A 72089-nucleotide genomic window follows, 5' to 3' on the forward strand; every position below is an offset into this window, starting at 1 on the left:
AAAATACTGTATATACTCGAGTATAAGCCTAGTTTTTCAGCCCTTTTTTTTAAGACTGAAAAAGCCCCGCTCGGCTTATATTCGGGCAAGGGTCCTGGTTGGCTTATATTTGGGTCAGCTTATACTCAAGAATAGGGCCCCTGGTGGCACAGTGTGTTAAAGCACTGAGCTGCTGAACTTGCAGACCAAAAGGTCGCAGGTTCAAATCCCAGGAGTGGAATGAGCGCCTGCTATTAGCTCCAGCTCCTGCCAACCTAACAGTTTGAAAACATGCAAATGTGAGTAGATCAATAGGTACTGCTCCGGCGGGAAGGTAACGGCGCTCCATGTAGTCATGCCTATGGCCACATGACCTTGGAGGTGTCCTTTACCTTATACTCAAGAATATATGGTACATTTATTATTTTTCTCTATTATTATTGGTATTATTACATTTATTATTTTTCTCTATTATTGTTGCTACTATTACATTTATTTTACTCTATTTTTATTATTATTAATAATACATTTATTATTTCACTCTGATATTATTATTATTATTATTGCATTTATTATTTTACTTTATTTATTATTACTTGTATTATTTTCCGGTATTATTATTATTATTATTATTATTATTATTATTATTATTACATGTATTATTTTACTCATTATTATTAAAAGGATACATAAGCGCATTTACATTGAAGAAGATGGGAATAATGAGTTGATCAGAGTTGGACAGTCTTATCTTAAATTTGAACTTTATGTAAATATTCAAAAACATTTAACCTACTGATGCCTCAATTAATGTAATTTTATTGGTATCTATTTTTATTTCTGAAATTTACCACTCTCGGCTTATACTGGAGTTAACGTTTTCCCAGTTTTTTTGTGGTAAAATTAGGTGTCTCGGCTTATATTCGGGTCGACTTATACTTGAGTACATATGGTACCTAATGCAGGAGGCGCTTGGAAAATATGCTAAAAGAGAAACAGACAACTTGGGAAAAATGAGGAGTGGGAAGAGGAGGAGAATTCCATACTTTGACATCTGTGAGGCAAACAATTCATTATTTAGTCCCATTTCTTTCACTGCATCCAATTTGTCAAGAAATCAGAAGACAGGATGAGTAGCTAAGGTTGAACTAAGATCCAGAGTGTACAGTTATATCACTGAATACTAAAGTTCAAATTCTCCATGCTGCCGTATTTCCAATTTGTAGCTCCCACTTGCCCCACATCTAGTTTTAGCCCATCCTTGTACGTTCCCCTGGAGTCAATCAAAATATGACCCCGTGGGAATTCTGCCCCTCCTCCCTTGAAATGAAGATTTATTTTTTGCTCCGGCAGAAAACCAAATGCCTCTGCATTTAAACCCTCTTGAAATTATGTGAGTCCTGACCTTCAGTGCAGAAATCAAGTGAATAATGTATATTATAAGACCAACCGGTAACTCACTCCAATGGGACAGCAATATTTAGATCTCCTGGCAAATCATGGGGATTAGAGATATTTTTGTAAGTAGTGGGAACTGGGCTGCAATTGGCTCTTTTGACGAATTGAGGAGGGAGAGCAGGTCATGGCACCGGTTCAGATAAGGTTATAGTGGAATAACTCCCTCTTAGAAAGACAGGGGCTGGGCAGCTACAAACTACTCTAACCCATAGCTAAGGTTGCTTTCAGCTTGTTTGGTTTATTAAACAATAAGTTACAACCCATTTCTGTTTTTTTGGGAATGAAATATTGCTCTTATTTTGTCTTCTAGCTGTTCCCATATACAGTAGAGTCTCACTTATCCAACATAAACAGGCCGGCAGAATGTTGGATAAGTGAATATAATGGATAATAAGGAGAGATTAAGGAGAAGCCTATTAAACATCAAATTAGGTTATGATTTTACAAATTAAGCACCAAAACATTATGTTATACAACAAATTTGGCAGAAAAAGTAGTTCAATACGCAGTAATGCTACGTAGTAATTACTGTATTTACGAATTTCGTACCAAAATATCATGATATATTGAAAACATTGACTACAAAAATGCGTTGGATAATCCAGTACGTTGGATAAGCGAATGTTGGATAAGTGAGACTCTACTGTACTGTATTCAATGCAGAAAAGCAGTGGATCAGTTGTAACAAGGACAGAGAAACATCTGCCCCATTGCTGCAACCCTAGGTACACCCAGGTTCCCTCCAGATATTGTAACAAAAGTTTAATTTTTGAGACTTTTTGAGAAAGGATTTGATTGTCGTTGTTGTTGGAGAAGGGATTTGTTCCATTGCGCAGCTTAGGAAATTAATTTTAGAAATTAATTAGCTACAGTTACAGTTCGAAGGCTCCAAACAGAAGTAGTTACGCTATCAGTTCTTTTTCCAGGGTTTGGAAGGAAGCATGTTGACTCTTAGGGATAAAACACACTCCAAAAAGTGTGGATGGAAAATCTTTGTTAGAATCGACTATGACTTCAGAAAAAGCAAGTTTTGGAACTATTTGCAACTAGCAATCAGGTGGGTGGGAACCTTGGTTTTGGTAGACTTTTTAGAAAAAAAAGAAAGGTGAAATCCTGTATGAGTTATGAGGAGCATAGTCCTTCCAAGTGTCTATTCACAACAGAAACCACATCCTGTAAAGCAAGGCCCGGGGGCCACATGCGGCCCATCAAAGCCATTTATCTGGCCCCCATGGCACAAAGGCAGAAGGGGGTTGGGCTAAATGGCCCAAGGGTTCTCCTCTTCTATTATTATTATTATTATTATTATTATTATTATTATTATTATTATTATTATTATTATTATTATTATTATTATTATTATTATTATTAACATTGAGGCTGGGAGGTCATCTGTCAGGAGTGCTTTGCTTGTGCTTTTGATGCACAAAGGCAGAAGTGGGTTGGACTAAATGGCCCAAGGGGTCTCTTCCAAACCTCTTTGTTGTTGTTGTTGTTGTTGTTATTATTATTAACATTGAGGCTGGGAGGCCATCTGTCAGGGGTGCTTTGCTTGTGCTTTTGGTGCACAAAGACAGAAGGGGGTTGGACTCAATGGCCCAAAGGGTCTCTTCCAAACCTCTTTATTACTGTTGTTGTTGTTGTTGTTGTTGTTGTTGTTGTTGTTATTATTATTATTATTATTATTATTATTATTATTATTAACATTTAGACGGGGAGGCCATCTGTCAGGGGTGCTTTGCTTGTGCTTTTGGTGCACAAAGACAGAAGGGGGTTGGACTCAATGGCCCAAAGGGTCTCTTCCAAACCTCTTTATTACTGTTGTTGTTGTTGTTGTTGTTGTTGTTATTATTATTATTATTATTATTATTATTATTATTATTATTATTAACATTTAGACGGGGAGGCCATCTGCCAGGGGTGCTTTGCTTGTGCTTTTGGTGCACAAAGGCAGAAGGGGGTTGGACTCAATGGCCCAAAGGGTCTCTTCCAACCCTCTTTATTATTATTATTGCTTGGTGGCCAACTATAGTCCGGCCCTCCAATGGTCCGAAGGATCGTGAACTGGCCCCCTGTTTAAAAAGTTTGGGGACCCCTGCTGTAAAGTAAATCTTCTTCTGAGGCAGTGGTCATCAGGGAGAAGGGAGATTGGGCTGGTAGGAAATTCCCTGTCCACACTTCTGCACTTTCCCACGTAATTCCCTGCGTTCTGCTCTTTCATTCCTCATTCCACTTTCCCCCTTTTCTTTCACTTTCTTCGGTTGCTGTACACTTAGCTCAGAATGCAAAATTTGTTTGTACTCAACTAACTCAGCAGGAGGAAGAGAAGGTATGAGAATGCTGCCCTTTCCAATGGGCGCAGGGAACAGCAAACTGCCCAAATTCCTCTTCATTGGGGAAAGTAAACAATGGCTACAAGGGTGAGGATGCAAAACAGATGGTCAGAATCCTGTCGAGATGCTATGCCTTTGCAAGTGGAATTATGTCTGTGGGAATTAGAATTGTGCAGTTGCGTAATGTCCATATCCAATAAAGGGCTGCTGTTACATAACTACGTGGCATTGCCAGCATGCATTGAGCATTCTTGCTGTGTCCCATTATGAATCTCCGCAATTCAGTAATCAGGTTTCTTAGTGCCTCTGCCCTCTGCTTTGCATCTAGTTACGTAACAGAACAGGTAATGTAACCAAATCTGGCCAATTCTATATAGAGAAGGACAAAGATGATGTTGCGGGAACCCATTTGCCATATTGGCCCTTGTTTTGAAATAATTTTTTTCCCCAACACACAAAAGAATATCTCTCAAAGTCTTCCAAAGCATATCTGTATTGGTCTTTTGCTTCAAAATGAGATGATTTATTTATTTATTTTTTATTTACAGTATTTATATTCCGCCTTTCTCACCCCGAAGGGGACTCAGAGAGGATCATAATGTACACATACATGGCAAACATTCAATGCTATATGAACACAGAGACAGAGACACAGAGGCAATTTAATCTTCTCCAGCTTGCAGCTTCCTGAGGGGATGCTCGATTCCGGCCACGGGGGAGCAGCTGCTTCAACGACCATCCCAACGCGACTTACTTTATATACCGGGTCCTAGAGAAGTGCACTTGGAGAGGACCAGAAGCAGAGCTTTTTCTATTTCTGCCCCTGCCTTATGGAATGCCTTGCCACCTTATATGAGAGCCATGCGTGAGTTAGGGCCTTTTACCCTAGCACTCAAGACCTGGCTCTTTACTAGAACTTTTGATCTATGTTAATTTTATCAATATTTGTATATATGTTTTTATCCTTTACAATTTTATCTTGTAAATCGCCTAGAGCATCTTGGATGGAGGGCGATCAATAAGTAATTAAATGATGATGATGATGATGATCATCCACTGTGACGCTGACTTCCTCATTCCAAACGGTGCTGGATGATTTTTTATGGTGTCATAAATTAGTTAAATTAGCCTCCCCACATATAAGTGGTACCTAAATTTCCTACTTGATAGATGCAACTATCTGTCGGGTTGCTTAGGTCAACAACAAGCAGGGCTATTTTTTATTTTAATGGTCGGGTGCTCACTCCAACACGGGCTGGCCTCAAACTCATAACCTCTTGGTCATAGTGATTTATTGCAGCTGGCTACTAAACAGCCTGTGCCACAGCCCGGCCCTTCGATTTAGTATTTACTTTATGCACCAGTGGCAAAGTGCAAAGTGCGTTAAAGCACTGAGCTGGAGACCGAAAGGTCCCAGGTTCAATCCCCGGGAGCGGCGTGAGCGCCTGCTGTTAGCTCCAGCTCCTGCCAACCTAGCAGTTCGAAAACATGCCAATGTGAGTAGATCAATAGGTACCGCTCTGGTGGGAAGGTAATGGCGCTCCATGCAGTCATGCCGGCCACATGACCTTGGAGGTGTCTATGGACAACGCCAGCTCTTTGGCTTGGAAATGGAGATGAGCACCAACCCCCAGAGTCAGACATGACTGGACTTAACATCAGGGAAAACCTTTACCTTTACCTTTATGCACCAGTATGTTTCCTTAAATACTAATCAATGTTGTTTGGCATAACCTTTTCCAGACTGGGACCCACTACATCAGGTGCATGGAATATGGCATCCATTGACACACATGGGGTGGGAGGATGGAATTAGTGAGAGGAGAGAGGATGGAAATTTAAAAGTACAAAAAAATATCATTACCTCCACTTGGTATTAATTTACAGCAATTTGGTGGGAATATAGATGAACTGATTTGCATGTATATTGTGATGAAAGGTCATACTGGTCCAATAAAGTTCAATTAGACTGTTTTTGAGTTAGAACAAAATATTGAATTTGTATCTCTGATGAAAGCAAGACCGTGCTTTAAAAAATCCCAATCAGTATTATTTCTCTTTTCCATTTATATGGTAGTCATTCTCAGGGGCTTCCTGTGGTATTTTCATGGATCTTTAGCTCTTTGTCATGAATTAAAAATTGAGGGTAAATGAGAATAGTACTGAATGCACCTTTATATGAAATAATAATAATAATAATAATAATAATAATAATAATAATAATAATAATAATAATAATTTTCTGTTTTTATTTATATTGTTCTATGTATGTACATTCACAGATTACATTATTCCTTTCCCCCGTTAATCCTAACTGCTGACTTGAAGATTGGGTTACTGACCTGAAGGTTGGCGGTTTGAATCTGTGAGATGGGGTGAGCTTCCACCTGTCAGCTCTAGCTTGCGGGGACATGAGAGAAGCCTCCCAGCAATACATCCAGGGGCTGAGACAACAAGAAGTGAGATAAATCCCACTGATTTGCATTTACATGATGACCAAAGTCTTTTGCCCATTTTACTTGACAATCTTTAATCTGTTCTTCCTCAGTGGTCCATTGCAATAATTGTTGGTATAGGAAGAAATTTGGAATAAAAAACTAAAATTTTCCACAGCTATAGATATTTGCGAGAACTGGTATAAGATGCTATTCAGATGGTACTACACCCCTGCTAAATTAGCTAAATTTAACAAGCGATTATCTAACAAATGCTGGAAGTGTGAGAAAGAAATAGGAACTTTTTTCCATCAATGGTGGGCTTGAAAAGAAATTAAAAGATACTGGAATAGCATTCATTTAATAATACAGAAAATACTAAAAATCAAATTCCCTATGGTGCCAGAAATGTATTTATTGGGCATAACAAATGCAAAACTAAACACAAATCAAGATAAAATGTTTTTTCTTATGAGCACAGCTGCAAGATTAGTCTTGGCTAAAGTTTGGAAACAAAAAAAAAATTCCAACTCTTGACGACTGGATTCTAAAACTGTTAGATCTAATACAGATGGACTGTCTGTCACAAAAATTAAGAGATGATAAACAGAAAACAGATTGGACTGGTTTCCAAGATTTCATGCAAAATAGAGGAACAACATTAACAATAAATCTATCCGATGTTTGAAAAGCAACGCAGAAGGCTAACTGGAAAGAACAATAGAAGGATTTTTTTTCTTTTTTCCTTTTTTTATGGAAGGTGTTTTTTTTTCCTCCCTCAAGAGGACAATGGGAAGTCTACCCTTATAACTCCTTTTTTCCACTCCCCCCTCTTTTTTAAAAAAATATTTATCATTATTACTATTTTATCCTTCTTTCTTTCTTTTTCACTGTATTTTTTCCTTTTTCTTTCTTCTCCCTTCCTCCATTTCCTTCTTTCTCTGTTTCCTTTCCTCCTCTTTCTTCTCTTTCTTCACAATGTTTCCCCCCACCTGCACTGTAAATATTACTTATAACATAATAAAAACGATTTTTTAAAAAAAGAAGTGAGATAAATCTGCCCCTCAGAAGGGAAATTCACTCCTGAAAGAGTTAATATCATGGGGAAAAGGTGTCTCCACTGATACTTTTTGACCAATTCTTGTTTTCGCAACAAGCCAAATTTTTTTAAAATCAAATTATCACAGGGACAGAAAGTGAGGGGAAATCTTCTCAACTGTGGCACAGACAGCAATACACCTGTTCCAACTTACATACAAATTCAATTTAAAAACAAACCTACAAAAGTTATCTTGCTCGTACCTTGGAGACTGCCTGGAATCTCCCTTGCAACTGTAATTTCTCTTGAATGTTTCATGCAAATGTTTGGTCTCTTCAGAAGGACGTTGTGATTCAATTATTATATTCAGAAATCTCAGGGTTCACCCAACGTATGTGACTTTTCTTAGCAATGTTTTCGAATGCCATGATTAACACATTTGTGACTCACCTTCAAAAGAGATCAAGGAGAAAATGCACTTGTTTAAATTGCCTTGAGCAGATTTAGGAAAGGAAAAGAAGGCATACAAAGCAGACACCTGGATACATATAGATATTAGATACCTCCATAGTTTAGGCTATTAAATGCATATGCATTATAAACATACTCTGAAGATATGTTAATATTCTACTGGTTCTTTTCATGCTGATCTTTTAATGTTGGTCATTGACTGAAATAAAATGGGTTGCTCTGCTTATTCACAAAAGCTTTACTGGGTCAGATAAAATTATCAGAAATTCCAAATAGAGACCAAGTTAAAGTAATCCGCCTCAAAGGTTAAGATCGAGTTGGTAATAATTATTTTGGGCTTGGGGGCTGTAGTGTATGATTTAGTCATGGATTCTCTGCATAGCTTATTTGGGAGATGGCACATGAATCTTTATTTTTTTTAAAGGTTGTATTCAAAACTATATAAGAGGACTGTAGGAGTGCCAGAAATAATAAGCGTACCTTTATGGCTGGCATTTCAAGTAATTAATTCTTCCATTGGATATGTTTTGACTGCTGCTGAGTTTTACAAAATCATCCAGACATTCCTTTCTGACCTCGGGACACATAAACGAGAAAATCGGAGTTGGAGAATATTTTAGAGAAGAGAAATAAGACATTAATTTCCAGATTATATAGATATACTAGCTGTGCCCGGCCACGCGTTGCTGTGGCAAAGTGGTGGTGGTATTGGTTAAAAATTGTTGTGTAATTTTTATTTGACTTTATTTGCATTTTTTATTAATTTTATTGTAAGTTATATTTTTATTTATTATATTTTATTATTTTCTTGTATTATTTTTAGTTATTTTCTGTTATTATAGTATTTTATTGTATTAATTTTTAGTGTTTTTAATTATTTTTTATTGGGTTGCTAAGAGACCAAGTTGGAGGAGCTTAGCCTTCTAACTGGCAGCAATTGGATAAAAGCAATTATTCCCCTCTCTTTAATTAGGACTTTATTTTTCTTTTCTTTTTGTTGTATCAACCTAGAGGCGTGGATGATGGGTTGTGTTGTCAAATTTCGAGGTTGGGGGGCCTGTAGTTTTGTTGTTTTGTGGGTCGCCATGATGCCATCACTCTTTTATATATATAGATATTAGAGTACAACCTAGACAATGATTTAATTAAAAGAGTAACGATCTGGGAAAAAATATTGAATTACAGTAGAGTCTCACTTATCCAACATTCGCTTATCCAACGTTCTGGATTATCCAATGTAGTCTGCCTCCAACCTGGATCTACAGCTGTTTCTCTTAGCTGCAAGGACTGAATTTTTTACACATTTAATTTCTGACAATGTTGTTATTGTAAGTTCATTTTATGCAATTCTTTCTTTATTTGTAGTCAATTTTCCAACTATCTAAAAATCCAAATGCCAAAACATTTTAGGTAGGTATTTACTCGAGCTAGATTTGATCAGCTTGATTGGTTAGATATGGGAGATTTAATAACATCCCTTATAATTAATGATTCTGTATCTGTGGAACATCTGAAATTGAGGATTTAACACATATATTATTTGACTGTAAACTGTATCAGAAGGTGAGAGATTTGTTCCTTGGTCCATATATCAAATGGACAATGCATTGGGAATCGCACATCAGAACAACATATTTTATGTGCAGTCAAGATCCAAAAATAACATATAAAACGGCTCTGTATTTGAGCAAAACAATACGTTTGAGATCCACATATGTGGGGCTGATTGGGGTAAAGTGTAGGGGTGACAATGAAATATGATGTATACATTCAGTTTTATCATACTTATTTATTGTATTGTTACAAGTGTTTTATTTAATTTTGATATAGAATGTAATCAGGTTTTTTAAGCCTGTTTGTTTGGCTTGGTACTTTGATATGGCCTAAGGGCTAATCAATAAAATGTTCTTCTTGTAGTCAATTTGTTAGTAGCCAATGTTTTAGTAGTCAGTGTTTTTAATACATTGCGATATTTTGGTGCTAAATTCGTAAATACAGTCATTACTACATAACGTTACCATGTATTGAACTGCTTTTTCTGTTGATTTGTTGTAAAACGTGATGTTTTGGGTGCTTAATTTGTAAAATCATAATGCAATTTGATATTTATTTATTTATTTACTTACAGCATTTATATTCCACCCTTCTCACCCCGAAGGGGACTCAGGGCGGATCACATTACACATATTAGGCAAACATTCAATGCCTTTTTAACACAGGACAAAGACAACAAACATAGCTCCGAGCGGGCCTCGAACTCATGACCTCCTGGTCAGAGTGATTCATTGCAGTGATTCATTGCAGCTGCTCACCAGCCTGCGCCACAGCCTGAGCCCTATGTTTAATAGGTTTTTCCTTAATCCCTCCTTATTATCCAACATTTTTACATATCCAACGTTCTGTCGGCCCATTTATGTTGGATAAGTGAAACTCTACTGTAGATAATTGGGAATATTTATGGTAAAGAAGGTGAAAAGGAAGGGGCCTGAGGCTGTTAGGAATTGTGGGAGTTGAAGTCCAAAACAACTGGAGGGCCAAAGTTTGCCCATGCCTGGCCTAGAGACATTGTGGAGCTATGCCTGCCTTTTATTTGCCCTTTCCAAAGGTAAGCGGAAGAGAGTCGGGAAGGACGGAGGGTCTTTTATCTGCTTCTTCTCACACAGTTCCTGAAATAGCTCCAATAAACATTTATCCAGATGTCTAGCAATTCAATGATCACCTTTTGTCCACTGGATGCAATTAAGGCAACAGAACCACTTGCCTGCAGAGCTTCCCACAGGGAGAGCAAGATAGTTAGTGAAGGTGTAACTTGTGCCGGCAAAATTGGATATTTGGGCTCGCAGGGAGGCTCTTTGTGGCCTGATTGGCCAGCTGTGAAGGTGATTGGAAACAGCAAACATTTTAGCTTTTGCCAGTGGTAGGGAACACTCTGTACAAGTTAAGGTTGTTTCTTCGGTCGGTCAGTCAAGGATATTGGAGAATTTTATTTGTTGGTGCATATTCCTAAGCAATTAAATTATTTTACATTTTCCAAAGGAGTATGTGTATTGGAATGCAAGGTGGAATCCTATATATACTACAGTAGAGTATCACTTATCCAACATCCACTTATTCAACATTCTGGATTATCTAATGCAATCTGCCTCCCGTCCAGATCCGCAACTGTTTCTCTAAGCAGCATGGCCTGAACTTTGTCACTAAGGAGGCTGTTCTGGCCGCTGTGTCGGATTGGATGAGGGCGAAAAAATTGAAACTGAATCCAGACAAGACAAATGTCCTCCTGGTCAGTTGTAAGGCTGAACAGGGAATAGGGTTACAGCCTGTGTTGGACGTCACCACACTCCCCCTGAAGACACAGGTTCGCAGTCTGGGGGTTCTCCTGGACTCATCGCTGAGCCTGGAGCCCCAGGTCTCGGCGGTGGCCAGGGGAGCCTTCACACAACTCAGACTTGTGCGCCAGCTGCGCCCGTTCCTTGGGAGGTCTGACTTGGCCACGGTGGTCCACGCTCTGGTTACATCCTGTTTGGACTACTGCAATGCTCTCTACATGGGGTTGCCTTTGAAGACGGCCCGGAAGCTCCAACGGGCAACAGCCAGATTAATAACTGGGGCGGCATACAGGGAGCACACCACCCCCCTGCTAAGCCAGCTCCACTGGCTGCCGATATGCTACCGAGCCCAATTCAAAGTGCTGGTTTTGACCTATAAAGCCCTAAATGGTTCCGGCCCAATCTACTTGTCCGAACGTATCTCTTCCTATGAGCCAGCAAGATCCTTAAGATCATCTGGAGAGGCCCTGCTCTCGGTCCCGCTTGCCTCGCAAACGCAGCTGGTGGGAACGAGGGACAGGGCCTTCTCAGTGGTGGCTCCCCGGCTGTGGAACTCCCTCTCCAGTGACATCCGGCAGGCTCCTTCCCTTCTAGGGTTCAGAAAAAAACTAAAGACATGGCTATGTGCTCAAGCATTCAATGAATGAACTTTCGAGCTTGGCATGGTCGGTTTTTAAGACTCTGGATTAACAAGGTCTAGTGAATGAAAGGACATTGCCTTGGTGCATGGTAATGTTTTATTATTGTATATTGGTTTTTATGATGTTTTAAATGTTTTTAGTTTTTAATGCCTTTTGTATTGTATTGTTGATGTGATGGCACTATGTTGACAATTTGTACGCCGCCCTGTGTCCCCCAGGGGAGAAGGGCGGGGTAGAAATACCAGGAATAAATAAATAAATAAATAAATAAATAAATAAATAAATAGGACACATTGTGATTGCACATCAGCTAATTTTGGATAACCTCCAGAGCTTTAGCTACAGGAAGTGGATGGCAGGTTTCCTCCTATGGTGACACTACCATAGGGTTTTCTTCGCAAGATTTGTTTTAAAGAAATTTGCCATTGTTTTTCTCTTTGTTTGGGAGAATTAGACTTGCCCAAAGTCATCTAATGGAGTATGCATTCAGACTATCACGTCCCAAAGTCTTAATTCAATACTCACAGTGCTCAAAAACTTTGTTGTGTTTGTTTTTATATATTTACAAGTAGATTTTTGCTGCCTTGTGCGCCAGCTGCGCCCATTTCTTGAGAGGTCTGACTTGGCCACGGTGGTCCACGCTCTGGTTACATCCCGTTTGGACTACTGCAACGCTCTCTCTACGTGGGGTTGCCTTTGAAGACGGCCCGGAAGCTCCAACTAGTACAGGGCCTTCTCGGTGGTGGCTCCCCGACTGTGGAACACCCTCCCCAGAGAGATCAGACAAGTTCCAACTCTTTTGGGCTTTAGAAGAGCCCTAAAAACATGGCTATGTGCCCAGGCTTTTAATGAATAAATGATAAATATGACACAGACTGACCTATGGATAAGGCACGAGGTTTTCGGATGAACGGATTTGAGCACATACATTTTAAAATTTATATACTGTAATTTTATATTGTATTCAATTGTTTTAACTGATTTTATCTACTGTTGATTGATTTTGTATAGGCATCTAATTGTGTCAGTGTTGTAAGCCGCCCTGAGTCCCTTCGAGTGAGAAGGGCGGGATATAAATATTGGAAATAAATAAATAAATAAATAAATTTTTATGGATTTAATTTTCAACAATGTTGTTACTGTTAAGTTAATTTTAGGCAATTCTATCTTTACTTGTAGGGGCCCCTGGTGGCACAGTGTGTTAAAGCGCTGAGATGCTGAACTTGTGGACCAAAAGGTCCCAGGTTCAAATCCCGGGAGCGGAGTGAACGCCCGCTGTTAGCTCCAGCTTCTGCCAACCTAGCAGTTCGAAAACATGCCAATGTGAGTAGATCAATAGGTACCGCTCTGGCGGGAAGGTAAGGGCGCTCCATGCAGTCATGCCGGCCATATGACCTTGGAGGTGTCTACGAACAACGCTGGCTCTTCGGCTTAGAAATGGAGATAAGCACCAACCCCCAGAGTCAGTCACGACTGGACTTAACATCAGGGGAAACCTTTACCTTTGCCTACACAGTAATGTTATGTAGTAATTACTGTATTTATGAATTTAGCACCAAAACTTTTAGACAGACTGCGTTGGATAATACAGAACATAGGATAAGTGAAGCTTGGATAAGTGAGACTCTACTGTATACTATATTGACTAGAATGTGTCTTTGATATTCCATTGAGTTTGATTCCAGAGAGCCCCATGGGAACCCAAAACTGTGAATGTTCAGACCCCGTTACACTGTGTAGTAAAATATGAAAAATGTTCTGTTCCTGATTTGATAGTGTCATTCCCAACAAAGGATGCCCCCAGGCAGGAAGCAGCCAGGCTTTGAAGTTGCAAGGCTATTTGATGCTAATCAAGGTGGCCAATAGCAACATTCACACTTGCCTCCAACAGACAAGAATTCTTTCTCCCACCTTGGACATCATTCAACAGATATATAAACCCAACTTGACTAGTTTCTCCATACCTCACAACCTCTGAGGATGCCTGCCATAGATGTGGGTGAAACGTCAGGAGAGAATGCTTCAGGAACATGGCCACAGCAACCCAGTGATTCCGGCCATGAAAGAGTTTAACAACGCAGTGTTGTTCCTGTTTCATTGTGTGGTACTTACTTTGAAAATACAGTAGAGTCTCACTTATTCAACATAAACGGGCCGGTAGAACGTTGGATAAGCAAATATGTTGGATAATAAGGAGGGATTAAGGAAAAGCTTATTAAACATCAAATTAGGTTATGATTTTACAAATTAAGCACCAAAACATCATGTTATACAACAAATTTGACAGAAAAAGTAGTTCAATATGCACTAATGCTATGTAGTAATAGCTGTATTTACGAATTTAGCACCAAAATATCATGATGTATTGAAAACATTGACTACAAAAATGCGTTGGATAATCCAGAACGTTGGATAAGTGAGACTCTACTGTAGTTGTTATTATCAAGAAACTTTGATTTTGTGGCCGCAAACTATATTTAATTGGTTGACTCAAGATATTTAGTGAAAAATGATAGCAAAATGTGCTGCAGGATGTCCTCCAAAAACAAAGTTTTAGAACTTTAATTAACATTTTCCATGTAGCAAAATTGTGCCCCTTATAAACAATAGCAAAATCAAGGATTTTTGGGGGGAAGTTCTGCAGGATTCTCACCATTGATGACACTTGATCTGCAGGATACCCACCATTGATATGGAAGAAACTTCCATTTGTAGGATAATATATTTGCCCCTTCTTCAAATGAGGGGACAGAAATGGCGACCCAATGCCATAAGATTTGGGGACAAATGACTTAAGGAACAGCACCTAATCCTTTAATGTTCTTGTTTGTATGATTCCTTGTGACATCGGTTGAGCAATGATGTCCTGTTATGCAAACAGCCAAGAGGCCAAGCCAAACCGACCTTGACTTTCACACCTCAGAATGATGGCGGTGGGAGGGTGGCTTTTCTAATTTTAGCCTTTCCAAACATACTGACATCTTCCTGATAACATTTCACTTCGAGCACAGTGTATTTAGTTTAGGATTAATGTCCAGTGTACTGTACTGTATGATCTAGCTTCACTGCAGATGAATCAAAAACCCCGCTAAGGGACTGTCTTAATGGATGAAAGCCAAAGTGTATATGAGATATAGAAGCCATACAATTATCCATTTATCAGTCATCTCTGACATATTCTAACACTCATTGTATATATTCCTCTTCTAATATCTATATATATAAAAGAGTGATGGAATCAGGGCACCGGACAAAACAACAAAACTACAGGCCCCCCAACCTCGAAATCTGACAACACAACCCATCATCCAGGGCTCTAGGTTGATACAACAAAAAGAAAAGAAAAATAAAGTTCTAATTAGAGGGAGAGGAATGATTGTTTTTATCCAATTGCTGCCAGTTAGAAGGCTAAGCTCCACCCACTTGGTCTTCTAGCAACCTACTCAGCCTAGGGGACAGGCAGACTTAGAACTCACTTAGGCCTCTTCCACAGATTATCTAATTTGCACTGGATTATATGGCAGTGTAGACTCAAGGCCCTTCCACACAGCTATATAACCCATTTAGAATCTTATATTGTCTGCTTTGAACTGGATTATCTTGACTCCACACTGCCATATAATCCACTTCAGTGTGCATTATATACAGCTGTGAAGAAGGAGTCTCATATAATCCAGTTCTGATATAAGATTATCAATATACAGTACAGTCTCACCATACTTCGCCACAGCAACGCGTGGCCGGGCACAGCTAGTATACACACACACACACACACACACATATATATACAGTAGAGTCTCACTCATCCAACATTCGCTTATCCAACGTTCTGGATTAACCAATGCATTTTTGTAGTCAATGTTTTTAATACATCATGATATTTTGGTGCTAAATTCGTAAATACAGTAATTACTACATAGCATTACTGCTATGTAGTAATTAAAAAAAACTTCTTTTTCTGTCAAATCTGTTGTATAACATGATGTTTTGGTGCTTAATTTGTAAAATCATAACCTAATTTGATGTTTAATAGGCTTTTCCTTAATCTCTCCTTATTATCCAACATATTTGCTTATCCAACATTCTGCCGGCCCGTTTATGTTGGATAAGCGAGACTCTACTGTACTATTTAAAATACATTTTAAGAGTTCAGATTCAGTTCAAGTGGTGATGGTAAAGGTCTGCATAGAAGAAGCATTCTCTCCTGACATTTCGCCCACATCTATGGCAGGAATCCTCTGAGGTTGTGAGGTCTGTTGGAAACTGGTCAAGTGGGGTTTATATATCTGTGTAATAATATCCAGGGTGGGAGAAAGAACTCTTGTCTGTTGTAGGCAAGTGTGAATGTTGCAATTGTCCACCTTGATTAGCATTGAAAAGCCTTGCAGGTTCAAAGCATGGCTGCTTTCTGCGTGGGGGAATTCTTTGTTGGGAGGTGTTTTCTGGCCCTGATGGTTAACATACCTATGTTATTTCTCTTATACAGTAGAGTCTCACTTATTCAACACTCGCTTATCCAACATTCTGGATTATACAACGCATTTTTGTAGTCAATGTTTTCAATACATCATGATATTTTGGTGCGAAATTCGTAAATATAGTAATTACTACATAGCATTGCTGTGTATTGAACTACTTTTTCTGTCAAATTTGTTGTATAACATGATGTTTTGATGCTTAATTTGTAAAATCATAACCTAATTTGATGTTTAATAGGCTTTTCCTTAATCTCTCCTTATTATCCAACATATTCACTTATCCAACATTCTGCCGGCCCGTTTACGTTGGATAAGCGAGACTCTACTGTAGTATGAGTGCATTTATCCTGGATATTTTTTAAAGTTTGGGAGACGGAGGCAGAGCTATGCAACAGATCCCAACGGTCCATGATCTGCAGCTAAAACAAAATCGTCGTCGTCGTCTCACTCGTTCAGTCGTTTGCTGCCTTGTTGTTAGCAATGCTTCTTAAGGCCCATTCAACCTCACTCCTCAGGATGTCTGGTTCTAATTCACTCACCACACCATCAAAGCTATCTTCTATATTTTTATCCCTTCTATACAGATCTTCTGTATATTCTCGCCACCTTTTCTTGATTTCTTCAGCTTCTGTTAGGTCCTTGCCATCTTTGTTTTTGATCATGCCCATTTTTGCCTGAAATTTGCCTCTGATGTTTCTGATTTTCTGGAAGAGGTCTCTTGTCTTTCCTATCCTATTGTCTTCTTCTACTTCCATGCATTACTGGTTCAAAAATAGTTCCTTGTCTCTCATGGCTAACCGCTGGAATTGTGCATTTAATTGGGCATATCTCCCCCTATTGCTGTTTCCTTTCGCCTTCCTTCTTTCTTGGGCTACTTCCAGTGTCTCAGCAGACAACCATTTTGCCTTCTTGGTTTTCTTTTTCTTTGGGACATACTTTGTTGCTGCCTCCTGAACAATGTTGTGGACTTCTTTCCATAGTTCTTCTGGGACTCTATTTATCAAGTCTAGTCCCTGAAATCTATTCTTCACTTCCACTGCATATTCATTAGGAATATTTGTGAGATCATATCTAATTGGTCTGTGTATTTTCCCCATTCTCTTTAGTCTAATTCTAAATTTTGCAATAAGAAGTTCATGGTCTGAACTACAGTCAGCTCCAGGTCTTGTTTTCACTGACTGGATGGATGTCCGCCACCTTTGGCTGCAGAGGATGTAGTCAATCTGATTTCGGTGTTGACCATCTGGTGAAGTCCATGTGTAAAGCTGTCTTTTAGGTTGTTGGAAGAGAGTGTTGTTATGCACATTGAGTTTTCCTGGCAAAATTCTATCAGCCTACGTCCTGCTTTGTTTGGTTGTCCCAGACCATGCTTGCCTGTGATCCTGGTTATCATTTGACTGCCCACCTTAGCATTCCAATCTCCTGTAATGAGAATAATGTCTCTTTTTGGTGTGTTATCCAGTAGGTGCTGCAGGTCCTCGTAGAACTTATCTAATTCTGCTTCTTTAGCAGCTGTGGTCGGGGCATATGTTTGGATCACTGTGATGTTAAACGGCTTGCCTTGAACTCGAATTGAGATCATTCTGTCATTTTTTGGGTTGTATCCAATCACTGCTTTCACAACTTTATTATTAACTATGAAGGCTACTCCATTTCTTTGATGTTCCTCTTGTCCGCAGTAGTAGATTTGGTGGTCATCTTTTGTGAAGTGGCCCATTTCAGTTCACTGACTCCCAGAATGTCTATCTTTAATCTTGACATCTCACCGATAACCACGTCCAGTTTGCCCTGGCTCATTGATCTTACATTCCAGGTTCCTATAGTGTGTTTAGAACATCAGATTTGTCCTTCACCTCCAGCACCGTCGGCCGTTAGCCTTCCTTCCGGCTCTGAGCTAACTGCGTCATCACATCTGGGGCTACTTGGACTAGTCCTCTGCTCCTGCCCAGTAGCATTTTGACCATCTTCCGACCTGGGAAAAATGTTTTGACTTGAATCGGAATCATCATTATAAAATTTATTTTAGCACTGGATGGAAAATGTTGCAGGATTTAAGAAATGACAATTAAATATTGACATTTATGGGTCTGATTAGGAATAGGGGATATATAGGTAATTGAATCCAGATGTAATTATGCGTACAGTGAAAGAATTGAAATTCTAAATTCTTCTCATTCTGTTTTGGATTGAAATCAAGGGAATGTAAGTCCTACTCATTATTTTGAGTAGAATACTTTTCTAAGTGTTTGTTTTCTTATTCCTCTCCACCTTATTTGTACTGTTAAATATTTGTATTCTCAATTGTTGCTCAATGTTATGGAATCCTGGGAGTTTTAGTTTAGTGAAGCACTGGCACTTGTTGGCAGAGAAGGCTGAAGTCTTTGTAAAACTCTCAGGATTCCATAGCATTGAGACATGGCAGTTAACGTGGTGTTCAACTGTGATGTACCATTGAATGAAAAATGAATTCATTGTCGTGTTTGAGTTCAGAAAAGGAGAAATCTTGTGGGAACTGCCATATTTTTTGACCTGGCTTCACAAAGAACATCACATATCTTTGAATATTTTCCACATTGCCACTGTTTGGCAAATTGTTTGGCAAATGCCACACACACAAAGTCTTGTTGTGTATAAAGAATCTTTGTTACTGTTCCATTATCTGGATGAAGCCCACAAGGGGGTGCTAGAGAGAGAAGGATAGTCCATTTTATGGGGGTGGAGGGTGGGTTGTAGGGGTGGGGAAAAACCATTTCCCTTTATTTTCCTGTTATTCCCCCATTCATGTCCCACTTGTGGAAACAACCTTTGTTTCGAAGCTGCGAGTTGGGGGGAGCTCCGGCTGTCAGCTCTAGCATCTGTCAACCTAGCAGTTCGAAAGCATGCAGTGCAAGTAGATCGATAGGTACTGCCTTGGCAAGAAGGTAAAACCATTTAATCATTTTATGCCGTGTGCTGACTTTTATAACTGTTCATTGATGTTATGTTTTTATTGATATGACATTGTTTTATTGCTGATCTTGTTTGTTTTATTGCTGTTATTGTATTGTTGTCGGGCATGGCCCCATGTAAGCCATTCCGAGTTCCTCCGGGGAGATGGGGCGGGATATAAAAATAAAGTTATCATTATTATTATTATTAAAAGGGTGCCCCATGCAGACATGAAGTCATGCTGGCAAAAAGAGCAGATGTTTGCCCATATGTGTACTGTAATTGGCTCAGAGTCCTTCCGGGGAGATAAAGCGAAATATAAATAAAGTGTATTATTATTATTATTATTATTATTATTATTATTATTATTATTATTACTATGAAATGGGAAGGGGGAAAGGGGAACAACACTGACAATATTTTGTCAACATTGTTCAGGCTTTTGCCCCGTGTAAGCTGCTTCGATTCCCCACAAGGACATGGTGGTGGGGTATAAATAAAGTTTTATTATTATTTATTATAACCAGTGAAAAACGGGGAAATTATTTTCCTCCTTCAACTCCCGCCCCCGATAAAATGGACTATCCTTCTCTCTCTAGTGGCCTCTACTGGCCTCCGCTTGGATAATGGAACCGTATTGAATCTTCTTGAATGTTGAAGCAAATCAATGTGTGTTCCTTCATGTACTCAGCTACATACATTTGAAACCATTCAAAGCTTCAGATTGCTATGACCCGCTTTTGTAGATTTCCGCTTATCCAAATCCAGGCAATCTGGCTTAATGAGACAGGATTGTTTCCATTTCCCCCCCGTTTTAATGGACAGCACTCTCACTGACGTCAATAACCGAGCGATGATTTGTCTCATCTTTGCTGCAGGAGATGGATTTATGTTTTGTAATCTCACGTAAAGCGATTGAATTTAGCCCAAATCAATTGAAATAAATCTCCATCGACATAGCTACACCACGGCCTTAAAGTACTTGAACAGCAATTTGCTTTGCCGAACGGTACTTTATGAAGTCCAGAATGGAGAAGAGATGCACCAGGGAGTACATGCCAGATTATTGTTGCAAAAATTATTTGCAGGAAACCACAAATTAAATTTGCATCGCCTCAATAGAAGTGGCAGGTGCTCTCTGTGGGAAAATACAAGCCTGATGCCCACAAAATTGACCTCGCTTGTCCATTTGCAAGCTGATTTAGGCTGATTTTGTGCTATTTGAAAACGCTTGTTCCTGGATGATTTCTTAATATTCCCAAAACTCATGATTGCTATTTTGAGAGTGAATCCAAATAATAATCTCGTCTAAAAGTAGAAATGTCAGGAATAACCTCTTGGTGTGTGTGAGTCTTACGAAATCTAGGCTACTCAATGTTTCAGCATATATTCCTCCAGCATATATTCACAATCTGGAATAATTCCAATGTCTGATGGATGTCTGAGGTCCATAAAATGCGGTGTCTCCATGATGGATAGCTTCAGACTTATAGAACTTTAATTCAATGTAATCTTTGACAACACGTAACATGTGGGGCAACCAATATTGGGTCTACCTTGTTTCATCTTGTAAGGGGTGCTTTCGAAAAGAGGAACAGGATCCCGTGCTTCAGTTATTGTTTGTTGTGTCTTTTATATAAAGGACACCACTTTACTACAGCATTGTATACAGTAGGACGAGCATTCATGGATTTTAGTATCCACAGAGGGATCTGGAACCTAATCCTAGCAAAGACCCAGAACCCTGTGTACCTCTTGAACTTAATTTCATGATATATTTCTCAGATTTTTTTTTCATGTCAGGGGCAACTAGAGAAATTGCAAGTGGTGTGAAATAATTGGCTGTCTGCAAGGACGTTGCCTAGGAGATCCCCAGATGTTTTGATGTTTTTACCATCATTATGGGAAGCTTCTCTCATGTCCCCACATGGAGCTGGAGCTGATAGAGGGAGCTCATCTGTGCTCTCCCAAGGTTGGATTCGAACCGGCAACCTTCAGGTCAGCAACCCAACCTTCAAGTCACCAGTCTTGCCGGCACAAGGGTTTAACCCACTGTGCCACCGGGAGGATCCTCTTTCAGATGTGAGAAGTATAGTTCATTTCAATCTGGAAATTCCCAGGCAACAGAAAAAGCAATTTTGAAGACACCAAGAACACAATGTGTGGTTAGAGGGCAATGGAAATAATTCAATATAGTACTGTCTTTAAATTCCATAGTTTTGGTAAAATCGAAGAAATCTGAATTTGCTAAAAACTAGTGCAAATGAAGTGAATGTCTGCCTCCCCAGTGCTGATGACAAATGAACATCATTATCCCCAACCATCTTTGTTCACATGTTCATTTTGAAATGTAACATTCCAGGATCTTAAGGTTACCGTGTAGGGAATGTCATATTATGAACGTGTATAATTACAGGACACTATCTGTTCCTTGTGTTGATATATGGCATGTTCCAAAATGAATGGCTGTGAATGCAGAAGGAGAAGGAGAAGGAGGAAGGAGGAGGAGGAAGAGGAAGAGGAGGAAGGAGGAAGAGGAAAAGGCATCAGCAGAATGGGTCATGTGAGTAATGATGCCATTACAAATTAGTCAACATGCGTAGGTCAAAAAGCTATGAAAGGTCCCAGAGATTCAGAGGGCAGTTTCATGGCATTGTTTCTATTCCAAACACAATGATCTTGCAGTTGAATATTTTCCTTCATACACATTGCGGTTCAGGAATGAATGTGACAGACAGCATTTTTAAGACAGTTGACAAACATGATCCCAGAGTCAGTGAAGTCTCTGAACTATGCACAAAGATACTTCAAAGACCTTTGAGACAAGAAAATGGGAGAGAAAAGAGACCCAGAGAGAAAAAACAGAGGAGTTCTCTTCATAAGTGGCAGTTGTTTCTCTCTGATGCCATGTGAATGTTCCAACCACATGGACAGAAATGCACATATGTGTCATTCCTAGCCGAATAATCAATTCAGAAAATAGCATGAATTATTGGGTTGCTGTGAGTTTGCCGGGCTGTACGGCCATCTTTCAGAAGCATTCTTTCCTGACGTTTCACCTATAACATCTATAACATAGGTATGTTAACCATCAGGGCCAGCTAACACCTCCCAACAAAGGCAAGTGTGAAAGCAGCCATGCTTTGAAGCTGCAAGGCTTTTCAATGCTAATCAAGGTGGACAATTGCAACATTCACACTTGCCTACAACAGACAAGAGTTCTTTCTCCCACCTTGGATATTATTACACAGATATATAAACCCCACTTGTCTAGTTTCCAACAGACCTCACAACCTCAGAGGATTCCTGCCATAGATGTGGGCAAAACGTCAGGAGAGAATATTTCTGGAACATGGCCATACAGCCCGGAAAACACACAACAACCCTGTGATTCTGGCCATGAAAGCTTTCGATAACACAATATTCATAAAATCATTCCAATAAAAGTACATCAATAACCTGAATTTTCTCAAAGGTTTCTCCTTTACCTCTCATTGCTGTCTTCTCAAACTGACTATTCTCAAAAATAGTTTTTTTTTTCAATCACAGAAAAATGCAAGTTTACAATTAAAAGTACCTGCGATGAAACCAAGACCATGCATTGATGGTTCTCAGTTATAGGATATATTACAACACTGTTTTGATTCATTGGAAAACAAAACGGTCAAACGATCTGAAATAACATAAAATGAATCACAGAACTTGAAAAACAGAAGGGAAATGAATTCAGCATCATTTTAAGGAGTCCAGCCTGAAATGGGTCCACAGATTCCAGTGCGATTTCCAATGAATTCAACCTAGACGGGGTTTGGCCCAAAGTCTGCACATCAATATTCTCCATCGGTTGGCTTTTCTTCTTAGAGTCTATAAATCTCAGCCAGTTCTCCTGGAAAGACATGCAACTTTAGACATCCTCTCCATTATCACTGATAGAGATTGTGTGTATTTTAATGGTGGGCACTTTCTGACCCTTTGGGTGATCACTTCCTGATGTGTCAGCACAACAGCAAACCCTCAGGAAACCTTTGCTCTTGACTTTGGCCTTGTCTTTAGAGCTTGCGCTCTTGGTTGACATGCTTTGCACGGTCGAAAAAAGTTTCCACTCGCAGATACCATCTGATTTGGAGATCTTGTAGAAGTTCTCTCCGGAGTTGACGGGAATACAGACAACGTCCTTTGGAGTCTCTGCAACATGGTTGCTGGGATGATGGTGGTTAAAGCTCAGGGAGTATTTGTTGGCCGAGTATCTCCGTGGAAGACACTGGCCTCTCAGGACATTCTGGAATGCCTTTTTAAACTCTTGACTCGAACACGGGTAGATGATGGGGTTGATGCAGCTGTTTAGATATCCAAGCCAAAAGGCAATTTTAAAAACAGTGTCCGAGGGTTTGCTCTCAGGGAAGAAAGAACCTGAAAGAGAAAATGTACAGAATCTTTTCAGACTAAAAAGAAACAAAGAATGTACTATTTCAGGTGATCTAGAGGTAAGAAAGAAGTGACAAAAAATATAAAAACAACAACGTAACTTTATTTATACCTCGCTCCATCTCCCCGAGGGAACTCGGAGTGGCAATATCCCAAAGGCTTGGAATGAACCAGAATTGTTTAACTCGGTTTAACTTGGGAGAATAAGCTTACTGTATATACTCGAGTATAAGCCGACCCGAATATAAGCTGAGGCACCTAATTTTATCACAAAAAAACTGGGAAAACATTGACTCCAGTATAAGCCGAGGGTGATAAATTTCAGAAATAAAAATAGATGCCAATAAAATTACATTAAGTAGGTTAAATGTTTTTGAATATTTAAATAAAGCTCAAATTTAAGATAAGACTGTCCAACTCTGATCAAATCATTATTCTCATCTTATTCAATGTAAATGTGCTTACTGGGGCCAGGCTGTGGCGCAGGCTGTTGAGCAACCAGCTGCAACAAATCACTCTGACCAAGAGGTCATGAGTTCGAGGCCAGCTCGAAGCCCCGTGTTTGTCTTGTCTTTGTTCTATGTTAAGGCATTGAATGTTTGCCTTATATGTGTAATGTGATCCGCCCTGAGTCCCCTTCGGGGTGAGAAAGAAGGGCGGAATATAAATACTGTAAATAAATAATAAATAAATAATAATAGAGTAAAATAATACATGTAATAATAATAATAATAATAATAATAATAATAATAATAATAATAATTACAGGAAAATAATACAAGTAATAATAAATAAAGTAAAATAATAAATGCAATAATAATAATAATAAGATCAGAGTAAAATAATAAATGTATTAATAATAATAATAAAAATAGAGTAAAATAAATGTAATAGTAACAACAATAATAGAGAAAAATAATAAATGTAAGAATACCAATAATAATAGAGAAAAATAATAAAGGTACCATATATTCTCGAGTATAAGCTAACTCAAATATAAGCCAACCAGGACCCTCACCCGAGTATAAGCCGAGGTCTGAAAAACTAGGCTTATACTTGAGTATATATACAGTATTTCAGTATTGGTAAAAGCTAAAAATTACCCACTTTTAAGTCCCACTGAGAGGCTAAAGCCCTGAAAGCAGACTTCTAAGCTCTTAACTATGTCCAGAGAAGAAAGCATTTTGTTTCTGTGTCAGGAGCAACTTGAGAAACTGCATCTGATCTGAGAGAATTGTCCATCTGCAAGGATATTGCCCAGGGGAGGACCGGATGTTTGATGCTTTACCATCCTTGTGGGAGGTTTCTCTCATGTCCCTGCATGGGGAGCTGGAGCTGACAGAGGGAGCTCACCTGCTCTCCCCAGATTCGAACCATTGACCTGTCGGTCAGCAGTCCTGCTAGCACAATTGTGTCACCAGGGGCTCCAAAGTAAGCATTGATTCAATAGGTCTACTCTAGCAGGGAGAAAATATACTATTTAGACCAGGGGTGGAAACGTACAAACCGTGGCCCACATTCAGCTCTTGGGATCGTTCTGGCTTCTCTCAGCAAAATGCCTGGCAGTCAAATTCAGCTGGGAAAATAGCCATTTTAGTTTGGAAAGAGCATTAAAATTGTTTTCAGGGGAAAAGTAAATTTGGAAAAGCTATAACATGTTTCTTTCAAAAATATTTCAACACTATTTGCTTTACAGTCAATTAGTTTTTAAAATAAAGAAACAACAAGAAAAAGGAGACCTAAAAAGAAACAAAGTAGAAAAAAGGGGGGAGAAAGACACGTAACTAATTCACTGTAGGGCTCCGACCCCCTAATCCTGATTGTAATGAAATTACGGATCCAACTAGATAATCCTACTAAAATGATTAATAAGCACATCCATGGATTATTACATCATTATAAATTACAAGTTATCATTTGGCTGGATCCCTGACTTTGTTGTGTCAAAGCTGGGGGATATGTATGAATCTGGATAACTGGAATGGTTCTATTTCAGTCTAAATGAGGATTCCTTAAACTTTTCTACTTGCAACCCCTTTCCGCCTAAGGAATGTTTTCATGATCCTAGGTATATGAGTATATAAAATGGGCATAAAAATAAAACATTTACTGATAACAAAACAACATTTGCAAAGCTTGCTAAACAGCCCGACTTTCATTTGTTATGAAGTATAGCTGACTGATAGCTCCAGTTTCTGCCAACCTATTCCAGGATGTTCTTTCTCTCGCTTTATTTAATTTGAAAAGGTTGACAATTCCACAGGGGTAGTTGAAAGTGGAAAAGTGATGATGGATTTGCCTTGAGTTTCCCCTCACCATGTTTCGTCAGACTTATTCCACTGGAGGATTAAATTAAAAAGGCACTCAGGAAACAATGTATTAAGCTATACATAGTTATGGGTGGGGGGAAAAGACCCCCCTGTAATTCAACTGCACTCTCACTTCTGGTGAACTTTAAGCGGAATCCTGACGCACTGCCAAAGTTTGTTAAAAATAGCCATGGCACATCTCCCACATCTTGTGGGGCACATGGGGGAGAAAAAGATTTCGATAGGACTGATTTGCTGGGAGCCCTTGGCTGCTTCAGCCTGTGTTGAAATTTCCTGTTTTGAAGAAGCATGTTCTTGACAAAAGTAAACCATAAAACATTTTTTTGGGGGGGGGGTGAATAAACCGAGGGCATTATGCTTCACTCCCATGCATTTTTTTCATATCTATTTATTCTTCACTCTTGCAAATGCTAATGAGAACTTTGATAAGTTTCACTTATCCAAGATAAATGGGCCGGCAGAACATTGGATAAGTGAAAATCTTGGATAATAAGGAGGGATTAAGAAAAAGCCTATTAAACATAAAATTACATTATGATTTTACAAATTAAGCATCAAAACATCATGTTTTTCAAGAAATTGACAGAAAAAGCAGTTCAATACGCAGTAATGTTATGTAGTAATTACTGTATTTACGAATTTAGTACCAAAATATCACAATATATTGAAAACATTGACTACAAAAATGCGTAGTTTGTTAAATACAATTATAGTTCATGGCTATGGTAAAAAAATGAAATTAATCCATACTTACACATGCTGTTATATGGACAGCAGCCTACTAATTTATTTTAGGGGTTATTCATTGGTTGGGGGTTTGGGTGCCTCTCTCCCTTTCCAATTCAAGATTTTGATTTTTGTTCATACGGACTTTGTTTCTCAGAGCTGACAGCTGTACCGTTTCCATCTGCCTCCTGCTGAATCAAATGTCATTTTGGTGGCAAATGCATCCCTTGATTGTGTCACAAATACAGGACACAGTAGCTAACTGTGATTATAGCTTGTTAAATAATCTGGATGTGTTCTATGGAGAGATGAGTAAAAAAAACAAAAAACGGGAAGGAACAAGAATTTCTGGGCATGGTTTGGAGAACAACTCCTTAAAAACATGATTTTTGAAAGTTTTTTCTCACTGGCAGAAAAGTCATCTGTTGGACTGCAACTGCCAAATACAAATATTTGTCTTTGCAAAGGTATAAAAGCAGATTTGGGAGAAGGTTTTTTTTTCCCTCAAAGAAACACTTGGAAAACTTTCCCTTACTGGATTAAAACTCATAGGTCTTCTTAAACCATCCTGCTTACTCCATGTGATAGAGTTCGGTATTCATTTTATCTGAATGACATTCTCTGAGGACACATGGTTGGCGATTAATGCATCATGTTGAATGGCATCACCAAGGCTTCTTAATATTTGGCCCTGAAATTTCAGAACTTGGGCAATTCTATGTGCACAATTATTTTCTTTCTCCTTCTTACTTGGTCCTCACAAAACTTAGGCAGTACGTCAGAATGGGTTCCCCTTGAATTTCACATCCTAGTCCTAATCCGCCATACATATACGAGGGTTGAATGAAAAGTAAGGTCTCCACCTTTGTTACTTGGGTTTGGATGGGAATATTTTAATAAATCAAACACAGAAATAATCCTTAGAATGTGCTCTTTAACAACCACTATTCACTTTTCCACATAATCACCAGACAATTGGATACATTTTTGCCAATGACGAACCAGTTTTCTGAAGCTGTCACGGAAGAAGTCGACACTCTGTTTCCGCAACCAGCGTCTCACAGGACCCATCGTGCCCAGATCTTCTGATAGCCAAGCAAAGCAATAATGTGACCCACACATTCTTATGAAATGCCGATTATGCTTGAAATTTCTCTCTGAGTGATACGACGATCGTCCTGAATCAATCTGTCAACCTTTTGCTTATGAAACTCGGTGGTTGCTGTCACAGGACGTCCAACTCTTTGTTTGTCCCGCAAGTCAGATGTTCCCACCTCAACATATTTAAACTTACTTGCCCAACAACGCACAGGACTCACATCAACACAATCACCATAAACAGCTTGCATTCTCTGATTAATCTCCTTTGGGGTGACACCTTCTGCTGTCAAGAATTCAATGACTGCACTTTGCTTAATCGCATTGACCAACCATTTGTGAAGGGCTCCATACTTCACACTTTAACAACACAACCGTTCAATGCTAAGGCTTCCCGCCAAATGGAACTGTAGAGGAGAGTCTACTGAACAAGCCAGTATCTGCCGCAGACCAGTAATCAATCACATTTTATTGATTAGCCCATCAGCCGTATCAAAACATTTAGCACATAGACATACATATAACATACAACCCATGGTATAAAAGAAGTTAAAATAAACAAGCTGTTAACAAGATCCCGTTCAGGATTCTGGTTGGCCTTTTTTTTGGCATAAAGATATAATGAAGTTTATTTGCCAAAAAAAGAAAGAAAAAAGAAACCCAGAATTAAAGTAAAATACATGATTGATGAAAGAAAGAGGGGAGGTCTAGGTACACCTGATTTAAAACTATACTTTGAGGCGGCAGCACTATTGTGGGCCAAAGATTGGGCAAAACTTGAAAATAGCAAAAGACCAGTACTGCCATCTGTTAAAAAATTATGAAGGTGGAGGCATTACTTTTCATTCAACCCTCGTATACATGCCATAATTGTCTTTGGGAAAAGCCCTGCTCCATGACCAAGCATGTGTTTTCTAAGAGTTTGTGGTCTTTCAGGGTGGGTAGGGATTTTCATAGAGAAAAAAAGCACAGAAATGGGTCATCCACTAGTTTTGACTGGGATGTAATTTTTCACCAAGGGTTCTGCTATAGGGAGGCTTAGAATTTAACTTGGCCTGTAATGTACATTTGGATGGGCGATGGGTGTGAGAACACATAGAGTAGCTCTGAGTTAGAAGCTGCAATTTTGTACAGGTTTCATGAAGGCATTGTGATTGCAGAATAATATACTGCAAAATAACCTATTTATTGTTGATCCCCCTGTGCTCATGCGTGCACACGTACTGATTAGGGTTTTGTTCTTTTTCACGCTCCCCGTCAGCTGGTGCATGCACCTTTCTGCCTAAAACAGTTGTTTTGCCTGTCCTTCCTCATAAATAACATTTGCCTTCTTATTGCCTGGTCACAGTGTTCTGGCCACCCTCGGATGCTCTTATCATTCCACTTTCCAGTATTCATCTGTGAAAAGCTGGAAGATATAACACCGTTTCAAAGGGAATGAATAGTCCCAGAAAAGGCTGCGTTTGGACTGAGCCAAGCGCAGAGCATGAATGTATTTTCCACAATTGTGATATTCCCATCAAAGCTGTGATATTCTGTAAAAAAAAAAAAGACTTAGAAATGGGTTTTCCAGGGCAAAGGCAAAACAAAATAACAAAAAACAGCCTGACTTCCTCTCGGCCAGTTGGCAGAGATCTAAATTGCACAAACAAACAGATGAAGCTTTCCACGGCCTGGAAATCAACATAAGTACTTCGTGATTGCAGCAGAATTGCATCCAAGTGGTGGTTCAACGAACAGATTTGTGATTTTGCTTCCTTTTTTAAGTGCCTTGCAAGGATAACCAGGTAAAAAATCATGCCTCGATCTAGCAGAAAGTCTTTTCTCCTGCATCAATCCTTGGGAATGGGATCCAATACTACAAGCAGCAAATGTTGGTTGGCAAAAGAGTCGTGCCCCCGGCCTTTCTCATAATACTCTCCTCATCTCACTCCACTCAGTTGCAAGACTAAACTGTGCACATGCCATCTGGCTTGGCCTTTCTCCACCCACAATCCTCACAAAATCCAATTTTCTCTGGTACCACAGATGATAGTATCCCAGAGCATAGAAACTTGGGTTGTCATCCTGTTGGGTATTTATGTCAATCTACAGCAACCAGCAATCACATAAAGTCCATTCACAATGTTACCCAATTACACCGAAGGCAAGCAAAGTCATCCTCTGCAACTTTTGTGAGCATTCAACAAAACTACTATCTAGGTAAAAGAAAAAGAAAAAAACTAGGTAAAAGAAGGATCATACTTCCACATGTGCTGGACTTGTGAGGAGACCAAAGCCTATTGGAAAAGCACACAAAAAGAACGCCAAAGAATCCTTCATGAGGACTTCACCATGAAACCGGAATATTACTTACCGTATATACTCGTGTAAGCCAACCCGAATATAAGCTGAGGCACCTAATTTTACCACAAAATAACTGGGAAAACATTGACTCCAGTATAAGCCGAGAGTGGTAAATTTCAGAAATAAAAATAGTTACCAATAAAATTACATTAATTGAGGCATCAGTAGGTTAAATGTTTTTGAATATTTACATAAAGTTCAAATTTAAGATAAGACTGTCCAACTCTGATCAAATAATTATTCTCATCTTCTTCCATGTAAATGTGCTTATGCATCCTTTTAATAATAATAGAAGAAAATAATACATGTAATAATAATAATAATAAATACAGGAAAATAATACATGTAACAATAAATAGAGTAAAACAATAAATGCAATAATAATATCAGAGTGAAATAATAAATGTAATAATAATAATAATAATAATAATAATAGAGTAAAATAAATGTAATAGTAGCAACAATAATAGAGAAAAATAATAAATGTAATAATACCAATAATAATAGAGAAAAATAATAAATGTACCATATATTCTCGATTATAAGCTGACCCAAATATATGCCAACCAGGACCCTCAGCCAAGTATAAGCCGGGGGGGGGGGGGGGGGGCTTTTCAGTCTTTAAAAAAAGGCTGAAAAACTAGGCTTATACTCGAGTATATACAGTACTTGGAATCTATGATACAGAACTTTTCGCTGATCGTAACAAAGAAAAGCTTTTTACCTATTTTGCTACAGCAGCAAGAATGGTACAGTAGAGTCTCACTTATCCAACATAAATGGGCTGGCAGAACATTGGATAAGCAAAAATGTTGGATAATAAGGAGGGATTAAGAAAAAAGCCTATTAAACATAAAATTACATTATGATTTTACAAATTAAGCACTAAAACATCATGTTTTACAACAAATTGACAGAAAAAGCAGTTCAATACACAGTAATGTTATGTAGTAATTACTGTTTTTAGCACCAAAACATTGCAACATTTACTACAAAAACATTGACTACTAAAAGGCAGACTGCGTTGGATAATACAGAACATTGGATAAGTGAAGCTTGGATAAGTGAGACTCTACTGTATTTGCAAAATGATGGAAGACAGACATAATACCAGACATGAAGAATTGGAGAATTAAAGTTATGGAAATAAAGGATATGGATAAACTGACTTTCTTATTAAAAGAAACTACCAGTAGAGGATTAAAAATGATGGACTGGTCAATTTTCGAAAGAAGATTTAAGGACGTGAAAAGGAAAGAAACAATTTTTATATGGTTTTTTTACCATTTCTTTTTTGGGATTTATAAAGAATGGAATGGAAGGAAGAAGAACGGAAGTTACAAATATTCCCTCTCCCTCCCCTATATCCCTGCCTCCCCCCCCTTTTCTTCTTTCCCCCCCTTTCTCTACTCTCCTTTTTTCCTTTACTCAATTCTTCTCCAACTTTTTATGTAGTTAAAATCCTTCTTAGTAGTTTTTTTAATCTATAATTTTTATTAAAACTATCTGATCCATAGAGATATTCTAACAAAGCATATGGTGCCATCCACCTCCTCCACTTTTCATATACAGAAGGTGCCTGGCTCTTGAGTCCTACTTTAGCACTTTTATATTATTTCCATTGTTTCAAATGCCAAACTGCTAACTATCAATATAATGCCATCATTTACATCAATTGTAGTTGCTCATCGGCTCAAAGAGTTGTCTATTCTGTCTCACAGTTCAGACATAATGGTCATCACAAAGCCATTCACCCTAAGGAGGAGGTGTTTGTTTCTTCTTCACCATGCGATGAGTCATCTATTCAATGGGAGGCATCAAAAGAAGCCTCGGAGATGCGCTTCACTTACTTGTCGTGCAATCTTAATTCATCGTTTTATTCCCCCAGGAGCCCATAAAACTTTCTAATTCACCATATCTGCATTGCTTGAGTGGATTTTGAAAATCAAACATGAAAGAGTAAATGAGTGAATACCAAGATGTTGGCATTTGCTTTATGTATTTGGATTTAAAAGAAAGGATACATAAACTTTTACCATGAAAGGTAGTATTACTGAACAGCACAATAGCACTTATTTCTAGTTGTTCATAGAACTGCAGTCTTAAACACTGATTGCAAAATAGTATGTCACCATTGTTAAAGCAAAAGGTAAAAGTTTCCCCTTGACATTAAGTCTAGTCATGTCTGACTCTGGGGGTTGGTGCTTATCTCTATTTCTAAGCCAAAGAGCCAGCATTGTCCTTAGACTCTTCCTAGGTCATGTGGCCAGCATGACTGCATGGCATGCCGTTACCTTCCTGCCTATTGATCTACTCACATTTACATGTTTTCAAACTGCTACGTTGACAGAAGCTAGGGCTAACAATGGAAGCTCACCTTGCTCCATGGATTCGAACCTCTGACCTTTCAGTCAGCAAGTTCTGCAGCTCAGTAGTTTAACCCCAATTCACCATTGTTAGGGAAGTGGAATAAGCCAAGATTTCATAATCAATTTCCATGTACAGTAGAGTCTCACTTATCCAACATTCGCTTATCCATCATTCTGGATTATCCAACGCATTTTTGTAGTCAATGTTTTCAATATATCATGATATTTTGGTGCTAAATTTGTAAATACAGTAATTACAACATAACATTACTGCATATTGAACTACTTTTTCTGTCAAATTTGTTGTATAACATGATGTTTTGGTGATTAATTTGTAAAATCATAACCTAATTTGATATTTACTAGGCTTTTCCTTAATCCCTCCTTATTATCCAACATATTCGCTTATCCAACGTTCTGCCGGCCCGTTTATGTTGGATAAATGAGACTCTACTGTATATGAAAGTACTCCATAATCCAAAATACTCCTCTGAAATATGGAATACTTCTGGTCACAAGCATCTTGGATGAAAGATGCTCAAATTGCAATGTTATCTAGTTCTCAGAAAACACTTCTAAGTATAGAAAAATGAATTTCTTATCTGCAAAAGTACTATGCAAAATCTTGATTTTTTTGACCAACAATGTTGTTGAGAGCTTATTGAGACAACCTAGTAAGTAAATATGTTGCTGAGGTTGGACAACTGTCCCTAAGTCCAATGGCCAGGCCACGTCCATGTGAATACACACAGTTCTAAGACATGGCACATCAATAAATTATTAACTCTTCCTGACATTGACATTGTGTCTACTTGAAATCCGAAAGTTAGACAGTGTACATGGAGCAGTTTTGAACGAAGTAGTTGACTTTAGCAGGAAGGAAGGGGAAGGAAAAAACAAATGTGGCAAAATCTTTCAGACTATTTTTTATATTCATATCAGCATTTGAGGATATCAAGCCAATTCTTCAGATGCAGTATCATGCAGCATTAAGGACTCGGGAATTAACGATATTTAAACAGTAATTTCTGTAAGAGTAGCCAGAAATTTTCAAATGCCTGCATACAGGTTGGATCTCCCTTATTTGATATGTTTGTGTCTATAAGTGTTTTGGATTTTATTTCCCCCCCCCCCCAGATTTTTGCAATGTTTCTATTTGCATATATGTGCCTAATGAAATAATGAGATATCTTGGAGATGAGACCCAAGTGCAAATGTGAAATTTGGTCATCCTCTCCTCTTGCCTTTGTTGGCTTGCTGAGAAAAGGCATCTTGTCATATATTTATGGCATGCTAAAAAGTGGCAGGAAGATGCTGGAAAACTCTTGCAAGAATACAACCAGATGATTGATTAAAAGCATGTAACAGACAGACTGATTAGTTATACATTCACCATGTCCTCCCAGGTTCAACAGATGTGGTGTAAATGTCCCCGGTAAAGCTGGTGGATTGCTGTAGTCCAAAAAGAAGATCTTCCCAAAGCTTTCCTGTGAGCACAGAGAATGCTAGTGCACAAGTCTCGCATATAATAGATCTCAAGATCAATCCGTTGTCTTCCAAGAACTTAATATAGTAAATTATGAATGATACCATAGCGAGACATTGCAGTAACACTGTCACTGAGAGTAATCCAGTCTTCCCTAACTAAGTGCCCTCCAGATGTTGACCAATGGTAAGTTATAATGGAAGCTCTGGTTATAAACAACTAGAGGACTACCAGGTCACGTGGAGTAAGAAGTGAGGGACTAGATAGACCTATGATCCATATGAACCAGCTTCAAATAAGTCTTGGGTGTCACTAAGTAAAGTAACATTCAAGTCACTATACAGATTTGTAAATGTAACTTCACAGTGGCTTTATTGTGTTAAATCTGAATGAAACAATCTGGTTTTAGCATACCCACACTGAACTAGTTGGCTCTTGGGTTGCTATGCAAACATCATCTAAAAAAAATACACACTGCCAGGACATTTTGGACTCCTTTCCTCCATTACCATTTGACTCATATCTCAAGAACTTGACTGCAGTATAAGCAGTGGCAGAAATAAGACAGTGGGAAAGAGACAGCCAAGTTAAGCATGCTTAAATCAGTCCCATTGAGTGTAATAGGATTTGAAAATGCTTATTGAAACTTGGATCAATATGAATGCCAATAACCTTGGCTTATAACTGTGGGTTATGTCCCCTTATAGGGCCCTTGTTCTACCTAATATCTTACAAAACACATTTCTTGTCTATGACTCCTACTTACTCTATGTAGCTGATTGACTATGAAGGTGGTTCTGGGTGCCATCCAACTGTCCTTACTCATGTACCAGACCCCTATATGCCACCTTCTGGTTCCCCTATTTGGCTTTCAGAAAGGAATGCGGCCACTATGAAAATAGCATCTCCAAATCCCACCCCAGCTATCTAGTCCAGAAAGATACCACGACTGATAGTATCACAACTGATAGTCCACCAGAACCAATTTTCCATCCAACAAGACAACCAACTCTCTCTCATAACAAAACTGTGAACCAAATTTGAATAGATCTAGATAATCTGTTTTATCAAGAAAGCCCTGGAGCTGAACAAGAGTTCTTATATCCAGCATGCGAACAAAACAGCAAGTACTCGGTAGGTTGCAAATTTGTGTAAAAATAACAATTATCCCTTCAGTCAGGAAAGAAGGAAGGTCTGATTGATTCTGTAGTTAACCTATGTTGCCAGAAATAATGGCTGAAAATGCAAAAAAAAAAAAAAAGCCACAAAAAAACCACACACACACACACACACACACAAAACCTCTTGCCTAAAAACCTATGAAATATCACCATGTAGGCAAGGAGAAAATTATAGGGATGTAATTCTTCACTGATTTTCTTCTCAAAGGAAGGAACAAGTCGTTTTAGCAATTTTCTTCCCACTATGATAAAGTCTTTGAAGACCACATAGTTTTTGAAGCCTGTTCAAGTGGGGTCTCATTCTTTGCCAAAAATATATGTCTTTTTTGGGTTTCTTGTCAGTACATGATTCGTCTTATCAGAAATGCACAACACTTGAAAACTATGTATATTATTAGCTACTTAAAAAACCTTTCCACCTCTAGAAGTTATGGAATATATAGCTAGGATTTACCTCTCTTAGAGCAAGAGCTGCAGCAGAATTAAACTGTTCAGGTTTTTAGGAATTGTCCTATGTCAATAAAACTAAACCAAACACAGCAGTGCCATCTCATAACAAGGCAAGAAGAAGTTATGTTTTCTGTGACATGGCTCTTTTGTGTGAGACGGTGATGTAGAATGGAATGAGTTCTCACCAGGATCTAAATAAGCAAATAATTTGGCATGGGGAAGGCATCCCTCAGGTATTTGTACTTTCAAACATTTCACAGGTGAAACTTGGGACCAGGTGGACAAACAAGATCACAGTATGGTCAAAATTTGTTCTTCCTATTGATGAGGAAGAACAAGCAAGTTAGGAAAGATTGCAGCAGTTTGCTGTTGCTCCAGACTACGGGGAAGGATCTACCTATTAGGCAGAAAAAATGAAATGCAAAGATACGGAATGGTGATGCCTGGCTTGACAGCAGTACGTGTGAAAAAGATCTTGGAGTCCTCGTGGACAAGAAGTTAAACATGAGCCTACAATGTGATGCGGCGGTGAAAAAAGCCAATGAAATTTTGGCCTGCATAAATAGGGGTGTAACGAAGTATGAATTTTTCATTTACAGATGTTATGTTTAATTGTGTGTTTGTGTTTTAAAAGGGTAAGTATTACAGTTATTGCATCTCAGCACTCAGAGGCTGGTTGCCATGGAGAAGTAGGCGGAGCCAACTGCCGTTTTGTTGAAGAAGTGCAGAGTTTAAAAAAGGGATTCAGTCTGTGCTCTGACGAGGCACAGGGAAGACTGATCCTAGGTTGAGGGGATCAAGGAGACTCAATTGTTCATTTTTGAGTCGGTTTAAAATAAGTTTGGTGACTTATTTAATGTAGTCTGTGTCCTGGTAAGGAACAGAGAATCTGTGATAGTATATCACAGGGTGACTGCGGTTTAAAAGTAGCTGAGGGAGAAGTTCTAACTACTTTAAGTAAAAGAAATGACACTTTAGGGAGTTTGTCTTACCTCATTCTAGTATTGTGACTGTTAATAAAAGTGCCTCTAAGTGAGAAACAACATTGTAACCACTAAGCTCTGTGCCTGAATAAACTTGTTATTGTTCCTCCAACATCTAAGCCTCTGTCGCATATATTATAAACCAAGTTGCATTATCATCTAAAGTGAATAAGAAGAAGAAATATTTTTTTTAACAAAAGGTCTCCTCTCTGAGTCTTTGGTGGTTGCATCATTGCAAGGGGTATAGCATCTAGATTCAGGGAAGTAATGCTACCCCTCTATTCTGCCTTGGTGAGTCCACACCTGGAATCACACTGTGTCCAATTCTGGGCACTGCAGTTGAAGGGAGATGTTGACAAGCTGGAAAGCGTCCAGAGCAGGGCGACTAAAATGATTAAGGGTCTGGAGAACAAGCCCTATGAGGAGCGGCTTAAAGAGCTGGGCATGTTTAGCCTGCAGAAGAGAAGGCTAAGAGGAGACATGATAGCCATGTACAAATACGTGAAGGGAAGTCATAGGGAAGAGGGAGCAAGCTTGTTTTCTGCTGCCCTGCAGACTAGGACACGGAACAATGGCTTCAAACTACAGGAAAGAAGATTCCACCTGAACATCAGGAAGAACTTCCTCACTGTGAGGGCTGTTCGGCAGTGGAACTCTCTCCCCCGGACTGTGGTGGAGGCTCCTTCTTTGGAGGCTTTTAAGCAGAGGCTGGATGGCCATCTGTCGGGGGTGCTTTGAATTAGATTTTCCTGCTTCTTGGCAGGGGGTTGGACTGGATGGCCTGTGAGGTCTCTTCCAACTCTATTATTCTATGATTCTATGATTCTCTCTCTCCTGTTGAGCTAACTGAGTGTGCAAACTATTTGTGTACTTTGAATTCAGTTGGTAGTAACTGAAGTAAACCAAGGACAATGGGAGAAAGCGGAAATGTTAAAAGCAACTGAAAATGCAAGAGGATTGAGGATTAACCAGGATTATCCCCACCAACTTGGAGAGTATGGGTATTTTGGTCTCAATCTGCATTAAAATGAGGTTGTGTAGCTCTTAATGGATTCTTTTATAGATCAGATCTCTGAAACAGAGATGCAAAATCTGTAGCATTTCAGATGGAGTTATACTGCAAGACTGCCATTCCTCACCAACTATGGAGCTATGCATGCTCCAGCCAGCCAACAGAAGTCTAACAATCGCTAGAATCACTCTCAAGCAAGTAATTGTAGAATATCAGTATGGTCTAGAATCCACCTGTGCACCAAACGCAGCGCTCAAACACTAGTCAAAGAACATGAAAGGCACTGCAGACTAACTCAACCAGAGAAATCAGCCATAGCAGAGCACTTGATGAACCAGCCTGGACACAGTATATTATTTGAGAACACAGAATTGCTTGACAACTCCAACAACGATCATGTCAGACTACACAGAGAAGCCATTGAAATCCACAAGCATGTGGACAACTTCAACAGAAAGGAGGAAACCATAAAAATGAACAAAATCTGGCTACCAGTATTAAAAAAAAACCTCAAAAATCAGAACAGTAAATAAGAAGCAACACTCTGAAAACAGAGGAGCTCCAGACATGAATCAACCAGGGGCAGCTAACAACTCTGAAAAAAGGATGCCCACAGGCAGGAAGAAGCCAGGAGGTGAGGCTATCCAGTGCTAATTAAGGTGATTAACTGCAATATTCACAAGAGTTCTTCTCTCACCCTGGACTTTCCACAGATATATATATATATATATATATATATATATATATATATATATATATATATAAACCTTCCTTGCTGAGTTTCTCCATTACTCACAACCTCTGAGGATGCCTGCCATAGATGTGGGAGAAACATCAGGAGAGAATACTTCTGGAACATGGTCATACAGCCTGGAAAACATACAACCCTGTGATCCTGGCCATGAAAGCCTTCGACAACACACTTCCAGGCTTAAGATAAGGACCATCACCTTGCAAGTCGGTATGACATGTAGTTTCTAATGAGCAAGTAGTTTCTAATGAAGTAATGTTCCTCACCTCTGCATGGCACTAGAATTCAATCTTCCACATTATGAAATAGACAAACGGGCTTGAAAGACTAATGATGTGATTTCAAAGTAACAGAGGCCATGGACTCCAATTGTGAGCAACTACCCCCATAAGTGAGGTCAGTTTCAAAAATGAGGAGGATTTGTTAAATGTCATCCCTAGGACTTCATGGCAGCAGCTTTAATGCTGGCTCCAGATAGTGGTAGTGGAGAGGGATGTTATGTCTCACTCCAATCCTTTTTGGGTATGTTTGTGACTTCTTGGTAACAAGCATTCCAACGTCATGAGAGCCGGGGCAAAAAGAGCTCGTTTTTCCATGAGTGCACCTTCTGTGGAGCAAGCTTCATCCTTGAGCCATTTGTCAGATCCCACTGATCGCTCTCGAGGGAGAAAGAAACACGATTATGGCTGTCCATTTCATTAGCTAAAAGGATTCTCGCCGTAAGCATTTTATAATGTTTCAAGGAAGAAGGACCATCACTGGAAGCTGGCTTGCTTTCAGAAATGAAATATCTCATTAACAAATGACAGTACAATCCTATACATGTTTGCCAACATTTCTATTCAACTTTGCTATTGGACCCAATGGAGTTTATTTCTGAGGAAGTGGGTGTGAGATTGCCTGATCCTTGCAGCCCAGGAGCAAGCCATCAGAACAAATGCAATTAAGGCCAAGATAGAAAAATCAGCTGATGACCCAAAATGCAGACTGTGCAAGGAAACCGACAAAACCATTGATCATCTCCTCAGCTGCTGTAAGAAAATTGCACAGACAGACTACAAACAGAGGCACAACTATGTGGCCCAAATGATTCATTGGAACCTATGCCTCACGTACCACCTCCCTGCAGCAAAGAACTGGTGGGATCACAAACCTGCAAAAGTATTGGAAAATGAGCACACAAAGGTAATGTGGGACTTCCGAATCCAGACTGACAAAGTTCTGGAACACAACACACCAGACATCACAGTTGTGGAAAAGAAAAAGGTTTGGATCATTGATGTTGCCATCCCAGGTGACAGTCGCATTGACGAAAAACAACAGGAAAAACTCAGCCACTATCAGGACCTCAAGATTGAACTTCAAAGACTCTGGCAGAAACCAGTGCAGGTGGTCCCAGTGGTGATGGGCACACTGGGTGCCGTGCCAAAAGATCTCAGCCGGCATTTGGAAACAATAGACATTGACAAAATTACGATCTGTCAACTGCAAAAGGCCACCCTACTGGGATCTGCATGCATCATCCAAAAATACATCACACAGTCCTAGACACTTGGGAAGTGTTCAACTTGTGACTTTGTGATATGAAATCCAGCATGTCTATCTTGTTTGCTGTGTCATACAATAAAATAATAATAATAATAATAATAATAATAATAAGAAGAAGAAGAAGAAGAAGAAGAAGAAGAAGAAGAAGGAGACAGAAGGCCTGATCCTTGCAGCCCAGGAGCAAGCCATCAGAACAAATGCAATTAAGGCCAAGATAGAAAAATCAGCTGATGACCCAAAATGCAGACTGTGCAAGGAAACCGACGAAACCATTGATCATCTCCTCAGCTGCTGTAAGAAAATTGCACAGACAGACTACAAACAGAGGCACAACTATGTGGCCCAAATGATTCATTGGAACTTATGCCTCAAGTACCACCTTCCAGCAGCAAAGAACTGGTGGGATCACAAATCTGCAAAAGTATTGGAAAAGGGGCATGCAAAGATACTGTGGGACTTCCGAATCCAGAATGACAACGTTTTGGAACACAACACACCAGATATCACAGTTGTGGAAAAGAAAAAGGTTTGGATCATTGATGTTGCCATTCCAGGTGACAGTCGCATTGACGAAAAACAACAGGAAAAATTCAGCCGCTATCAGGACCTCAAGATTGAACTTCAAAGACTCTGGCAGAAACCAGTGCAGGTGGTCCCGGTGGTGATCGGCACACTGGGTGCCGTGCCAAAAGATCTCAGCCGGCATTTGGAAACAATAGACATTGACAAAATTACGATCTGTCAGCTGCAAAAGGCCACCCTACTGGGATCTGCGCACATCATCCGAAAATACATCACACAGTCCTAGACACTTGGGAAGTGTTTGACTTGTGATTTTGTGATATGTAATCCAGCATATCTATCTTGTTTGCTGTGTCATACAATAAAATAATAATAATAATAATAATAATAATAATAATAATAATAATAATAATAATAATAGGGAATTCATTTCTACAAACACCACTGAAATCTCAGAAGACCACTACAGGTTGAGTATCCCTTATCTGAAATCAGAAGTGTTTTGTATTTTAGATATTTTTTTTCATTTTTTGTGTTTGTATTTGCATTTTGGAGATGGTCCCAAGTCTAAACATAAAATTAATTTACATTTTGCAAACACTTTATATAGATAGTCTGAATGTAATTTTATCCAATATTTTTAAAATTGTGTGTATGACACAAAGCAAAAGAGTCAGTAACTCATCCACCCATCTGGACAATTTTGGAGTATTTCAGATGTTGAAATTCTAGATAAAGGATGCCAATTCTGGACTACCATCCTTCTCAGCATGGCTCACCATACAACAGGTGCCAAGGATTAGATGTGGCTATTGATTTGAAAAGTTGTTGGATGTTCTTATGTATTACCCAACTATATTCTCTTTAGGGCATAAGTTCCACTTAACATAGTGAGCATTGTAACTGAGGAAATAAATTAGTTTTGAAACAATAGTTTCTTATCTGTGTTACGAACCATCCCATGAAGGTTGACTATGGTAACTGACACTTGGCATCATGCTAACCTTCTATGGTAAAGTGATTTTTTTCACTCTTTTTGAGATAATAACTAAGCAATAGCACTGATTTATTGCATATATTTATTACTACTTGAGTTAGCATTGTCTTGAGATGCCTTCAAGTCAACTTCATGGGGATCCCATGAATTTCATAGGGTTATCTTTGCAAATGAATACTCAGAGGTAGTTTCCTATTGCTTTCCTCTAACATGTAGCCCATGGTACGTGGTAGTGGGAAGTGGGAGTGCCTTGGTGTCTTCATTTTTAGCCTGTTCCTGGGGATATATGGGGTGCTGATTCAGAAAATTGCATCGGATAGACCACATCAGCTCTATATTATTAAACTGTTTTCTGTGGGTGAGCAGATGGTGACTACTGGATGGCATATGTTCTGTACCAGAAACTAGAGCTGATGTAGTCTATCCAGTGCAATTTTCTGAATCAACACCCCAAATAACCAAACCGAATCTAAAGTTGACTAAAAACTGATTCGTAATCCTTTTGGTACTAATTTTGGAGAGCGGTCCCTGGTCAAAAAAAGGTTGGGAACCACAGGGGTAGTATATAAAGAAAGCTTCTGGAATTAGAATTAAATTGTTTTCAAAACTCATTCTGTTCACAAGACATAAAACCTACATAAAGTCCTACAATCCCAATGTCCCCAAAGATGCAGTTAACAAATTAATAAACAAGAAGCGTGGCACAGAAGGGAGAAAATTGATTGATGTTCTAAATTAATTGAGCCTGACTGCATGTGAATAACCTCGTAAAACCAGCTTTGGCATTTGTATTTCCCAAAATAATACTTCAATATTTCAAGGCTGTTTAATTCCTTCCCTTCCCTTCATCCCAACATACTGACTTGGCTTCCTTGGCCACAACTACCCAAGGGTTTAACTTGTTGGCAATAGCAGTAATCTAATGAGCTTCAACTAGAACTAATCTAATATCCAGGATTTGTAAATAATCTTTCATTCAAAATATTCCCTAAATAGGAGAAAAAATGACTACCTATTCTTGGACAACAATTAATATTGTAGAAATCTGCACATTATACAGAATGGAATATGGTTACCATGCTGAAACCATCATTTCAAACAGGAAAAATGGAAGGGAAGGAAAGTAAGAGACCGTGGGCTTTGCTGACCCCCAAATCAAAATTTTAAATCAGACAGATCAAAATAATTTGGAGTGATTGTCTGTGAAACGAAGCATAGCTACCCTGTTTCCCCGAAAATAAGACATCCCCAGAAAATAAGACCTAGTAGAAATTTAGCTGAATTGCTAAATATAAGACCTCCCCTGAAAGTAATACCTAGCAAAGTTGTTGTTTGGAAGCATGCCCAAAGAACAGAACACCAGGGCATGCAAGATTGGTAAATGTATGTACCATAGATTGCTGTATATTAAAATAATGTTAGTAACATGAAATTCTTGTTAGGATTCACAGTTTGGCTGGTTATGCTGGTTTGTGATGACAACTACTGTGCAGTATATAATAAATGTTCATTTTTTTGTTCAACAATAAATGTGAATTCTTCTTCATGGAAAAATAAAACATCCCCAGAAAATAAGACCTAGCACATATTTGGGAGCAAAAATTACTATAAGACACTGTCTTATTTTTGGGGAAACAGGGTAGGACTCTGTGCCTGTGTGTCATTGGGTTGGTTGCTGCATTTACATCACTACATCAGTCTGGGATTCTTCAGAAAGACTGCCAATTGCAAAAGCAATTTTTTACATTCAAAGCTGTATCCTAGATATTTGAAATTTAAGCCACTTGAAATGTATCACTCTTCAAATAAACTCCCTATTACGGATTGATTTTGAGCAATCAACAATACAATGACATCTCCAACTTTTACATCTCATCCAAGTGATGACATCATGGTTGATTTCTCTTCACAACTTGTGGCACACAAACACACACACGCGAAGTATACTGCTATGAGCCTAACCTCCAGGTAAATGGGTACCTGGCTCCAACCAAAGCACTATTGCAACTGATTTTTATTGCAGCTAGAAACATCACCTTCATCTCAATGTCCTTATACATGTACAGTGAACCTTTAGTATCTGCCAGAGTTTGGTTCCAAGAACCCTCATGGGTATTAAAATCTATGTATACTCAGATGCTATTATATTTACTATATACATAGTAAAATGTGCCCCTTATATAAAAAGACAAAACCAAACTTTGCTTTTGGGATTTTCAAAAATCATTTTCAAGCCATGGATGGTGGAATACATGGATGCAGAACCTGAAGATACAGAGGGCTGACTAAATAAATTATCTCTACTATATTTTTTTAGTTCTAAAGATAGATCCTACATTGCAAAACATTATTAGATGTAGATCTGACCCATAGCATATGTTCTCCCCATTTGCAAATGTCACTGCATCATATGTTTGGATGAATACCAACCTGAAGTGCGGTTGATACATACATACTTGTTTTAGTATTAACCCAATCAACTTTGAGAGATCCAGAATCTTAGGCTTATCATCTCACTTAATTTCAGCTCTGTGAAATCCTTTATCCATTCAGTTTTCATTCAAATACAGATATACAGTGGTTGGGTTGTTTGAGAAGAAACAAATGTTTAAGCACTCCAACACCAACTACAGTTTTATACACCTAGGTGAAACCGGTGGGACTTTAATTGCTTCTAGATAAGGTTTTTATTATGCAATTGTTCAATCCCATAAGGATACAGGCGGCCTTTAACATTCAATCCTTCCCTATTTTCCCACCGTTTCTTCTACTATTTTTATTAACATTGAAAACCTATTAAAGCCAGAACAATGAAAGAGCTGCACAATATTTTGAGTGGACTATCTGCTTGAAGTACCTGAACTTCGAATTCAACACATATGCTCTAATAATATACCTCAAAACCTGCTGCTATCAGTTGAAGATTTCTATCAAAATTCTCATGTAAGGTCACATTTCTACCAAGATAGAACTCGGTATGTTGTACATTAAACTAAGTTTTTAAAAATCATAGATATGTCCGCCTTCAACCAGTTATGCCTAGCTACTTTGACTGAAGTGCATAGAGTTTTCCCAAAGGTGTGGGAGAAATATATTTTCTTGACAGCTCTGTCTAGGAAAGGTTGAGAAATCCATTTTGCTTGCATTTAATAAGAGAAGTTCCAATTTGCATCTCACGGTATAACGAAATTGAATATATCTTGCTGATGAAACATTTACATTTCTAAGTCATGTTATGCATTTTTGAAAAAAACTATATGTACAAAAATGTCCTTTTGAAACATCTGTAGAATGAGTTGCACAATTGTACAAAAGTGGAAAAAATACAAAAACTTGGAAGGATTTTCACATAAAGCTCCAAGTCCAAGTCAGAATGATACCAACAGTGGAAAAGTGAAAAACTGATCTAGATTAAGGTGAGACAAAATTATCCATTCTTAGCCAAAGTCAGTCCCAAAGGAGGTCTTTTCCCATAGTCCCCATGAATGTTCCTCTGACAGTAATGGGGCTGAGAGAGGATCTTCCCCAGAAAATCTCAAAACTGGTGCAAGTTCATCTGGGAGAATATGGGAATGGGATGCAAAGGGTGAGAGTGGTGTGGATTGACCAGACGGCTGGATACATTTGAACTTTTTCCTCTCCTGATGTTTGCTTTTTACAGAGGCATTGTGTAAGTCAATCCACAAATTTCGTCTCCCTCTCATTATCTTTCCACTGTCAAATTGGGCTAAAAACTCAAGAGCTGCTGGACGTGGAACTAGCCCCCTTTTCCCCATCCCTCATTGATTAGGTATAAGAAAATGCAGATATTCCAAAAATACACACACAAAAACTGAAATCTGAAAAATTTCTGACATTTTGGATAATGGAGACTCAACTAGTATACATATTCCATCAACGACTAAGCAATGCAGGTTTTACCAGTTTGAACTGAACCAAAAAGCCTCAATAAAAAAGGAAAAACCAACATAAGTAAAACAAAGAGAATATTTCATTTCCAACACCTCTCTATAATGTCAAGCAGAAATGATACACTCATCTATACTGCTCCAGGGCATTGGACATGTTTTAATTGTTTTTAAATTGTTGTTGTTGTATGCTTTTTCTGGATGTATTTATTGTTGTGTTTGGATTTGGAATTAATTATATATATGTTTTTAAGGTTTTTATAATGTGTTTTAATAATGTTATTAATAGATCTGTTTATATTGTTTTGTTTTTATGATTGCATTTTGGGCATTACATTTTGCCAATTTTTGTAAGCCACCCTAAGTCCCCTCGGGTGAGAAGGGCGGGGTATAAATGTTGTAAATAAATAAATAAATAAATAAATTTGTTTTTACTGTTGTATTTTATATTGTTTGGGCATGGTCCCTTTGTAAGCCGCCCCGAGTCCCCTTGGGGAGATGGGGCGGGATATAAGAATAAAGTATTATTATTATTATTAATGCATAACAATATGATTCCCAGTGCTCTTATTTCCATCAACATAGGATCTCACCCAGCATCTCAGAGAGTCATAACCCAGGCCACCCAATGTCACTCTCCTCAGAACCATTGAATTTCTTGTACTTACCGATAGGCATGATCAAAAAGAAGGGAAGCCAGCACAGGATGAAGCATCCCACAACTATTCCCAGGCTCTTTGCGGCTTTCTTTTCCCTGGAGAACTTCAGCAGCCTCATGGAAAAATGGGATTTGTGCTTGGTGCTGGGGGTAGATCCAGTGGTTTCTGTTGCATTTTTGCAATGGATGCGGAGGGTAACTTCTTCTGAATGGGACTTCTCGGTTTTCAGGCCACAAGAAAGTCCTTTGCTTTCCCTTCTGGCCACCACATACACCCGGCAGTACATCACCAGTATAATGATCAAAGGGAGGTAGAAAGATCCAAAAGCAGAGAATAGCACATAACCAGGATCTGTGTTGATTTGGCAGATTTTCTCATCTTCTGGGGCTGGTTGTTTCCAGCCAAAGAGGGGACCTATAGATATAACAAGAGACAGCACCCAGATGCACAGCAAGGCTAGGAGACCTCTCTTCTCGGTCACGATGGAAGGATACCTTAGCGGATAGCTCACTCCAATGTATCGGTCTATGGAGATGACACAAAGGCTCATGATGGAAGCAGTGCAGCAAAGAACATCAACAGCTGCCCAGATGTTACAGAAGATCCTCCCAAAAATCCAGTAGCCAAATATCTCAAAAATAGCAGAAAAGGGGAGGACGGTTGAAGTTAAGAGAAGGTCGGCCACTGCCAAGTTGATGATGTAGTAGTGGGTTACGCTTTGGAGGTGTTTGTGGCAGGCGACCGAAAGGATCACCAAGATGTTGCCCAGGACCCCAAAAATGATCAGACCCCCAAAGATCACGCCTAGCAGGATGGCCTTTAAAACATTGACTTCCTCCACCGTCTGGGTGCAGTTGACACAGGCAGGGACAGAGATGTTTTCAACATTCAAGCTCATTATCAACGCTGGTTAATGTTCATCCAATGTATCTGGGATTTACTCGGCTCTTTCTTTGAAAGAGTCCAGAGCAAATATTGGATATTTGTGAAAAAATGTATTTCCACATTGTTGATAAACACTACCTGGAAATATGGATCTGGCTTCATGCAGGCTGACCAAGGAATGAAATCCAACACTTGGGGACATACTTGAAAAGTTACTTTTCTCCCATGGCATCTGCTGTAATTGTGTATTTTTGGTCAAATTAACAATAACAGTGCACTTTTAACAACCCTCTTTGGAATGCTCTCTTTGGTGTTCTCCATACCTTGCTGGATGCTTAATGATAATAAGATTAAGTAATGAGACCAAGATCTTGTTCTTTGTTTCTGAGGTGTGTTTGTATATGCATCCACATACAATATATGTGCATGTGTTTTTAAAAAATAGTCGTCAAGTCTTATAAGTGCTCCTAAGCAAGAAAAAACATTTGGAGTCACACAAAGTGTGTCAGACTCTGAAATAAAGTGATGTATGCTTCTCTGATGGGAAAAATGGAGCAAAAAAGGTATCAACACATTCTCTGCTCCCATGTTTTTGATATCCTTTCCATAATTTTTAAAATATTCAGAAGTGATTGCAAAAATGTTCCTTTTTTGGTTTGCTCTTTCCCATGTCAGACCTTTTGATGCAAAGCGAAATGGCCGAAGGTGTAATAGTCTCAGTGTTCACACCACTTTTGCTCAGAATCAAATGTTGGCCATCGTCTCCAAGCAGAAAGGTTCTCCTATATCTATGCTCTTCTTTGGACAAGTCAGCTACTTCCTAAATAAGACAAAAATGGGAAAAAACATGATGAAAACCAAAGCTTTCAAAGGCATTTTGAAACCTAGGGACAAAAGTATTGGTTTATAGAGCAAAAGTGTACAAAAGCTTGAAAGAAATGTGTTGTGGAAGGCATTCATGGCCGGAATCATTGGGTTGCTAAAGGTTTTCTGGGCTGTATTTATTATTTATTTATTTATTTACAGTATTTATATTCCGCTCTTTTCACCCCGAAGGGGACTCAAGGGGATCACAATGTACATATACACAGCACACATTCAATGGCCATATTCCAGAAGTGTTGTCTCCTGACCTTTCGCCCACATCTATGGCAGGCATCCTCAGAGGTTGTGAGAAGACAACGCTTCTGAAACATGGCTATATAGCCTGGAAAACTCAAAACAACCCTTGAAAGAAATGATTTTGAGTCTACTGAGAATGGGAGTTGTTTACACTTCCCATTGCATGGATCCGTTCAAGGAAGGTGGACTGATGTCTTCAAAGCTTTGGATAATCTAAGCAAAGAGTCTGTGTGATTCAGTCTTATACTCACTTGGAACCAGAAATGATCCAGTTTCTCTAGGTTCCCTTTCTTTATTATCCTTGACCCCAAAGCCGAGCTCTTTTCTATCCATGCTTCCTCAGCTGGGGAGACACTAGACTCAAAATGCCATTGACTCCAGCTCCCTTTAGAGCAGCCAATGTTTAGTGAGGATGGGAGCTGTAGTCCAACAACATCTGGATACTCATTAGTTTTTATGTGTGAAAATTTGTTAGAGACTGAACTAAAGTACAATGGCAATACAGAGAACTATCTTAGCATTATCTTACATGGACTGGCAGGGTTTTCAGCTAGAGCCGTGGTGGTGCAATGGGTTAAACTTCTGTGCCGGCTAAACTGCTGGCCTGAAGATTGGTGATTTGAATCCGCAGGATGGGGGAGCTCCTGTCTGTCAGCTCTAGTTTGTGGGACCATGAGAGAAGCCTCCTAGCAAGGATGGTAACACATCCAGGCGTCCCCTGGGCAACATCTCCACAGACGGCCAATTCTCTCACACCAGAAGCAACTTGCAGTATGTTTTCAAGTTGCTTCTGACACGATTAAAAAAAAGGGCTTTCGGCTGGAGACCTTTCATCTGGAGGTTTCAGATGAGATTCTGGAATCCTTCATCTGTGAGGCATGTTCCACTATGAGTGATGTAATACTTTCCAAAAGACTGCTCCCATGAGTCAACGAACAGAAACAAAATACGTCATGAAAGAGTTTAAACTAATTCATGCTGGCTTTATGCCGAAGTCCATCATCAACCTGTTGCAGTGTATCTTTAAGTCATTTCCAACTTATGGCTAGCCTAAGGTGAATCCATGTTTGTTTGTTTTTATGGCTGAGAGTGTATGCCAAAAGTTGCCCAGTGAGTTTCTGTGTCCAACTGGGAGGCCAAATTCTGGTCTCATTGTCCTGTCTTCAAACTACAATGCCAAACTTGACAGCAGTTAAATAACAGTATCATCTGTAATTAGCAGTGGTTTATTTTTTCTAAATATTTATTTATTTCAAATATTTCTATCCCGCCCTTCTCACCCGGAGGGACTCAGGGCGGCGTACAATTGGCAACAAATAATGACAATCTCATGCTGTTGTTTTTCAGACTTAACCAAATCTGTTTGTTTTGGGTTTAATCAAGAACGGAGGTTTCTTTCCCCCAACAAGAGAATAAAATCAAGCTCCAAAGACTATTCTCCAGCCAGGTTTTTTTTGCTACTGATTATGAAGGATTTCTGCATTTTTAAGAAACATTAGAGCTTTGCATAGAAATATTCCGAATCCACAGTGCCTCTTGCATTTTCTGTGCTTTTCATCCCACCATTTACAATTTGATCCTACACATTTGTGTGTGGAAACCGAGGACAATATATGCAGGTGATGATGAAGTGGGTTCTGGATATGTTTGATTTCCTAATCCTTAAGAGGTCCTTTAAGATATTCTTATCCATTCTTTCCCTACATAAAATCTTATCAGAATTTCCTCAGGAAAATGGGTTCACAGGTTTAAATTCAAAATCAATCAGATTCAGGCTGCAACGCTTAGACAGAAAGAAATCCATTGAACTCAGCAGGTCTTAATTATCAGGATGTGGAATTGCTCCGTTAAACCTTAGTATGTCCTATTTTTTAAAGGAAGGGTTCTGAGTCAATGGGGAGAGAACAGGCAATAGGAAAACAAGAAGAGGGGGAAAAAAAGAAGTAAAGGATTGCTGTATGGCCATGTCCCAGAAGCATTCCCTCCTGACGTTTCACCCACATCTATGGCAAGCATCCTCAGAGGTTGTGAGGTTGAGAGTACAGGTTGAATTTCCCTAATCCAAAATGCTTGGGGCCAGAAGAGTTTGGGGGTTTTTTTACAAATGATTTTGGAACATTTGTATTTGCATATATCTAAGTAATATCTTGGAGATCCAGGTGTTGATACAAAAACCTACTATATTTAGCCCAAAAGGAAATCATATACAATATTTATAAAATCTTTCTGTGCTTGAACACATATATGGAAAACAAAGGGACCACTATCTCAAGTCACCTATATGGAGAGTTTGGGATATTTTGGGTTTGTTCGGAATCCACTCTTAGTCCCTCTGGGGAGACAGGGTGGAATATAAATATTATTAATATTATTATTATTATTATTATTATTATTATTATTATTATTATTGACACAACGACATAGTCTGACACAGCAAACAAGATAGATATGCTGGATTTCGTATCACAAAATCACAAGTCGAACACTTCCCAAGCGTTTAGGACTGTGCAATGTATTTTCGGATGATGCGCGCAGATCCCAGTAGGGTGGCCTTTTGCAGTTGGCAGATCGTAATTTTGTCAATGTCTATTGTTTCTAAATGCCGGCTGAGATTTTTGGGTTGTTGTGTGTTTTCCGGGCTGTATGGCCATGTTCCAGAAGTATTCTCTCAGGAGAGAATGCTTCTGGAACATGGAGATACAGCCCGGAAAATACACACCCTGAGATTCCAACCATGAAAGCATTTGGCAACACATTATTATTATTATTATTATTATTATTATTATTATTATTATTATTATTATTATTATTGTATGACATAGCAAACAAGATAGATATACTGGATTTTGTATCACAAAATCACAAGTCGAACATTCCCAAGTGTCTAGGACTGTGTGATGTATTTTTGGATGATGCGTGCAGATCCCAGAAGGGTGGCCTTTTGCAGTTGGCAGATGGTAATTTTGTCAATGTCTATTGTTTTCAAATGCCGGCTGAGATCTTTTGGCACGGCACCCAGTGCGCCCATCACCACTGGGACCACCTGCACTGGTTTCTGCCAGAGTCTTTGAAGTTCAATCTTGAGGTCCTGATAGCGGCTGAGTTTTTCCTGTTGTTTTTCGTCAATACGACTGTCACCTGGGATGGCAACATCAACGATCCAAACCTTTTTCTTTTCCACAACTGTGATGTCTGGTGTGTTGTGTTCCAGAACTTTGTCAGTCTGGATTCGGAAGTCCCATAGTATCTTTGTGTGCTTATTATTATTATTAATTATTATTAATTATTATTATTATTATTAATGCTTATCTATGTATTTCATTGAAACATTAGGAACCCCCAATGGCGCAGTGGGTTAAAGCCTTGTGACTTGAAGGTTGGATTGCTGACCTGAAGGCTGCCAGTTTTGAATCCAGCCCGGGGAGAGCACAGGCGAGCTCCCTCTATCAGCTCCAGCTCCATTCGAAGCCTCCCACAAGGATGGTGAAAACATCAAATCATCCAGACAATGTCCCGTGGGCAACGTCCTTGCAGACGGCCAATTCTCTCACACCAGAAGGGACATACAGTTTCTCAAGTTGCTCCTGACACACACAAAAAAAACCTGAGGGTTGTATGGCCATGTTCCAGAAGTATTCTCTCCTGATGTTTTGCCCACATCTATGCACAGGCTTTTAACGAGTAATATGATAACGTCGACATGGTCCGATTGAAGGCTGAAGCATGAGGTTTTTAGACAAATGGATCTAATTTACTTATGTTTTAATTTTTATAATGTATTTTAATGATGTATTTTTTATAGTTTTAATTGATTATATGTACTGTTTTTTGTTTTATTATTATGTTCTTGGCATTAAATGTTGCCAACTGTGTAAGCTGCCCTGAGTCCCCCCGGGTGAGAAGGGTGGGGTATAAATTCTGGAAATAAATAAATAAATAAATCTATGGCAGGCATCCTCAGAGGTTGAGAGGTACGCAAAACAAATTGAAACATTCATACCTGCCTCAAGCAGACAAGAGTTCTTTCTTTCTCCCTCCCTGGACCTTCTAGAGATATATAAACCCCATTCGACTAGTTTCCAAAAGACCTCACAACCTGTGAGGATGCCTGCCATAGATGTGGGTGAAAAGTCAGGAGAGAATGCTTCTGGAACATGGCCATACAGCAGGGAAAACTCACAGCATCATAGAATCATAGAATCATAGAATCATAGAATAGTAGAGTTGGAAGAGACCACATGGGCCATCTAGTCCAACCCCCTGCCAAGAAGCAGGAAATCGCATTCAAAGCACCCCCGACAGATGGCCATCCAGCCTCTGCTTAAAAGCCTCCAAGGAAGGAGCCTCCACCACGGCCCGGGGGAGAGAGTTCCACTGTCGAACAGCTCTCACAGTGAGGAAGTTCTTCCTGATGTTCAGGTGGAATCTCCTTTCCTGTAGTTTGAAGCCATTGTTCCGTGTCCTAGTCTGCAGGGCAGCAGAAAATAAGCTTGCTCCCTCCTCCCTATGACTTCCCCTCACATATTTGTACATGGCTATCATGTCTCCTCTCAGCCTTCTCTCCTGCAGGCTAAACATGCCCAGTTCTTTAAGCCGCTCCTCATAGGGCTTGTTCTCCAGACCCTTCATCATTTTAGTCTCCCTCCTCTGGACGCTTTCCAGCTTGTCAACATCTCCCTTCAACTGTGGTGCCCAAAATTGGACACAGTATTCCAGGTGTGGTCTGACCAAGGCAGAATAGAGGGGGAGCAGGACTTCCCTGGATCTAGACGCTATTCCCCTATTGATGCATCCCGGTGATCCTGGCCATGAAAGCCTTGGACAACACCATCTTACAAATCCATCTTCTTCCCCAGTGTTTACTGCTCCTTCTCTGGACCAAGGTAGTGGAAAGCATGCAAAACACAAGCTCCGAAAGGATAGAAAGGAAGGATGGAGGTAGAAGATGGGAAGGAGAGAAGAGTGGGAAGCCTTTTCTCCCATCCTGCTTACTTACTCCAGAGGTGGAAGGCTGCTGTGGAGGTCTTCCTGTTGCCAAACGAATGCCTCTATCTGCATGGCTTGCTGATCCGCTCCGCTTGCTGGATATACTCTTAATACCGGGAGAAGGGAAGGGGAGGCTTCCTCTGCCCCAGCCCTGCTTGCAAACACCCCCTCCTTTCGGGGAGTGTGTGATGACTCACAACACGCTGTCCCAATGGCTGAGAGGGACTGTGTGCCAGCCTGGTGGCACTACTCTCCTCCCCTTCCTCGGAGGAATAGTATTATCATTCCGTTTATTCGCCTGTCAACTTCGACGGAGCCGGGAGTTCATGCAGCTGGCAGGCGCTTCGCCTTACCGTAATGCTCCCCCGCTTACCGTATTTACGCTTAAAGTGGGGCACAAATGACAGCTGTCAGTGTCTTGCATTGCTTTCTTCTACTGACTTTTCTCCTCTCTTGCACTGTAGCATGAATGCAGTTGAACTGCTATAGTTCAAAGCTATGGGATTAAAGGAGCTGCATGTGTTGTCCAAGGCTTTCATCTGAGTTGTGATTTTTTTTTTCCATGCTGTATGGCCATGTTCCAGAAGCATTCTCTCCTGAAATTTTGCCCACAACTATAGCAGGTATCCTCAGAGGTTGTGAGGTTTGTTGGAAACTAGGCAAGTGGGGTTTACATCTATATATATAAAAGAGTGATGGCATCAGGGCAGCGGACAAAACAACAAAGCTACAGGCCCCCCAACCTCGAAATTTGACAACACAACCCATCATCTACGGCTCTAGGTTGATACAACAAAAAGAAAAGAAAAATAAAGTCCTAATTAGAGGGAGAGGAATAATTGTTTTTATCCAATTGCTGCCAGTTACAAGGCTAAGCTCCGCCCACTTGGTCTCCTAGCAACCCACTCAGCCCAGTTAGGCCTCACTTAGGCCTCTTCCACATATTATGTAATTTGCACTGGATTATATGGCAGTGTAGACTCAAGGCCCTTCCACACAGCTATATAACCCATTTAGAATCTTATATTATCTGCTTTGAACTGGATTATCTTGACTCCACACTGCCATATAATGCAGTCATGCTGGCCACATGACCTTGGAGGAGTCTACGGACAATGCTGGCTCTTCGGCTTAGAAATGGAGATGAGCACCAACCCCCAGAGTCGGACACGACTGAACTTAATGTCAGGGGAAAACCTTTACCCTTTACCTTCACTACCACCAATTCCTCAATACTTTATTTCCCATAACACCAGACTTCGCCACAGCAACGCGTGGCCGGGCACAGCTAGTGTCTTACATAATAATAACTAGCTGTGCCCGGCCACGCGTTGCTGTGGCATTGTCTGGTGGTGTTGGTGAGAAATGGTTGAGGTAGTGGTGGTATTGAATCTCTATTGTATGGTTGTCTTTATGTTTAGTATGCATTTGGTTGTTTGTGTACTGTGAAAGTGGTGAGGGTAGAGGGGGTCTATGTCCCTGTGTAGTGTTGGGTTTTATTTATACGTTTTATTTATACGTTGTCCATGTGTTGTGAATGCTTGGATTGTGTCCTGCTGCATAGTAGAAAGGGTTGGGTTGGATGGCCCTTAGGGGTCTCTCCAAACTCTTGTGCCTGTCCCCTGGGCTGAGTGGGTTGCTAGGAGACCAAGTGGGCAGAACTTAGCCTTGTAACTGGCAGCAATTGGATAAAAACAATTATTCCTCTCCCTCTAATTAGGACTTTATTTTTCTTTTATTTTTGTTGTATCAACCTAGAGCCGTGGATGATGGGTTGTATTGTCAAATTTCGAGGTTGGGGGGCCTGTAGTTTTGTTGTTTTGTCCGCTGCCCTGATGCCATCACTCTTTTATATATATATAGATAATACAGTAGAGTCTCACTTATCCAAGCTAAACGGGCCGGCAGAAGCTTGGATAAGCAAATATCTTGGATAATAAGGAGAGATTAAGGAAAAGCCTATTAAACATCAAAATAGGTTATGATTTTACAAATTAAGCACCAAAACATCATGTTGTACAACAAATTTGACAGAAAAAGTAGTTCAATACGCAGTAATGTTATGTTGTAATTACTGTATTTACGAATTTAGCACCAAAATATCACGATATATTGAAAACATTGACTACAAAAATGGCTTGGATAATCCAGAAGCTTGGATAAGTGAGGCTTGGATTAGTGAGACTCTACTGTAATAATAATAATAATAATAATAATAATAATAATAATAATAATAACTTTCAATGCAATGTTTTGTTGTGTCAGCTGTCAGCTCTAGTTTGTAGTGTGGTTTTCTTGTACTGGTTTTTTGTCTGCTGTGCTTTGAGGAGTTTCTGATTTTTGACTTCAATCAAAGCAGGTTCTTCACTTTGCTTTACATATTCTGCCAGGGCATGTTCTTCTTCTTTGACGGCTTGTTTTACTTGTAAGAGTCCTCTGCCCCCTGATCTTCTAGGCAGATATAGCCGGTCAACATCACTGCGAGGGTGCAGTGAATGATGAATGGTCATGAGTTTTCTTGTTTTTCTGTCCAAATTGTCCAATTCCACTTGTGTCCAGTTTATGATGCCAGCAGTATATCTTATGACAGGTATGGCCCAGGTGTTTATGGCCTTGATGCTGTTGCCTCCATTGAGCTTGCTTTTGAGAATATTATTATTATTATTATTATTATTATTATTATTATTATCATTACACACACAAAGGGTCAGAAAAATTCTCAAAAGCTTGTGTGTGTAATAATAATAATAATAATAATAATAATAATAATAATAATAATAAAATTCTCAAAAGCAAGCTCAATGGAGGCAACACCATCAAGGCCATAAACACCTGGGCCATACCTGTCATAAGATATACTGCTGGCATCATAAACTGGACACAAGTGGAATTGGACAATTTGGACAGAAAAACAAGAAAACTCATGACCATTCATCATTCACTGCACCCTCGCAGTGATGTTGACCGGCTATATCTGCCTAGAAGATCAGGGGGCAGAGGACTCTTACAAGTAAAACAAGCAGTCAAAGAAGAAGAACATGCCCTGGCAGAATATGTAAAGCAAAGTGAAGAACCTGCTTTGATTGAAATCAAAAATCAGAAACTCCTCAAAGCACAGCAAACAAAAAATCAGTACAAGAAAACCGCATTACAAACTAGAGCTGACAGCTGGCACAACAAAACATTGCATGGAAAGTTCCTTGACAAAATTGAAGGAAAAGCTGATAAGGAGAAGACCTGGCTCTGGCTCACGAATGGGACCCTGAAGAAGGAGACAGAAGGCCTGATCCTTGCAGCCCAGGAGCAAGCCATCAGAACAAATGCAATTAAGGCCAAGGTAGAAAAATCAGCTGATGACCCAAAATGCAGACTGTGCAAGGAAACAGCTGCTGTAAGAAAATTGCACAGACAGACTACAAACAGAGGCACAACTGATTCATTGGACTTATGCCTCAAGTACCACCTCCCAGCAGTAAAGATCTGGTGGGATCACAAACCTGCAAAAGTAGTGGAAAATGAGCATGCAAAGATTCCGAACTTCCAAATCCAGACTGACGACGTTCTGGAACACAACACACCAGACATCACAGTTGTGGAGAAGAAAAAGGTTTGGATCATTGATGTTGCCATCCCAGGTGACAGTCACATTGACGAAAAACCACAGGAAAAACTCAGCTGTTATCAGGACCTCAAGATTGAACTTCAAAGACTCTGGCAGAAACCAGTGCAGGTGGTCCTGGTGGTGATAGGCACACTGGGTGCTATGCCAAAAGATCTCAGCCGGCATTTGGAAACAATAGACATTGACAAAATTACGATCTGCCGACTGCAAAAAGCCACCCGACTGGGATCTGCACGCATCATCCAAAAATACATCACACAGTCCTAGACACTTGGGGTTCGACTTGTGATTTTGTGATACGAAATCCAGCATATCTATCTTCTGAGCGGTGCTCTTTATTTACTGTCCTGATTTTAGAATTTTTTTTAATACTCATTGCCAGATATATAAACCCCACTTGCCTAGTTTCCAACATTCCTCACAACCTCTGAGGATGCCTGCCATAGATGTGGGTGAAATGTCAGGAGAGAATGCTTCTGGGACATGGCCATACAGCAGGGAAAACTCACACTGGTCTAGATTATATGGCAATGTAGAAGAGGCCCTAGTTATCATCTGTGAAACGTTGGCAGATATGAAATATAATTTGTTATGTGTTTGGCTAATTGCTATTTCCCCCCAGTTAACCTTCTATGGTAAAGAAACAAAGACTTTAAGGTTCTGATTATAATTATTATTTACTGAAGGCATTTATTTAGCCAAATAAATATTAGCCTTGTTTCAATATTCATATTTATTTATGTTTAAAATCAGGAATCAAACAAGGTATTCTTTAAAAGCAGATACTTCCATAAAAATGAAATTGCGTGACCTTTGCTAGTAAGAGCGTTTGGTATCATGTGATTATTTATTGAAGAATGTGTGTGCTTCCTTTCCGAACAAAGTTGTCTCGGGGAAACTCAACAGAGAGGATAATAAAAACACTCAAAGTCAACACCAAAAACCAACTTATAAAACTGTTTCCGAAAACTGGCTGCATGAGTCTCAGGTAGGTAGTCAAGGAACCCGGAAGAATATTTTTTGTCAACAGTGGCAGACAGGTTGCGGATTAATTTGGCTTATATTTAAAGTCAAATTATTTCATTGAAACATCTTGAAATGGGAAGATCAAATGTGCATTTGATACATCTAACTGGTGCAATGGGTTAAACATTTAATATTACTAATAATATTGCAATATAGTCGTATAGTACAATATAATAATATATAATGCTTATATTGTGCTTATATTGTGCTATACTAATAATATAATATATTGTATGTATATACTGGTGCAATGGGTTAAACATGTAATATTACTAATAATATTGCAGTATAGTCATATAGTACAATATAATAATATATAATGCTTATATAGTGCTTATATTGTGCTATATTAATAATATAATATATTGTATGTATATACTGGTGCAATGGGTTAAACATGTAATATTACTAATAATATTGCAATATAGTCGTATAGTACAATATAATAATATATAATGCTTATATAGTGCTATACTAATAATATAATATATTGTATGTATATACTGGTGCAATGGGTTAAAGATGTAATATTATTAATAATATTGCAATATAGTCGTATAGTACAATATAATAATATATAATGCTTATATAGTGCTATACTAATAATATAATATATTGTATGTATATATAACATGTAAGCTGCCCTGAGTCCCCTTTGGGGTGAGAAGGGCGGGATATAAATGTCACTAATAAATAATAATAATAGTAATAATAATAATAATACCCTTGTGCCGGCTGAACTGCTGACCTGATGGTTAGGTTGCTGACCTGAAAGTTGGCGTTTGGAATCTGCAAGATGGGGTGAGCTCCCATATGTCAGCTCTAGCTTGCGGGGACATGAGAGAAGCCTCTCAGCAGGATGGTAACACATCTGGGTGTCCCCTGGGCAACGTCTCTGTAGACAGCTAATTCTCTCACACCAGAAGCGACTTGAGTATATTCTCAAGTTGCTTCTGACACAATAAAAAACCTCTTCTAACTGCAATTCCTTAGTGCTATGGAGGTGAGTTTTGGGAGTTGTAGTAGGGGAAAAACCCCTATTATTCCAACCAGGCTTTAGACTGATATATTATTTAATAAAAAATATGAGATTTCCTTTTCTTCCAACAAAAGACATATGTTTAATAATAATAATAATAATAATAATAATAATAATAATAACATTGACAAAATTACGATCTGTCAATTGCAAAAGGCCACCCTACTAGGATCTACGCGCATCATCTGAAAATACATCACAGAGTCCTAAACACTTGGGAAGTGTTCAACTTGTGATTTTGTGATACGAAATCAAGCATATCTATCTTGTTTGCTGTGTTATACAATGTTGTTATGTCAATAATAATAATAATAATAAAACTTTATTTATACCTCGCTCCATCCCCCAAAGGACTAGTGGCGGCTTACACTGGGACAAGCCCAAAACAGTATTGCATCAATAAAAACAGTAACACAATAAAATCACAATATAATAACACATCTTACAAAAAGTTAAAATAACTTAAAACATAGATAGTAATCCCAAAGATCCACCCAGAGGAAAGGTTTTCTTACCATACATCAAGGGAACCACCGAACACAGAAAGGAGGAACCCATGAAAATGAACAAAATCTGGCTACCTTGTGTTTACAATATTTATATAGTGCACCTTACCCAGTCTACTTTTACAACCTCTCAGTTTTAATCCATGTTTTTATTCGTTCTTGTCATTTGTTTTTACTGGCTAATGTTTAAATTTTTATAATTGTGCATGGTTTTTGTCTATTGTTGTGTTTTTTATTGCTATTGTTTTTATTCGGGCTTGGCCCCATGTAAGCCGCCCTGAGTCCCCTTTGGGGAGATAGAGGCGGGGTATAAAAATAAAGTAGTTATTATTATTATTATTATTATTATTATTATTATTATTATTATTACTACCAGTATTCAAAAACTCTAAAATCAGGACAGTAAATAATGAACACCTCTCAGAAACAAGAATTCCAGATAGCGAACAATCAAGTGCCAGTTAACACCTCCCAAACAGAGAATGCCTCCAGGCAAAAACAGCCAGGCAACCTCTATGCAGATACCCTCACTGATTGACTTTGCAGCTTCATGGCTTGCTAATTGCAACATTCACACTTGCTTTAAACAGACAAGGGTTCTTTCTCCCACCCCAGACATTCCACAGATATATATACACTCCACTTGTTTCACTGCCAACAGAACCTCTGAAGATGCCATTAGCCATAGATGCAGGTGAAACATCAGGAGAGAATGCTGCTGGAACATGACCATACAGCCTGAGAAACTCACAGCAACCCAACTTTTGTTCTGTTGGCACATTACTGGATGACCTTGAGCTCCTCTCCTTTCGCTGCCCTCCTTCACCCATGTGTAAAATGGAGCTAACTTAACAAAGATGGATAATGACAAACTGCATAAGAAAGATGTTGGGAGGAATTATTATTAGCCTCTCATCCGCACGGACTTCTCCTTGTATAAAAACACCTCACAGTTTAACTGACACTCTGAATTATTGTTCAGGCAGATGCAAAGAATGCAAGAATAGAAAAGGAGAAAACATCAGCGCAGATGCCCATTCCTTTGGCGACCCCCGTTTCCACTTGGAATTGCTTGACACCCCCACTCCCGCCCCCAGTAAATTCAGTAGATGGGTGATCCTTACGAAAACTGTGTCATAATGAGATGATGAAAATCAAATCTCTCAGTCAGACCGTACGAGAAAGCAATTATTTTGTACAATCACTTGCCAGGTCACAGAATATGGTCTCCAAGTTCCAGGAATAGACATAGCATTAATTTAATTCTAAACTGTGTTGTCAAAGGCTTTCATGGCTGGAATCACTGGATCGCTGTGAGGTTTGCGAGCTGTATGGCCATGTTCCAGAAGCATTCTCGCCTGATGTTTCACCCACATCTATGGCAGGCATCCTCAGAGGTTGTGAGGTTTGTTGGAAACGAGACAAATCTATATATATAAAAGGGTAATGAAATTTCAGCCTAGGAAAAAACAACAAAACTACACATCTCAGAAACACTAAACTTGGCAGCACAACCCCTCATCCATGCCTCTACGTTCATACAACAAAAAGAAAAGAAAAATAAAGTCCTAATTAAAGGGAGAGGAATAATTGTTTTTACCCAATTGCTGCCAGTTAGAAGGCTAAGCTCCGCCCACTTGGTCTCCTAGCAACCTACTCAGCTCAGGGGACAGGCAGAGTTAGGCCTCACTTAGGCCTCTTTCCCACTGCCTATAAAATACAGATTATCTGATTTTAACTGGATTATATGGCAGTGTAGACTCAAGGCCCTTCCACACAGCTATATAACCCATTTATAATCTTATATTATCTCCTTTGAACTGGATTATCTTGAGTCCACACTGCCAGATAATTCACTTCAGTGTGCATTTAATACAGCTGTGTAGAAGGGGCCTCATATAATCCAGTTCTAAGCAGATAATATAAGATATAAATATACAGTAGAGTCTCACTTATCCAACATAAACAGGCCGGCAGAACGTTGGATAAGTGAATACGTTGGATAATGAGAAGGGATTCAGGAAAAGCCGATTAAACATCAAATTAGGTAATGATTATACAAATTAAGCACCAAACATCATGTTATACAACAAATTTGACAGAAAAAGTAGTTCAGTGCTCAGTAATGCTATGTTGTAATTACTGTATTTACAAATTTAGCAGCAAAATATCACAATGAATTTAAAACACTGACTACAAAAACATTGACTACTAAAAGGCAGACTGCATTGGATAATCCAGAACCAATTCCTCAATACTTTATTGCCCATACCACCATACTTCGCCACAGCAACGCGTGGCCGGGCACAGCTAGTGTGGTATATCTATTCAAGGTGGGAGAAAGAACTCTAGTTTTTTTTAAGGCAAGTGTGAATGTTGTCATTGGCCAGCATTGAATTGCCTTGCAGCTTCAAAGCCTGGCTGCTTCCTGCCTGGGGGAATCCTTTGTTGGGAGGTGTTAACTGGCCCTGACTGTTTCGTGTCTGAAATGCCCGTTTTTTACTGCTGTTTTTAATTTACTATCCTGATTTTAGAGGTTTTTTTTTTAAAAAAAATATTGGTAGCTAGATTTTGTTCATTTCCATGGTTTCCTCTTTTCTGTTGAAATTGTCCACATGCTTGTGGATTTCAGTGACTTCTCTGTGTAGCCTGACATAGTGGTGGTTAGAGCCGTTAAATGCTAGTCAAACTGGCCAGTTGCAACATTCATATTTGCCTCAAACAGACTTTGAACATTCCACAGATATATAAGTCCCACTTGCCTAGTTTCCAAAAGACTTCACAACCTATGCCTGCCATAGATGTAGGCAAAACGTCAGGAGAGAATGCTTCGACAACATGGCCATACAGCCTGGAAAATTCACAGCAACCAAGTAATTCTAAACTTCTCTGCATCAGGTTAAGCAAGCTATCAGCAAGGATGGATGGGTTGCATTGTTACCACAAAGTGATAGCTGACACGACTTTGGATAACAAACCACCCACTTTACAAATTTCCCCCTTTCCTTTATTGCTTCCTTGCTTCATTCTCCAGCATTTGTGCTTCAAACTTGCTGGCAACACTGGGAACCTTGGTGACCACGTTTCTGTGATGTGAATTGCTGATTTGTAAAAAAAACCTTATGTCTCACACAGTCATATAACCCAGAATATCAAGGCAGATAATCCACAATATCTTCTTTGAACTGGGTTAAGGTAACAGTAAAGGTTTCCCCTGACATTAAGTCCAGTCGTGTCTGACTCTGGGGGTTGATGCTCATCTCCATTTCTAAGCCGAAGAGCCGGCGTTGACCGTAGACACCTCCAAGGTCATGTGGCCGGCATGACTGCATGGAGTGCCATTACCTTCCCATCAGAGTGGTACCTATTGATCTACTCACATTTGCATGTTTTTGAAGTGCTAGGTTGGCAGAAGTTGAATTGGGTTGTCTGAGTCTATATACTGCCATGGCGAAGTGTGTTAAAGCACTGAGCTGCTGAACTTGCAGACCGAAAGGTCCCAGGTTTAAATCCGGGGAGCAGAGTGAGCACCCGCTGAAAGCTCCAACTTCTGCCAACCCAGCAGTTTGAAAACATGCAAATGTGAGTAGATCAATAGGTACCACTCTGGCGGGAAGGTAACGGTGTTCCATGCAGTCATGCCGGCCACATGACCTTGGAGGTGTCTACGGACAACGCCGGCTCTTCGGCTTAGAAATGGAGATGAGCACCAACTCCCAGAGTCAGACACGACTGGACTTAATGTCAGGGGAAACCTTTACCTTTACCTATATTGCCATATAATCCAGTTCAATGTGGATTCTATACAGCTGTGTGGAAGGGACTTCATTGCACCTTGATGCGCGAGGACTCTACCCACATGCTATTTCTTGAATTACTCAGCCTGTATCTCCAAATGTCTTTCATTAATGGCCATGGCTGCTGCAGCTATCTTTGCCTACCTGTCCTCGTCAGGGGAACATTATAATTCTAATTGATCTCCGTGAAATGGGCAATTACTTAACAGAGGTTACTCAGTATATCCTTTGTACAAGATAACACTCAAGGAGAGAAAACCCTAAGGACAGATTGGTGATGCTTAAACTTAACCACCCCTCCAGCTTCCTCTCTGCAATTACCAAACTTTGCTCCACCGACAGACACCGCTGCCTCCCACAAAGCTCCCACGGCAGGGGTCCCGATTCCTGTCTTTTATTTCAGCTGTATGTTGGAAGGAAAACCGGCCTACACAGTAGTTATTGTCTCAAAGGGGAGAGGTGGTGGGGCTAGAAGGCCTGCCTGGAAATTACACGTTCCATCCACTCATCACAGTGGTAGAAAGCCTGTGCTGCTTACTCACTGACAAAGCCAATAGCTTGGAATAGGGGTGAGGCTTTTGTCATAACATGAATGCTTTTGAGGAGTCAAATCAGAACCCCAAAAAGTTTGGAAAAAAGGGAGAAGCCAACTCATGTTACTGGGTTGCTGTGGGTTTTTCGGGCGGTATGGCCATGTTCCAGCATGTTCCAGTGGTGTTTCTTATTTACTGAATTGATTCTGGTGTTTTTTTTTTTTAATGTGGGTAACCAGATTTTGTTCATTTTCATATGGGATGAAAACCAATTTTTAGTTGCCACTAAATCTGAAATCCTGTCTCCTTGGGAGATACTTGAAATAAGGCGCACGTGACTTCATTAGAAAAGATCTGGGTGTATAAATGGATAGTAAAAGGTAAAGGTTTCCCCTGACGTTAAGTCCAATCATGTCTGACTCTAGGGGTTGGTGCTCATCTCCATTTCTAAGCCGAAGAGCCGGCGTTGTCCGTAGACACCTCCAAGGTCATGTGGCCGGCATGACTGCATGGAGCGCCCTTACCTTCCTGCTGGAGCGGTACCTATTGATCTACTCACATTGGCATGTTTTCGAACTGCTAGGTTGGCAGAAGCTGGAGCTAACAGCAGGTGCTCACTCCACTCCCAGCATTTGAACCTGGGACCTTTCGGTCTGCAAGTTCAGCAGCTCAGAGCTTTAACACACTTTGCCATCGGGGCTCATATTAATTACAGTAGAGTCTCGCTTATCCAAGCTCTGCTTATCCAAGGTTTTGTATTATCCAACGCAGTTTGCCTTTTAGTAGTCAATGTTTTTGTAGTCAATTTTTCAATAAATTGTGACATTTTGGTGCTAAATTCATAAATACAGCAATGATTACATAACGTTATTGTGTACAGAACTGCTTTTTCTGTTCATTTGTTGTATAACATGATGTTTTGGTGCTTAATTTGTAAAATCATAACCTAATTTGATGTTTAATAGGCTTTTCCTTAATCCCTCCTTATTATCCAACATTTTCGCTTATCCAATGTTCTGTCGGCCCATTTATGTTGGATAAGTGAAACTCTAGTGTATTTGTAAAAGTTGTATTCTTGGTTTTGAGAAGCATATGTTTTCAGATATTTAATGTGTTGCATGAATCAGACATTATTTATGAACGTAGTAATCACCCAAAGAACATCAGGCTGAAGGGGACAAAACAGCAATATGGATGGAATGGGTTTTCAACATATTCTGATTGAGGTTGAAATGTGAAATCTCTCTATTTGTGGCAAATAAATATCCGGAAAGTTCCTGAAACACTACAGAAGAAGAAACCTAGAATGGCAATAATCATTGCAGGTCTTGGTTCTGCAGAAAATTCACACATTTTTCTTTTGCACATCAAAGGACATTTTCTGTGCAAAATAACAATGTGTGAAATTTGTGCCACGAACTGCGAGCATTATTGTCGTTCTCGGTTTCCTCTTATCAGGGTTTTCCTAGCACTCCAACCCCCCCTTTTTTTTTTTTTTTTGCAATTTTTGAATATTGTTCAATAATTAACAAAAAGTTGTGATTGGACACTTTTTTGGTTGATGACATCAATACTTTAAATGCCATTAGCATTATGTAAAGATTCAAGGAGCATCTTTACACAAAGATATCCTTATTTTTTTGTCGGGTTGCAGATTATGCTTTCCTCCATCCTTATGGCTTATTTTTAAATCAAATATTTTCACAAAAGACCTTATTTGAGACATATGGAATGTTTATAGAGCTATGCTGCTTTGAAACTTCTCACCATTTGGGAATTGGCGAGTGCAAAACAATACGTATCCATGCAGAAAAACAATTTCTTGGAAGATCAAGCACAAAAGAGCACACCGGCCAACAAGGTCTGAGGAAAGAGGGATCTTGACATAAACATGTCAAATTGCTGGACTGACTTCTCAAGCTGATATTAAAATAAATAAATTCTTGGCCTTTCTGTCTTTTTCTTTCAACCTCCCTCTCTTATATGGCCAACTGAGCTGTTCTCTACATATAAGCAACAGCACTGATTCCCTTTCCCCCAGTTTCTGATTACAATTGAAAAATACGATTCAACCTTATCCCTAATGCTTGGATTAATCTGGGACTCTCGATTTTTCCTGCTCTCAACAACAAAACTAGCTCTCTGGTTTCATTAGAGGTGTACAAGAGGATTTCCTTTTCTTTGGTACTCTATTGACTTTTGCTACAGATCATTTTTTTTTAAAAAAAGGCTACACTTTCATTCTGCAGATAGTAATTATCTCCCCGTGTGCCTGAAGCTGCGAAGTTCATCATTCTTGAGGTTCAACCTCATGGTTTAGCCAAGAGGTATTTCTTTCTCCTGTCAGTAAAGCTATTATCTCGACAGTCCATTTAAACCTCTATCCCACTGCTGTGTCTGAGTAGCATTTTTGGACTACAGGTATGGATTGAGACTGAGATAAAACTTCCGACCCCACTCTCAAACAAAAGAAATCCTCTTCCACTTTAAGGTCAAAATTGAAACTTCACAAGACCAGGAGACTGGAAGGTAGGTAAAGGTAAAGGTTTCCCCTGACGTTAAGTCCAGTCGTGTCTGACTCTGAGGTTGGTGCTCATCTCCATTTCTAAGCCGAAGGGCCGGCGTTGTCCGTAGACACCTCCAAGGTCATGTGGCTGGCATGACTGCATGGAGCGCCGTTACCTTTCTGCCAGAGTGGTATCTATTGATCTACTCACATTTGCATGTATTCAAACTGCTAAGTTGGCAGAAGCTGTAACTAACAGTGGGTGCTCACTCCACTCTCCGGATTCAAACGTGGGACCTTTTGGTCCACAAGTTCAGCAGCTCAGTGCTTTAACATGCTGTGCCACCGGGTGTTCATGTATAATTCCAGTAAATTTAGTCAAAAAGATGACTCAAAAATCAAGTTTAATTTATTCACAGGTCAATGTAAGCACAGTACAGTAACTCTTATTAAAAAAGGAACCACCTTTGAGCAGAGATGCAAAAGGCACAAACGTAGTCCATCCTGGCACCTAAAAGAAGCTTTAAGTCCCTCTCTTCTCTCCTCCTCTGGACTTTTTGAATATCTGGATGGGAAAATGGTAGTGGTAGCTATCCACAGGTCACCTCAAAAGTTGCAATTTTGGTCCTAAAACCTGTCATCAATTTATACATGAGGTCGATGTATACACAAGTTTATACGTTAAGTCTTAATAGACTCCGGAGCCCCATGATAAGACAGTTTGAAATATCACTAATATATGTATAGTATATTTTCATGTAGACCCCGGTAGTGCAGTGTGTTAAAGCCCCGAGCTGCTGAATTTGCGGACCAAAAGTTGCAGGTTCGAATCTGGAGAGCGGAGTGAGTGCCTGCTGTTACCTCCAGCTTCTGCCAACCTAGCAGTTCGAAAACATGCAAATGTGAGTAGATCAATAGTACCGCTCAGGTGGGAAAGTAACAGCGCTCCATGCTGTCATGCCAGCCACATGACCTTGGAGGTGTCTACGGACAACGCCGGCTCTTCGACTTAGAAATGGAGATAAGCACCAACACCCAGAGTCGGACACAACTAGACTTCATATCAGGGGAAAACCTTTACTTACCTTTACCTATATTCTCATACCTCTATACACTGCTGGGGAGGTTGTGGGTAGGATTTTTTTGAGGGATTGTTTGTTTTAAAATGCATTTATATGTTATTTAAGTTTTATTATATTTTAATTGTATTTTAACCTAACACACACCATACTTTTTAATTGTTTTTAATTTTTGTATTTTGTTTGAAATTGATCAAAGTATGTGGTTGTTAGTTATCTTTAGCTCAAGTGCCTTTCCATTCAAATGAAACAATCACCTATACAATAGCTATAGGAATTATTGTTTTAAATAAACAATTTAATTTTGAGACTTATAATGTTGGAAACTACTATGAATAACCTTAACTCCACATCCATATTTTAATCACCTCTCTGCTCCCTCTTTCTCCCTCTCCCTCTCAGATATAAATTTTTATACATTTTCTTTGTGTGTGTGAAAAAGAAGTGAGAAGATATTATAGATCTTTTCTATTTAAAGCTAAGCGTAAAGCTCATTCAATCTGCGGCTGCCTTGAGGGCAACGACTCTGTGTCAGCAACATCATAACATATTGCATTTCAAAGTGGGACATGAGAAAGTTGTGCAGCCCAGCCAATTTACTACCGCTTGTTGAGAAATATGGCTTTCCATTAGTTGCTGGCTATATTTCTTGTTTAAGACCTTTTAAAGCAAGGAACTCCCATGGGAACAGATGACTGGGCTCCAGCTTTAAATAAATTGCTCACACAGTTGGGGTATACAGCTTCTGCATGGATTTGGTTCAGAGTGGCTTACAGAACAAACATATGGCAAAAATTCAGTGTCAATTATACAATTCACAAGGACAAACAACACAAACAGAGGTAAAGGCAGTTTTTCCCATCTCATTTCTGGCACCGGGGGTGGGGGTGTGGGGGTGTTTGTGTGTGTGCTGTCACTCCATCTTCAATGCTTAGGAGCTTTCCTGTGCATGATGTCCTTAAGGGTGCCTTTTATTACCTCCCCACTAAATACTGTACCTAGTGGAGTGAGCTCCTGCTGTTAGCTCCAGCTTCTGCCAACCTAGCAGTTCGAAAAAATGCAAATGTGAGTAGATCAATAGGTACCGCTTTGGCAAGAAGGTAATGGCGCTCCATGCAGTCATGCCGGCCACATGACCTTGAAGGTGTCTATGGATAATGCCAGCTCTTCAGCTTAGAAATGGAGATGAGCACCAACCCCCAGAGTCAGACATGACTGGACTTAACATCAGGGGAAATCTTTACCTTTTCTTTTATTTATCTGCTTGCATTTCTTCTTTCAACCCACTAAGTGGGCAGGCAAGCTGGGGCTGACGGCAGATGCTTAACCCTGACTTGGGCTCAAACAGCTGATATTTCGATCAGCAGGATTTTTCTGCAGCACAGCAGTTTAGTCTGCTATGCTAAGCCTGGCTAGTAGTATAATATCATCAGCATATCTTAAATTGTTAATGTTCCTTCTTCCATTTTTCACATTTCCATCCTCTGAGTCTTACCCTGCTTTACCTATGCAAGTTAAATGGTGATATAATGACCTCCTTGCCATTGGAAACTATTCAGCTTCTCCGTATTCTGTCCTGATGGTAGTAGCTTATTTTGAGTACAGGTAATGTACCAGGACAATCAAACGTGGTAGTACACCGATTCATAGTTTTTCATTATCTACCTAATCAAAACTTTTGGTATAACTATGTAGCACAGGTTGATTTTCTTAGGATTTTTCTGTGAGTGTTAGGGAAAACTACCCAAAAAGATCAGAGCACCCAAAACATGAAAGAACAGGATACTTATAGTTGAGCATTCAGCTCACAGCAAGCACAGCGTGAACTGCCCTGTGACTGTAAAGATTTAGAGTACTACATTTCTCCTGACACAGAAGCAGAGAGAGATCTCAATACACATAGCACACACCAAGATGTAAAAGTAGAAAGTCAAAGATAAAAGGCACGCACCTGAAAAGTATCCATTCTACACAACTAATCAGAATGAGAGCAGAAAGGAGAAAGAAACAGACACATTTCAACTGTCATTCAGGAGTCAGGAAGAAGGGATTTCCTTCAGTCTATTCCAATCTAACTACTCCTCATTGAGGACTGCAGACTTGGGCAATGTAGGGTTGAATTCCAGCAGATTTTCTTCTGAAATTCTTGCAGTTATAAGTCCACTTAGATAAGTCCCATACTGAGTTCCACCCATAATTTATATCCAACTTTCCACCGTGAATAGTCTTATTTATTTTCTGATTGTAAGTAATTGGACAAAATCATGGAAGATGGGGCTATCAGCAGCTAGAAGTCATTATAGCTGCCTTGAATACTCTCTTGGGAGAAATGTGGGATTTAAATTCAGTAAATACAGCAATGTCACATCTGCTTTGATCCGAAAGTGTGCACCATAATGTTTGGCCAAGACCTGTTCCAATTCAGATGTCAAGACATGCAGCTAATGTGGTTGAAGGTGGGTTCTTTCCAGTCCTTTGATTAGAAATTATATTCAAAAGAAAAACACTGAATTGTATGGAATCAATTATGCAGAATACAAGAGATCGTGCCAATTTGCTCCTTGAGCATCATGGGTATATTTTTCTTCCTCTTGGCAATGAATTTGGATCGCATGGGCCCTAATCCTATATCTGCTTATTTATTTTATAAGATAAATCCTCCTGCGCATCTGATTCCCACAGTATCCCACAGCTCTGGTTTTCTGTTTGTCCTTATATTTGTTATGTATAGGCAAGGGTTGCCTGGTAGACTGCATCAACTTGTTGAACTAATTCCAAACAGATGCTCTTGATTCCTTTGTTTCTCTTTGCTTCATGCCATTAACCACTTGAGACATATTGAGAATTGTCCTCCTTTCTATAATTTCCTGTTAAAAACTTCTATACAAGGCAATCCAAAGTATTCTTGCTTGGCAAACATCCTTCCAGGTTCCTGTAATTTAAAAAGAAACGTGATTCAACTCTCACAACTGCTGATAGGCATTGCTAGAAGGGAATATAGTGTTGCTGCTTCCTTGGAAATAAAACATTCCCTTGCTTGATAGCTTAGTTATTTTGTTTTCCGCAAAACAGCACATTTATAAATGTAAACACTTGGTTTTGGTGCATGGACAAACATTCAGACCATGAATAAATATGAAACAAACACTATGCTGTTCCCTCTTTCCCAGCTCTCCAGTTGCTCTTGCAAGTCAGCATCAGAATACAAATTCTCTCTGGATATCTGCAAATGCCCAAGCTGTTTCTTTCAACCCCAAAACTGAGCAAATAGGTGTTGAAGAAGATATGATTCACCCTGCAATCCTGCCTCCAGCACAACTATAGGACTGTGAGATGATGTTTGCGAGATAATTATCTCCTAAACATCAACGCACAGTCCTAGAGTTGACCTGGTTTGGTTACAACGCATCTCGGAACAGCATTGAAACAATAGGAAATGAAACCCTTTGGGAGGTCAGGTCAGAGGAGGCGAGAGATTCTGCGGTTTTCATGGCAAGAAACTGTTCAAGAATCAGGAAGGATATGTCAGTCAATGTGAGGGCACGAGGAGGCAGGAGGAAGACAGAGCTTCATTGCCCGGTTGGCTATTCAAAGAATGCAGATGTACTGGATGAGTTGCATTGTCAAGTGGGAGCTGCCATTGGAGAGAGGTTTCGCTGCGCATGAAATCTAGAGGAAGTTGGATGAAGATGGAGACAAAAAAGAAAGAGACATTAAGTGAGAAACCACAGTCAACCTGGCACTTCTGAAAAAGACTTGAAATATAGGTTGCTGTGAGTTTTCCAGACTGTATGGCCATGTTCCGAAAGCATTCTCTCCTGACGTTTCACCCACATCTATGGCAGGCATCCTCAGAGGTTGTGAGGTCTGTTGGAAATGAGGCAAGTGGGGTTTATATATTTGTGGAATAATGTCCAAGGTGTGAGGAAGAAATCTTGTCTGTTTGAGGCAAGTGTGAATGCTGTAATTGGCCATCTTGATTGTCATTGAATGGCCTTGCAGCTTCAGAGCCTGGCTGCTTCCTGCCCAGGGGAATCCTGTTCAGCAGAAGGAGCATCAATAGGAGGTCCCTGTCCCAGACCAGGCATGCCTCCTCCAAGTCGCAGAAGTCCACCCATAATTTCTTATATTTACTGTATATACTAGAGTATAAGCCTAGTTTTTCAGCCTTTTCTTAAGACTGAAAAAGCCCCCCTCGGCTTATACTCAGGTGAGGGTCCTGGTTGGTTTATATTTGGGTCAGCTTATACTCGAGAATATATGGTACATTTATTATTTTTCTCTATTATTATTAGTATTATTACATTTATTATTTTTCTCTATTATTGTTGCTACTATTACATTTATTTTACTCAATTTTTATTATTATTAATAATACATGGATTATTTTACTCTATTATTACATGTATTGTTTTCCTGTATTTATTATTGTTATTACAAGTATTATTTTACTCTATTATTATTAAAAGGACACATAAGCACATTTACATTAAAGAAGATGAGAATAATGATTTAATCAGAGTTAGATAGTCTTATCTTAAATTACAGCTTTATGTAAATATTGAATACTGATGCCTCAATTAATGCAATTTTATTGGTGTCTATTTTTATTTCTGAAATTTACCACTCTCGGCTTATACTGGAGTCAATGTTTTCCCAGTTTTTTGTGGTAAAATTAGGTGCCTTGGCTTATATTCGGGTCAGCTTATACGCGAGTATATACAGTACTTAGTGTTCAGTTTTTAACATCAATTTTGTTGGGTGTTAGCTGACCCTGATGGTTTCCTATCTGGAATTCCCCTGTTTTTTTTAGTGTTTCTCTTTATTTACTGTCCTGATCCTAGAGCTTTTTTTTAATGCTGGTAGCCAGATTTTGTTCATTTTCATTGTTTCTTCCTTTCTGTTGAAATTGTCCACTTGCTTCTTGTGGATTTCAATGGCTTTTCTGTGTATTCTGACATGGTGGGTGTCAGAGTGGTCGAACATTTCTGTCTTCTCAAATAATATGCTGTGTTCAGGTTGGTTCATTGTGGGGGTGTCCTGTCCATTAGTAGTTACCATGGATGAATGGAATCTCCATATTCAGAATCTAAGAGAGGAGTATAC

General features: G+C 39.3%; 1 protein-coding gene across 1 annotated transcript; it reads right to left on the reverse strand.

The window, feature by feature from the left end:
* Positions 1-20567: 20567 nt before the first annotated feature.
* On the reverse strand, positions 20568-52904 carry adra1a (adrenoceptor alpha 1A). Its single transcript, XM_003227053.4, has 3 exons — positions 52886-52904; positions 45892-47587; positions 20568-23501 (listed from the first exon to the last, which is right to left on the reverse strand). Exons 2-3 carry the CDS (start codon positions 46778-46780, stop codon positions 22996-22998), a joined length of 1395 nt encoding a protein of 464 aa, XP_003227101.1. The 5' UTR covers positions 46781-47587; positions 52886-52904; the 3' UTR covers positions 20568-22995.
* Positions 52905-72089: the final 19185 nt, after the last annotated feature.

This window comes from Anolis carolinensis, unplaced genomic scaffold (assembly GCF_035594765.1).
Source record: "Anolis carolinensis isolate JA03-04 unplaced genomic scaffold, rAnoCar3.1.pri scaffold_8, whole genome shotgun sequence".
Lineage (NCBI taxonomy): Eukaryota > Metazoa > Chordata > Lepidosauria > Squamata > Dactyloidae > Anolis > Anolis carolinensis.

Bases quoted from the DNA above. Each gene is read 5' to 3' on its own strand.
- adra1a (XM_003227053.4), bottom strand. From the start codon at position 46,780: ATGAGCTTGAATGTTGAAAACATCTCTGTCCCTGCCTGTGTCAACTGC. The intron at 23,502-45,891 runs GTAAGTACAAGA...TTTCTCTTTCAG, and splicing joins CTTTTTGATCATGCCTATCG to GTTCTTTCTTCCCTGAGAGC.